The 60948-nt window shown below is 34.9% G+C and overlaps 3 protein-coding genes across 10 annotated transcripts in view; all 3 read right to left on the bottom strand.

The window, feature by feature from the left end:
* ppp2r5cb (protein phosphatase 2, regulatory subunit B', gamma b) overlaps window positions 1-27053 on the bottom strand; it is a 65404-nt gene extending 38351 nt beyond the window's left edge. For 3 of the 8 annotated variants that reach the window (XR_012395556.1, XR_012395558.1, XM_005160898.6), the window contains exons 1-4: window positions 26948-27033; window positions 26332-26391; window positions 21623-21785; window positions 1128-1327 (exon numbers count right to left, since the gene is read on the bottom strand). Coding sequence is in view for 4 of the 8 variants with exons in the window: in XM_005160898.6 (XP_005160955.1) it covers window positions 1128-1327; window positions 21623-21785; window positions 26332-26391; window positions 26948-26974 (450 nt within the window). In the remaining 4 variants the exon portion in view is untranslated. Of the gene's footprint in view, window positions 1-1127; window positions 1328-13170; window positions 13353-21622; window positions 21789-26331; window positions 26392-26947 lie in introns of those variants that run through there. The other 5 variants (XR_012395555.1, XM_073932601.1, NM_001044821.3 and 2 more) reach the window with 4 other exon arrangements.
* Window positions 27054-31134: 4081 nt separating this feature from the next.
* On the bottom strand, window positions 31135-45156 carry hsp90aa1.2 (heat shock protein 90, alpha (cytosolic), class A member 1, tandem duplicate 2). Its single transcript, NM_001045073.1, has 11 exons — window positions 44974-45156; window positions 43404-43559; window positions 41535-41901; window positions 40542-40675; window positions 39219-39548; window positions 37985-38150; window positions 36038-36228; window positions 34503-34650; window positions 33730-33998; window positions 31511-31844; window positions 31135-31269 (listed from the first exon to the last, which is right to left on the bottom strand). Exons 2-11 carry the CDS (start codon window positions 43557-43559, stop codon window positions 31160-31162), a joined length of 2205 nt encoding a protein of 734 aa, NP_001038538.1. The 5' UTR covers window positions 44974-45156; the 3' UTR covers window positions 31135-31159.
* Window positions 45157-45854: 698 nt separating this feature from the next.
* On the bottom strand, window positions 45855-59744 carry hsp90aa1.1 (heat shock protein 90, alpha (cytosolic), class A member 1, tandem duplicate 1). Its single transcript, NM_131328.2, has 11 exons — window positions 59653-59744; window positions 56336-56488; window positions 55759-56125; window positions 53502-53635; window positions 53111-53416; window positions 52197-52362; window positions 51086-51276; window positions 50860-51007; window positions 48280-48548; window positions 46867-47200; window positions 45855-46168 (listed from the first exon to the last, which is right to left on the bottom strand). The coding sequence occupies exons 2-11, from the start codon at window positions 56486-56488 to the stop codon at window positions 46059-46061; spliced, it is 2178 nt and encodes a 725-aa protein (NP_571403.2). The 5' UTR covers window positions 59653-59744; the 3' UTR covers window positions 45855-46058.
* Between the last annotated feature and the right edge of the window lie 1204 nt (window positions 59745-60948).

Below are 60948 nucleotides of genomic sequence, written 5' to 3' on the forward strand. Positions count from 1 at the left end.
CTGATAAGTGGTATCGATAAAAGTAATAATACCGTTAAAACCTTAACAAAACCCATTCCTATTCACACCTCTATTACAAATACCAATATACATACACAGCGAAGCCTGAAATTGTTCATACCCATGACAAATTCTCAATTAAAGTTTTTGTTCAAATAAAAGCAGCGACGCAGTGGCGCAGTAGGTAGTGCTGTCGCCTCACAGCAAGAAGGTCGCTGGGTCGAGCCTATGCTCAGCTGGCGTTTCAGTGTGGAGTTTGCATGTTCTCCCTGTGTTCACGTGGGTTTCTTCCGGGTGCTCCGGTTTCCCCCACATTCCAAAGACATGAAGTACAGGTGAATTGGGTAAGCTAAAGTGTGTGTGTGTGTGTGTGGATGTTTCCCAGAGATGGGTTGCGGCTGGAAGTGCATCCGCTACGTAAAAATGTGCTGGATAAGTTGGTTCATTCCACTGTGGCGACCCCGGATTATTAAAGGGACTAAGCTGACAAGAAAATTAATGAATGAATGAATGTAAATAAAACTAAATGTTTTATCCACAATGATGCCTCTTGTACATCCTCTTATTATCTTTTGAGAGGAGCCTGGGTCAGTTTTGATTAAAAAAAAAAAAAAACACTTGCTGGTTGTGATACCTCTATTTCAACTGCAAATATCAGGTAACAAAGAAGGTCCGACTCCATAATTTATTAAGCAAATCAATCTTTTCTAAAGGGAGTTTTTTATTTAATAAATTGTGTGCATAATAGTTTAAGAACTGATTTATTTTCTCTTTGCCATGATGAAAGCACATAATATTAGACTAGATATTCTTTAAGACACTTCTATACAGCTTAAAGTGACATTTAAAGGCTTCACTAGGGTAATTAGGGTAAAGTTAGGGTAATTAGGCAAGTCATTGTATAACAGTGGTTTGTTCTGGAGACAATCCAACACTAATATTGCTGAAGGGGCGAATAATATTGACCTTAAAATGGCTTTAAACAATTAAAAACTACTTTTATCCCAGCCGAAATAAAACAAATCAGACTTTCTCCAGAAGAACAAATATTAGAGGAAACACTGTGAGAAACTCCTGAATCTAATAAACATTATGAGGGAAATATTTGAGAAAGAACCAGTGCTCACCATGTGCACCACCTCCGGATAGATGGGTTCTGTGATGACGTTCCGGTTGTGGGTGATGTACTCCACCATCTCGCTCAGCGCCGCACGCTTTACTTCTTTCCATTTCAGGTCGCTCAGCGGGTCGGAAACGAAGTCGAAGAGAACGCAGCACTGGCGCAACTTCTGCACGAATAACTTCTCCTGCTCGGCGGGAGGAACATCTGAAAACAAGCAAAAACACCCGTCAGTCGCATGAATCAACTTGCACTACAGGTCTGCTGAGCGCTAGACTCTGATTGGCTGATGGTCATTCTAAGGCAGTGATCTTAGGGTGCTTTCACACCTGTGAATGGATTCAGTTGTTCCGAAACAGAGATTACAAATGTTACATTGTTGCTCTTTGCTCTTGGAGCGGTTCGCTTTCACACTGCAAAGTTTCTAATCGGATCAAAAGAGCTAAAACAAGTCACGTGTGAGTAAACTCTCCTCACATTGGTCAGAGTGTCAGGGTTTATTTTGCAGAGTCCTGCTCAGCTGTCAGGAGAGGTGGTGGTTTGGTGGTGATTGACAGGGTGCGCGCGTGACGTGTTTGAGGAGAGATGCGGTGGGGAGGGGTGAGAAGGGTGCACGACGATGCCTATTTGAGGACTGGGAGAGAGACGAGAGATTACCGGGAGATCTTCACTCGTTTGCGGGCATCCGGGAGACTCGCGAAACTTCCCGCCCTACTTATAATTCTCTCTTCATATAGCCGTAAGCCTATTACATATCCATAAAACACAGTGATATAACCGCGCTCGGATCGGATCGCTTTCTCACTGCAATCGAACCGCTCCAGGGTTCGTTTCAATCGAGCCGAGACCACCTCATTCAAGCGATCTCGGAGCGATTACTTTGGCGCGGAAAAGAGCGCGATTGCCCTGTTCACATATGCCAAACGAACCGTGCTAACTGGGCAAACGAGACACGTTCCGAAACAAAAGTGTAGGTGTGAAAGCACCCTTAAACTCAATTCCTGGAGGGCCACAGCTCTGCAGATATAACCTCCAACTCACACCTGCTGCTCTAGTAGTCTTGAACACCTTGATTATTTGGATCAGCTGTGTTTAATTTAAATAGGACTGGAGCACAGCTGTGCAGAGCAGAGGCCCTCCAGGAATCCAGTTCGAGACCCATGCTCTAAGGCAGGGCTTCCCAAACTTTTCAGCCTGCGCCCCTCAATATGACGATGCCAGTGACTCGCGAAGCCCAATATCCTGGTTATGAATACAGAAACCTTGTATGCAATGTCACACACACACCAATACACCCAGGTATATTCTTCGTTTAATGTCAGTGCTGTAAATGGGCCAGAAATTTTAACCTGGTGTTATAAAATCAATCTGCTGCATCTGACGCTATTGCTGTGTCTTTAATATAATGTAATTACTACTGGGGTCGCAATTCAATAGAACTAGTAACTATAAGCTACTATAGTAACTATATAGTATTTATAAACGACTATTTTTTTTCTCTTCAGTAGGTCATGGATAAAATATGGTCATTCTTATATGATTTAATAATAATAAATAGATTTTTTTAAAATCACCAGGCGACCCTCCTTCATTGTCCCGCGACCCCTCGAGGGAACCACTGCTCTAAGGTGTATGGTTAAGCCAGCTAAAGTAGTTCCGGCAGGTTTTGAGCACATTGCAGCTCCATATCACTCCGCTGAATGATTAGAGTTATTACACAGTCAAAAATCACATCACAACACAACAGAAGGAGGAGGAGATGTGGAGGACACTAGTGCTACACACAGGAGCAGTTTGAGGAGGACACACACCTGACTAATACACTCTTAAATACAACATCTCAACAGTGGAGAGCTGAGGAATAGCACCGTATTCACCTCTGGTCTGTTGGGTCTCTGGTGTGCTTTATTTACTGATAATTGAACTGATTCTGTTTTCCAAATAGAGTTGACCATTTCCGTTATTTTGTGCTTTAGCTTCAGATGCTAACCTTAAGGCAGACTCCACATGACATGCCTGAAACACTATTATAATCAGGGCTTTACATTAACTTTTTTGATCACCAGCCACTGTGGCTATTAGATTTCCAACATTACTAGCCACCTGCCATTTTCACTAGCCACAATTTTGTTGTTTGGAAATAGGGTTGTAACAATATACCGGTATGACGGTCTACCACGATTTGAACGTGCACGATTATCATACCATGAACAATTGCATATCAACGGTTTTAACCCTTAAAGACCGAGACAGCCGCCCGCGGCTAAAAATAAGTATTGCTCTTTAATGTTTAATAACTTTTGATCCGCTGATCCGATTCATACAATTCAAAGATTGGCATAAAGAAGAGAATCTCAGCTTTCCAGTGCTGTATCACATAACATTCGCGGACTTTCAGAGGCTCCGGAATCAGTGCGGTTACGTCATCAAAATTTGACCACGCTGATTTGACAAAGAAACGCTCGTCACTGTGTCTCCGGACAAACCAGACATGATACATTGATGCATTGTCCCTCCTCCATGCCCAGATTGGTTCAAACTCGCTATATCACAACCAATAAGCATAGGTTTCGCTTTTGTTTGTGGACCAAACAATGAGCTTTTTGAACAACACGGAATGAGAGATGGGCATACATTTCTGCGCGGCTAAATAAAAGGCAAAAAAAAAGTTTTGCATGAAATGATTCTCATACTAAGTACTTTTGCATGCACAGCAGCACAGAAACATGACAAAACAGTGACACCGCAAAGACGAACTGCTGCTCTTGCTGTTTTCAAAAGACGCAAATGAAGGTGCAGCTGTTTGTCTGCATTGCAGACAACCATATCCAAATCCATATCCACAGACAACCATATCCATGCTGGCACATAAAACCTAAGGATGTTCCATATTGAATCTAGTTTCGTTATGTAACTATTTATAGTATAGTAAATATTTATATCTATTTTTTACTGAGGATTTGCACCATGTTTATTTGGACTTTGACACATTATTTATTATTTTCTTATTTTTTTATTTGTTCATTGTAAGTGGTGTTGTTTATAGTAACTGAAAATATATTATTTGGAAAAAGTCAAATTTGCTTCACTGTTCTATTATTTTGTAACATTTGCAACATACCGTATACCGCGAAACCGTCAAACCGTGGTATTGTTTTAGACGATTATCATACCGTAAAAAATTCATACCGTTACAACCCTACTTGGAAAATATATTTTATATAAATAAATGTGACTTTGACATGCTAAAATGACTTAATTTAGATGTTGTGTTGTCCACATCCCTCCTCATTCATTTCACTGTTTGTGTGTGTTGTGTGTGAGCTTGCTCACTGTGCATGAGCAAATGGGTTGTGTCGCATTGCAAGTGGTTTTTATTTGACATGACTTTTTAGGCCTCAGAATAAAGGTTTTACCAAATTCATCTCTAACCACACCAAAAAGAAATAATTATTTCTTTGGCACATATTTAAATGTGTCAAAACAAGCAAATATATAGCTGTATACATGCATATTATTCAACAATTTATTTTTATTAACATTTAAAAAGATCTATTGTCATGCATCTAAAATATGCACAGTAATCTGTCCTGGCTAAAGGTCCCAGATCAGCAGGTACTACACACAAGTGGGGAGTTCATCTCATATTAAAGAAATGTTATTGTAAAGGATGATAATTAAACTATATTACCAAAAATGACCAAAAGAAAGCAGGTAAAAACAAACCACGAGTGATAATGAAAGTATGATCACGTGCCTGAGAATAATTAAAATGAAAGCGGTTCAAGGTAATTGTACACAGTGCAAGTATGCCAATAGTCCCTTCAGAGTGTCCTGGGTTTTTCCAGAGGCCTCCTCCTAGTGGGTCATGCCTGAAACACCTCACTAGGCAGGTGTCCAGGAGGCATCTCTCAAGACTTCTCTCAATGTGGAGGAGCAGCAGCGGCTCTACTCCAAGCTCTAATCCATCTTTTTCCAGTGGAGCACCATGGCCTCGGACTTGGAGGTGCTGATTCGCGGCAGCAAACCGCACCAGTGCATGCTGAAGGTCCATGTGTGATAAAGCCAACAGAACAATATCACCTGCGAATAACAGAGATGAAATCCTGTGCTCCTCAAAGCGGACACCCTGCAAGGCTGCGCAGGGGTTTTAGCACTGCTTTTTATTACTAATTATTTAGAAAATAGTTTATTTATTACTCAAACAGCTTAAATATATGATGACAACTGAAGCTGAATGAATGATTCAGAAAGCGGAATTGGTCAAAAATAGGTATAGTGGAGTCTTAAAGTTCATATTTTCAAGACAAAATGTCTCTAAATACACATTATTATTAGGGATACCTGGATATAATTTAATTTAATTTAATGTAATGTAATGTAATCTAAAATAATAGAATGTAATTTAATATAATATAATATAAAATAATATAATATAAGTTAAAATAATATAATGTAAAGCAATATAAAATAATATAATATAATATAATATAATTGAAAACAATATAATATAATATAATTGAAATTAATATAATATAATATAATATAATATAATATAATTGAAAATAATATAATATAATATAATTGAAATTAATATAATATAATATAATTGAAAATAATATAATATAATATAATTGAAAATAATATAATATAATTGAAAATAATATAATATAATATAATTGAAAATAATATAATATAATTGAAAATAATATAATATAATATAATATATTATAATTGAAAATAATATATAATATAATAATGTAATATAATATAATTGAAAATAATATAATATAATATAATAATGTAATATAATATAATTAAAAATAATATAATATAATATAATTGAAAATAATATAATATAATTAAAAATAATATAATATAATATAATTGAAAATAATATAATATAATATGATATAATTGAAAATAATATAATATAATAATGTAATATAATATAATTGAAAATAATATAATATAATATAATATAGTTGAAATTAATATAATATAATATAATTAAAAATAATATAATATAATATAATTGAAAATAATATAATATAATTGAAAATAATATAATATAATATGATATAATTGAAAATAATATAATATAATAATGTAATATAATATAATTGAAAATAATATAATATAATATAATTGAAAATAATATAATATAATATAATATAATTGAAATTAATATAATATAATATAATTGAAAATATTATAATGTAATATAATATAATATAATATAATATAATATAAAATAATATAATATAATATAATATAATATAATATAATATAATATAATATAAAATAATATAATATAAAATAATATAATATAATATAATATAATATAATATAATATAATATAATATAATATAATATAATATAATATAATATAATAATCACAGCCCAATGCATCAGACAAGAAGCACTTTTCGTAGACTTTTATTTTTCAAACTCAGTTTTCTGACCGTTATCTCGTGTGTTGCATTACAGGGTTCTAGTACTTAAATACATTGCATTTTTACAACTGCACACTTCAAGAACCCCAGCTTGATTTCAGCACATTGTCTAACAGGTGGCTCTTCCCAAAAATCACAGCGTGTTCTGCACCTTTGTTTACTCTCGTATTTAACACGCATCATCAGCCTCTGATCCTAACACCAGGCACAAACAGGCCAAAAGTGATCAAAACAACTCGACTCCGCACTGCAAACACATCAGCACGTATGATTATTAACAGCTTCACAGGTTTGTTGTCTTCATTATTTTGGTCCTCCAGCCGATGTGTAAAGGTCACGCCTGTGAGAAACTCAACTCGCGCTTCCCTTTCAGCTGATGGGAGTGGCGGCTGCGGTCGACATGTCAAAAACACTGCGACGACACTCACATCTGAACCACAGAGCCAATGTCAACACACTGCGTTTGAAGATCATGATATATATATATATATATATATATATATATATATATATATATATATATATATATATATATATATATATATATATATATATATATATATATATATATACAGTTGAAGTCAGAATTATTAGCCCCCTGAATTATTAGCGCCCCTGTTTATTTTTTCCCCCAATTTCTGTTTAATGGAGGGAAGATTGTTTCAGCACATTTCTAATCACAATAGTTTTAAAAATGTATTTCTAATAACAGATTTATTTTCTTTTTGTCAAAATGACAGTAAATAATATTTTACTTGATATTTTTTAAGACTCTTCTATACAGTTTAAAGTGATATTTAAATGCTTAACTAGGTTAATAAGGTTAACTAGGCAGGTTAGGGTAATTAGGCAAGTTATTGTATACAGATGGTTTGTTCTGTAGACTATCGAGAAAAAAAATAGCTTAAAAGGGCTAATAATATTGTCCCTAAAATGTTTTAAAAAAAATTAATAACTGTTTTAATTCTAGCTGAAATAAAACAAATAAGACTTTCTCCAGAAGAAAAAATATTATCAGACAAACTGTGAAAATTTCCTTGCTCTGTTAAACATCATTTGGGAAATATTTAAAAAAGAAAATCAAAATCAAAAGGGGGCTAATAATTCTGACTTCAACTGTATATATATCAATGCAATTATACACTACTAGGGATGGGTATCGTTAAGGTTTTAACGTTATTGCTAGTTTTATTAATATCAAATCAAATCACTTTTACTGTCACATCATCAGCAGCACGTGTGCTATAATAAGTTCTGGCTCCAGACAGTGTAAAATACAGATGTGCAAATACAACGACAGTGCAAAATACAGACAGTACAAATAAAATGACAGTGCAAATACAACGACGGTGCAAAAAAAAAAAAATCGATTCGCTGCACTTTTTGCAGTGTTTCTTTATTAACAAAAACTACCTGATCAGAATTAACAACACTTTATTTTATTGTTAAGTCGCCTTTCCACTGCACACGACATTTGGATACGACTGTCGAAATACGCCCCCTTGTGGCAGTCACACATTACTTTCAGTGTTGTCGTGCACCACGGGGGAGAAGTTGAGTCTCACGGTGTCAGAAATAAAGGAGGGCAAATGCAAAATGAATGAAAATGGATGAATGAATGAATACTAGAAACTCATAGACCGCTAAAATATTGGAGACAACATTCAAAATTTATATTTTTATAACTTTCTTACTTACATTTATGAACAGAAAAGTTATTTTTTAACATAGACTTTTTTAAAAATAACCAAATAAATTAATATTTCTCATCTTGCGCGCACGGATCTGCTTGGACAACACTGGAATACATCAAATCCGGTCGGCAGGTCTCATACGGTTTAGTCGCAGGAGTTATAATAATATAAATAATATAATATTTATAATTATAATTATAAAATAATATTAATATTTCAACGGATCCACAGCTCAATTCGGATCTGAATTGTCCGCATAAGGAGATGATCAGAACTCAACGCAGCTCCCGGACTGCTCTCCATTGGAAATGAATGACTTCCGGACTGTCGCTTGTCGTGTGCAGTGGAAAGGAGGCTTTATAGAATATTTAATGTAAAATAAATGAATCCAATAAATGTAAAACAAATGAATATTTTTTTTCCTGTAAAAGAATGTACAATGGCTTAAAGGAAAATGCCTCTCAGATTTTAATCATTCTTCTGGAGGAAATGTGTGAGTTTTTCTGGCTGAAGTCGTGATCTTTCTTGGTTTCTTGTGCTCCCTGCAGTTGAAAATAGCCTCTTTAAGGTGCAAAATGAAGTGGAATAATCAGATAATGTTGATGATTTTTCATTAACACATTCACATAAATGAGTTAACAGTGTTTTGGAATTTAACTGTGCTTTTAATACAGTTTTAGAGCATCTTGCAGTGTAAAATTAAGTAGTTTTTTTATATCATATCTTAATAAGCATAGTTTATTATTAGGCTCTTCATAGGCTACATTTGTAAATAAAGCTGATGTAAAAGCATTAGATTTATTTAGGCTACTGCAGAATAAAATACTGTTTTTATTGTAACCGAATGTGTGTTTATTAAACTATTAATATTATACTAACTTAGGTGACTGACTGCTGACATAGCGATGTGGATGATGTAAGGTTCCCATTAGTAACTAGGCAGTCAAAACTTTGCATTGCAGTTGATGCACTCCTGAAAGACACTTTCACTAAAGCCTAGTTCACACTACAGGATTGTAAACATCAGCAGATCGCTGTGCCGTTCACACTACATGACTTGACTTTGTGTCTTTTAATCTCTGTGGTGTTCACACTACGCAACACTCTGTGAATGATCCACAAGAGGGGGGTCACACACTACATGATCTGACAACAACTCATTCCCCATCAGCTCATTCAAGCTACCAAACCACAGCCAATGAAATTTTGAGGGAGGAGTCGTCAGAAAAGCTGAACACTATTGGCTGCTTGTGTGCGGATTACATCACTGACAGCGTTTCAAGCTTTGGAGAAAGCATTTAAAAACATCGTCAAATCAGCGGATTTATCAGCGGATTAATCACTCATCTGCAGGCTCCAGTGGATAGATACACAGAGAGTTTTTAATTTTTGTAATTGTTTAACTCTTTAAAATAAAACTAACAAATAACACCCTGCCGTTTTCTAACTATCAGTGTATTTCTTTCTGACATTGTTATTTTTTTTATTATAAAACAGTAAAGAACTGAGCATTTCTGCCTTAAATTAGCATATTGGTCAAAATGACTTAGTGTTTTAGTATCTTAACTACATATTTATAGGCTGAATTACCAAAAAAAGATTATATTTTTAGGGTAATGGTGTCATTAAATATGATGCCAGACATTCAAAGCTTAATTTTAATATCTCAATAATAGCTTTGAATGTAAATATGTTGTGACAGTATGGTGTTTTATATGAGAACGGTCAGAATGAGCAGTATGGTAATTCTAATAGTTACAGAATTCTAGCTCCACTGTTAATATATCCTCCTCTCATGTCTGTGCTAACGCAGAATGAAGCGAGTGCAGCGATGCCCATTCTGACCAATCACAGATGTTTCTGCTGAGCTCCTGAACACACAGCCATTCAGCTCATGCTGATCTGCTCTCTCATTGGCTGCAGCTCGTCACTACATCTGACCACACGTGGGGTTGAGTCGGCCGACTGCTCTGGAATATTTAGCGTGCTGAATGTTGGATTTCCGTCTGCGTAGTTCACACATAAAGAGCGGCGAGCGCCGAGCACCCGCAGATTTCTTCCCGATCACAGCCCGATCTGTCGGCGAGCTCGTTAACTTCCAAATCGGGCTCAAATCAGGCTTAAAATCCTTTAGTGTGAACTAGGCATTAGCCAGATTGCTCACGTTTCTGCTTATCAGTGGTGTAGAGTAGCTAATTACAAATACTCAAATTACTGTAATGGAGTAGTTTTTCTCAGGAATTGTAATTCACTAAGTAGTTTTATAAATGTGTACTTTCAACACTAGCTCGGCATACACCCTATTAGAAAAGGTTGGTCAGTTAGATTATACAACTGTAAGTAGTGTTTATTCAGCAGTAATTCTCCAGTACCGAGAGCAGAGCCGTTAACGTCAGAGCTTATCGATACTTCTGCCTTTTATAATGTAGCACCGATACCGATAAAGTACCGGGTTTTGGTATCCATTCCTATTATTTACATTGTGCTGAACGCCGCTCAGATTCATACATTTCAGCCAAACGTTTTCCAATCCTAAAAACACACACATCAATAAAAAGCTGAAATATTCAACTCTCCGATTCTGCAACAATATCAATCTTCAAAAATGCACGCTTCTGGCTGGTTTTGTCCCTGGTAAGATTAAAAATAGTATACGTTTACATTAAATAAAAAATAGATCAAGCCAATAGTTGATATTTAACCCAACATTGCGTTATGACAGCCCAGCGATGTTTTAATGGTGTAGCCTTTATTTCCATATTTTGACCCGTTTTAAGTCGCACAGGGGAAAACTACTCCCTTTTCTTTTATGCCAAAAGTCATCAGAATATTAAGTAGAGATCATTTTGTAAATAAGCTGCAGTAAATACATCAAAACTCAATGTTTGATTAGTGAAATGCACTGATAAACGCTTCATTTGCTCAACTTTACAGGTGATTTTCTAAATATTTAAAAAAGTTTGAACACAGATTCCTGCATTTCAGTCAAATATTCTCCAATTCAAAAGTAAATATTGATGCAAAGCTGAAATATTCAACTCTCAATTCTCAATATTCTGACTGATTTTGTGTCTGATAACATTAAAAATAGGCATTGCAAAAGAATACGTTTAAATTTAGGAAGAAATAATTAAACCAATGGTTGAGTCTGTACATATTTGACCCAACATTGGGTTATGACAAACCAGCATTATTTATGTGTAGCTTAATTACACACTTGTGACTCTTAAAACTATCTTGAAGTTGCCAAAAATCATTAGAATATTAAGTAAATATTAAGTTTCCCAAGTTTCATTAAGATATTGATCATATATTAAAACTCAATGTTTGATTAGTGAAATGCATTGCTAAAAGATTAATTTATTCAACTTTAAAAGTGATTTTCTCAATATTTAGATGAAGAATTCATGCATTTCAGTCAAATATCCTCCAATCCAAACACAAACCACACACCAATGCAGAGCTTTTGACTGGTTCTGTGTTCTGCAAACATTAGAAATACGATGTGTTTAAATTTAATAAACAAAATCAACCCAGTGCTTGGGTTTGTCCATATTTGACCCAACATTGGGAAGCTTTAATTAATATTTGTGACCCATAAAGCAGTTTTAAGTTGCACAGGTCTGGTTCTGACAAATGGCACAAATACAATTTTTTCTTTTATGCCAAAAGTCATCAGAATATTAAGTAGAGATCATTTTGTAAATAAGCTGCTGCAAATACATCAAAACTCAATGTTTGATTAGTGAAATGCACTGATAAATGCTTCATTTATTTATCTTTAAAGGTGACTTTCTCAATATTTTACTTGTTGAATGCTCAGATTCCTGCATCTCAGCCAAATATTCTCCAATCCTAACACAAAACACACACCAATGCAGAGCTGATATAATCCTCCGTCAGATCATGCACAAATCTTAATCTCCAAAAATGGACACTTGTGGTTGGTTTTGTCTCTGATAACATTTAAAATAATATTTGTTTAAATTTAATAAAAATAAAAATCAACCAAATGGCAGTGTTTGTCCATATTTGACCCAATATTAGGTTATGACAAACCAGCATTGTTTGTGTGTAGCTTTTAACTACACATTTGTGAGCCTTAAAACTAGCTTTAAGTTACCAAAAATCACTAGAATATACGACAAAGTTTCATTAAGATATTGATCATATATCAAAACTCAATGTTTGATTAGTGAAATGCATTGCTAAAAGCTTCATTCATTCAACTTTAAAAGTGATTTTCTCAATATTTAGATGAAGAATTCATGCATTTCAGTCAAATATCCTCCAATCCAAACACAAACCACACACCAATGCAGAGCTTCTGACTGGTTCTGTGTTCTGCTAACATTAGAAATATGATATGTTTAAATTTAATAAACAAAATCAACCCAGTGCTTGGGTTTGTCCATATTTGACCCAATATTGGGTAGCTTTAATTAATATTGGTGACCCATAAAGCAGTTTTAAGTTGCACAGGTCTGGTTCTGACAACAGGCACAAATACAATTTTTTCTTTTATGCCAAAAGTCATCAGAATATTAAATAGAGATCATTTTGTAAATAAGCTGCTGCAAATACATCAAAACTCAATGTTTGATTAGTGAAATGCACTGATAAACGCTTCATTTATTCAATCCAAAACACAAACCACACACCAATGCAGAGCTGACATTATCATCCTTCAGATGATGCACAAATCTCAATCTCCAAAAATGGATTGTTTTGTCCTCCAGACTCATATTGTGTTTAATATTGCACCCAAAAAAGCCTCTAAATGTTGCAAATTCTTGAGCCTTCGCAACTGCGGCCACAAATCATGGCATAGCAACCTTCCCCGTCTCTCTCTCTCTCTGCGCAGACAGACAGACACACATAAATAAAATAAACATTTCACCTCTAAAGTGCATCAGAGCCACCGGCTGAAAGGGCCCGTTTGCGCTGGGAGCATCCAGAACCATCCTGGCCTCGTCTTTAGAGCATGTCAACATCTAAAAGTCCAAACGATTCGGGCTAAATCGAGCTGCTAGCCTCCATTTTAGCACAAACACTCTCAGCAGAAAATGAAGCTCTGCTGCTGGAGGGAAGCAGCCAGGCAGTGATGTCACCCAGCAAAAGGAGGCTGCCGATTGGCTGAAAGATGTCATGTGATCTGAACCAGAAGAGGGCTGAGTGGGGAGGCTGCTGATTGGCTGGGGGGGGCTCTGGGGGGCGGGACATGTGGATTTGACTGGCTGACACATGCAGAGTTTTAATGGGACATTTTAAATTGATAGCTGCTGTAAATATATCAGAAATCAATGTTTGACTGGTAAAATGCATTGCCAAAAGCTTCATTTATTCAACTATTTAGATTTTATTTGAATAATTAATTGTCAAAAACACACTGTACCAATTGCAACTTGCCAAAAATCATTAAAATATTAAATAAAGACCAAGTTTCAATCAAATAGACATTAAATATCAAAACTCAATGTCTGATTGGTGAAATGCATTGCTAAAATCTTTATTTATTCAACTTTAAAGGTGATTTTCTCTATATTTACATTTTATTTTAACAGTTAATAATCAAAAACACACTGTACGGATTTATCTTCAATGCCAAAAATCACTAGAGTATTAAGTAAAGACCAAGTTTCATTAATATATATATATCAAATATCAAAACTCAATGGTTGATTAGTAAAATGGTTTAATTTAATCAACTTTTGGCTGACATATGCAGAGTTTTTATGGGATATTTTATTTATTCATGAAATAAGCTGCAGTAAATATATCAAATTTCAATGTTTGATTAGTGAAAAGCATTGATAAAACCTTAATTTATTCAACTTTAGATTGTATTTTATAGTCAATAATCAAAAACATTAGCGATTTTTCTATAATGCCAAAAATCACTGGAGTATTAGGTAAAAATCAAGTTTCATTACAAATATATTTCAAATATCAAAGCTCAAGGTTTGATTAGTGAAATGCATTGATAAAAGCTTCATTTATTCAACTTATCACAATAATTCAATTTTTTTAATAGTCAACAGTCAAAAACACACTATAGCAAGATTACTTTTAAGCCAAGAATTATTACAGTACTAAGACCAAGTTTCATTAAAACATTGATTAAATATCGAAACTCAATGTTTGATTAGTAAAATGCATTGATAAAACCTTCATTTATTCAACTTTAGATTGTATTTTATAGTCAATAATCAAAAACATTAGCGATTTTTCTATAATGCCAAAAATCACTAGAATATTAGGTAAAAACCAAGTTTCATTACAAATATATGTCGAATATTAAAACTCAATGTGTAATTAGTGAAATGCATTAATAAAAGCTTCATTTATTCAACTGTAATGGTGATTTTCTCAATAATTACCATTGTTTTAATCCTCAAATTTATGCATTTCAGCCAAATATTCTCCAATCCTCAATGCATAGACGCATCAATGAAGAGCTCATATTTTCAGCTTTCAGTTTAGGAAAATCTTAATCTTTAAAAATTTACATCATTTAAGGATTACTTTTGGTCAAGATTTTTCAACTTCGGAAGGACTTAATTTTGGCGTATTATTTCCTAAAACAAGACAAAATTGTTTGCATGTCTAGGACATACGTCTTAATTTAGGAATTGTTAGATATTTGGAAAAAAAAATGGATGTGTTCCAGTGAAAAATGCAGAAATACGCCAGTAGTACGTCATACAGTATCTGCCGACTTCCTAATTCACAGGCTTTGTACGAGAAACGCCACATCTTGGCTTCACCTGAGCCGGAAACACAAGCGCTCTCCCACTGATGGTAAGCAAAGAGAAATGATGACATAACATTTCGAGACACAAATGCATGACAAACGGCCGCCGCAGAGAAACACTGACAGGAAAACCACATTTCAACACCTGCAGCTGCAGGAGAACAAGCAGGACTTCCAGATCCATCACACACACACACACACACACACGCGCGCGCGCACACACACACCACCTACAAATCACACACTAAGGATACAATTATATAGGTCACACTTTACCATATGGTTCGATTACTTAACATTAGCTACTGTAACATTACTAAATGTATCATTCATTATTTGTTTCAGTATTTAGTCATCTTTGTTTACTAAAAATATAGCTGTTCAATAACTTACAGTGCATTCAAAACATTGCATTTTAATAATGTATTTGCATGAGTTTAATTTAACATTAACTACTATTTTAACACGACTCTCTGAAATACTTTACATTTACATTTTTGTAACTCTGAAATACCTCATTTAGGGCATGTTTTTTTTATATATAATAAATCCACAAGAGCGCGCTGTCCGCATTTTTGCAAATCTGAAATATGTTACTTTGGCTATGTTTTTTAATGTGTTTAAAACATCAAATCTGCTAGAGGGCGCTGTGCATATTTTCATGAATCTAAATACGTTACTTTGGGTATGTTTTGTTGTACTTTTCTGATGTCAAATCCACTAGAGAGTGCCGTCTACATTTTTGTGAATATAAAATATATTACTTTGGGTACGTTTTGTTGTATGTTTCAGATTACAAATCCACTAGAGGGCGCTGTCTACATTTTTGCGAATATGAAATACGTTACTTTGGGTACGTTTTGTAGTACATTTCTGATGTCAAATCCACTAGAGGGCGCCGTCTACATTTTTGTGAATATAAAGTATAATATTTTGGGTACGTTTTGTTGTATGTTTCAGAATACAAATCCACTAGAGGGCGCTGTCTACATTTTTGTTATAATAAAATATATTACTTTAGGTACGTTTTGTTGTACATTTCTGATATCAAATCCACTAGAGGGTGCCGTCTACATTTTTGTGAATATAAAATATAATATTTTGTGTACGTTTTGTTGTATGTTTCAGATTACAAATCCACTAGAGGGCGCTGTCTACATTTTTGTGAATATAAAATATAATATTTTGTGTACGTTTTGTTGTATGTTTCACATTACAAATCCACTAGAGGGCGCTGTCTACATTTTTGCGAATATGAAATATGTTACTCTGGGTATGTTTTGTTGTATGTATCAGATGCCAAATTCATGAGAGGGCGCTGCCTTTATTTTTGAGAATATAAAATATTTTACTTTGAGTATGTCCTGTTGTACGTTTCAGTTGACAAATCCACTATAGGGTGCCGTATACATTTTTGTGAATATAATATATATTACTTTGGGTACGTTATGTTTTATGATTCAGATATCAAATCCACTGGAGGGCGCTGTCTACATTTTTGTGGATCTGAAACATGCTACTTTGGGTAGGTTCTGTTGCACATTCCAGGTGTGAAATCCATTAGAGGGCGCCGTCTACATTTTTGTGAATATAAAATATATTACTTTGGGTACATTTTATTGTATGTTTCAGATTACAAATCCACAAGAGGGCGCTGTTTACATTTTTGAGAATCTAAAATACGTCGCTTAAGGTATGTTTTAATATTTTTTAAGTAATCCACTAGAGGGCGCTGTCTACATTTTTATGAATTTAAAATAAGTTTCTCAGGATACATTTTGTTGCGTTTCAGATAACAAATCCACTAGAGGACGCTGTCTACATTTTGTGCGAATTTAAAATATATCACTTAAGGTTTAATTTGCTAAAGGTTACAGGTAACGCATCTACTAGGAGGCGCTGTCTACATTTTCGCAAAACTGAAATACGTTACATAGGGTATGTTTTGATGTACATTTCAGGTGACAAATCCACTAGAGGGCGCTTTCTACAGTTTTGAACTCTGAAATATATAATTTAGGGCATTTTTTTGTTTCAAATATTAAATCCACAGAAGGGCACTGTCCACATTTGTACAAATCTGAAATATGTTACTTTGGGTATGTTATTTAATATTTTTAAAATATCAAACTCACAAGAGGGCGCTGTCTATATTTTAATGAATGTAAATATATTACTTTGGGAACGTTTTGTTTTGTGTTTCAGATAACGAATCCACTAGAGGATGCTGTCTACATTTTTGCGTATTTGAAATATGTTACTCTGGGTATGTTTTTATTGTAGTTATCAGATGCCAAATTCATGAGAGGGCACAGCCTTTATTTTTGAGAATATAAAATATATTACTTTGGGTACGTTTTACCCAGAGATGGGTTGCGGCTAGAAGGGCATCTGCTGCGTAAAAACGTGCTGTTTAGGTTGGCGGTTCATTCCGCTGTGGCGACCCCAGATTAATAAATGAGTACGTTTTGTTGTACGTTTCAGTTGACAAATCCACTAGAGGGCGCCGTCTACATTTTTTTATGAATCTGAAATATGTTTCTCAGGATACGTTTTGTTGTGTTTCACATATCAAATCCACTAGATAGCGCTGTCAACATTTTTGCGAATTAAAAATATATTACTTGGGTTATGTTTTCTCTTTAGGTTTCAGGAGACAAATCCACTAGAGGGCGTGGTCTACATTTTTGCGAATATAATATATAACAATTTAGGTTCGTTTTGTTTTGTGTTTCAGATATCAAATCCACTAGATGGCGCTGTCAACATTTTTGCGAATTAAAAATATATTACTTGGGTTATGTTTTCTCTTTAGGTTTCAGGTGACAAATCCACTAGAGGGCGCTGTCCACATATTTGCGAATCTGAAATATGTCACTTAGATATGTTGTGCTGTAAGTTTCAGATGAGAAATCCACTAGAGGGCGCTGTCTACATTTGAGCGAAAACATTCATGGATAATGTTAATTTGTTTAGTTGTGTTTATTTGATGTAAAATCCTATATTTGACATTAATATGCCCCAGTGAATATTATTAGTGTGAAAAGGATCAAGGTTTTGTCATCATGCTGCCCCTATTGTTTATTTTACTATAATCAATTGTATGTTTAAGCATATTCGGCTAAAAAAAATCACCTATTTCATTATGTTGCAAATTTTCTGTGTGCATCTTACTGAGTTCAGATTATAAAAACTGAGCACATTTCAAAGTATTTTGCATATATATTTAGATAAAGCTCATTGAACTCTGTGCACATTCATGTCTGCTATCGTGTGGTCAGTTTAACAGCTTTAATTAGGTCACATGTGAGAAAATAAACACGAGAAGAGGAAGATAATGTGATGCGCAATGATTACACACACAACATCACGCTCACAAATGAGGAACTGAAAACAGCTTCTCATAACTATTTAGCTATACAGCTATTTATATTCTGTGCTCTATATTGAAGCATGGTATATTATTAACCCTTGTGTGTGCTGTTGGGTTGTTTTCATCCACTCTGGGCTGATTTTGAGTCTTACTTTGGCCACATCTTTCTCTGTGTTTCAGCAAATAGGATGCTTTTTGCTGACAAAACTTACTTTGACGCATATTTTGGGAAAATGCTTACAATTTTTCATGAACTCAACAACACACGCTGGGCAGATTGACTCCCCTTTGGTGATGTTGGTGCTGTTTTTGCCCCATTGACTTCCATTATAATCAACGTTTTTGACTGGAAAGCCCTGACAGCATATATTCATGCATTCTTGAGTGCTGCTGGTGTTCACTGTTAAGAAGAAGAACAATTTGTAAGTGTATTTATGTTCCTGCTTTACTCCACTACAATCTCAAAGGTGAGACCTTTGCACACTTATCTTGATCTGTCTGAGAAACTCTAATGAATCCCTTCAGCTGTCAGTAGGGATGCAACCATTATAGGTTTTGGTTGTGCGATTATAGTCTGAGGAATAATCACGGTTATCACGATTATTATGCATGCATTCATTTCAATATACTACTAGATAAGAAAAATCACATGAAAATTGCTTATATTTAAAACTGTTGTTTATTGCTGCTCAGTAACTAAATAATACCACACAAAACAATTAAATCAAAACAAACAATTGTCCATTTCGCTTTGGACTTAATACAAGTTTAAATGACAAGTTTTGGCATTTAAACATAAGTAATAATTTTACACTGAAAATAAATGTCAATAATTAAAAGAAAAAAAGTAATAAATAAATAAATTTAAATAATTAAATTTAAAATATATACAAATTAATTAATTAATTTTAAATAAAATAAATTATAATAAATAAAAATTTAATTTAAATAAATCACTACAAATCTTTATTCTAATTAATCAAATGTAAATAAATAAAAAATTAAAATAAATTTATTAAAAATATATAAAAATATATAAATAAATTAAATTAAATAATTGAATTTAAAATATATTAATAAATAAATTTTAAATATTTTTAAATAAATTAAAATAATAAATAAATAAAATTAAAATAAATAAAATTGAAAATCAATCAATAAATGAATAAAAAAATAAGTAGTATTTGTCTAATGTAAATCTAAGTTACATAATAGCTAAGTATTTCCCTTTTACAGTGAAGAAATGTATTCAAAGGCTGCTGAACCTTTTGATCAACTATATAACAATAAGCTTAGTCTCTATTTCAGAGGTTGCCACAGCGGAATGAACCGCCAACTATTCCAGCATTCATTCATTCATTCATTCATTTTCTTGTCAGCTTAGTCCCTTTATAAATCTGGGGTCGCCACAGCGGAATGAACCGCCAACTTATCCAGCACGTTTTTACACAACGGATGCCCTTCCAGCCGCAACCCATCTCTGGGAAACATCCCAACACACATACATTCATACACACACACTCATACACTACGGACAATTTAGCCTACCCAATTCACCTGTACCGCATGTCTTTGGACTGTGGGGGAAATCGGAGCACCCGGAGGAAACCCACACGAACGCAGGGAGAACATGCAAACTCCACACAGAAACGCAAACTAAGCCGAGCCGAGGTTCGAACCAGCGACCTTCTTGCTGTGAGGCGACAGCCCTATCTACTGCACCACTGCATCGCCACCTATTCCAGCATATTTTTTACAAAGCGGATGACTTTCCAGCAGCAACCCAGTAGTGGAAAACACACACACTCACTAATACACTACAGACAATTTAGCTTAGCCAATTCCCCTATAGCACATGTGTTTGGACTGTGGGGGGAAACAGGAGCACCCGGAGGAAACACGGCGAGAACATGCAAACTCCACACAGAAACGCCAACTGACCCAGCCGGGACTCGAACCAGCAACCTTCTTGAACCACTGAGCCACCGTGACGCCATAGTACAAATAACCAAATTTATTTTTCTTCCAAAATCACTTTCCTTTTTCACTTACGTTACTCGAAGTCCTGTGGGCGGGGCTAAATTACATTCACCAATAATCTCTCAGAAAGCTTTTCACGATCCAATCAGATCACAGTATTTGCTGTCTCTCGTACAAATGCACTTTTTTACACTGATGATGTTAGTCCTGTCTTCAATCTGTCGCTATGGTGATGCACAGGCGTTTGTAACTCCACCCTTTATTAAGTCTCATTTGCATTTAAAGCGATCATCAACAAAACCCCACAATCAAGATCAAAGCCTAAAGGGGACAGTTTCAGAGAGTTAGGGTGCTTTCACACCTACACTTTTGTTTCGGAACGTATCTCGTTTGCCCAGTTAGCGCGGTTCGATTGGCATATGTGAACAGGGCAATCGCGCTCTGTTCCGCGCCAAAGTAACCGCTCCGAGATCGCTTGAATGAGGTGGTCTCGGCTCGATTGAAACGAACTCTGGAGCGGATCGATTGCAGTGAGAAAGCAAACGATCCGAGCGCGGTTATATCACAGTGTTTTATGGATATGTAATAGGCTTATTTATGGCTATATGAAGAGAGAATTATGAGTATGGCGGGAAGTTTCGCGAGTCTCCGGATGCCCGCAAACGAGTGATGATCTCCCGGTAATCTCGCGTCTCACTTGCGGTCCTCAAATAGGCATCATCGCGCACCTTTCTTACCCCTCCCCACTGCGTCTCTCCTCTGACACGTCGCGCGCGCACCCTGTCAATCACCACCAAACCACCACCTCTCCTGACAGCTGAGCGGGACGCTGCAAAATAAACCCTGACACTCTGACCAATGTGAGGAGAGTTTACTCACATGTGACTTGTTTTAGCTCTTTTGGTCCGATTAGAAACTTTGCCGTGTGAAAGCGAACCGCTCCAAGAGCAAAGAGCAACAATGTAACATTTGTAATCTCTGTTTCGGAACAACTGAATCGATTCACAGGTGTGAAAGCACCCTTAGAGAGCATTATGTCAAACTTCACTAAACTACACACTCAAGAGACAGCAGCGATGCATTTTAAAGGGACAGAATAGAAGCTCTTCAACAGATCAGGACGTGCTGGTTTTGTTCTCTTCTGTTCATCACTGACTGGAAACGCTGCTTTATTTGCAAATGTTTAATGCAATATTCCAGCATCTTCATATGGAAACTCAGCATAAATCATGTTCGGCGTCTCACCTGTGAAAACGGGCAGCTTCTGAAGCTCTCGGTTGTTGCTGAGGCTGAATCTGGAGGAGTTCGGACGCTTTTCTTTCTTGACTGGAGTCTGAGATCCAGACTGCTTACCCTTCAGCAGCTGTGTGGCCGGCGGGACGCTGTTCCCACCCTTCTTATTCGAAGCCTGCTGACGAAAAACAAAGGACATTTCATACTTTAACATCACCTCTCTAAAGAAAGAGCGCAGAAAACATCAGAGAAATGCAAAAACATTTCATGCATTTAAAATTTTTTTTGATTTTTTTATTTATTTATTTTTTTACATTTGACTGCTTACATTTGTGTGAAGCTGAAGTAGGGTTGTAACGGTATGAATTTTTTACGGTATGATAATCGTCTAAAACAATACCACGGTTTGACGGTTTCGCGGTATACGGTATGTTACAAATGTTACAAAATAATAGAACAGTGAAGCAAATTTGACTTTTTCCAAATAATATATTTTCAGTTGCTATGAACAACACCACTTACAATGAACAAATAAAAAAATAGGAAAATAATAAATAATGTGTCAAAGTCCAAATAAACATGGTGCAAATCCTCAGTAAAAAATAGATATAAATATTTACTATACTATAAATAGTTACATAACGAAACTAGATTCAATATGGAACATCCTTAGGTTTTATGTGCCAGCATGGATATGGTTGTCTGTGGATATGGATTTGGATATGGTTGTCTGCAATGCAGACAAACAGCTGCATCTTCATTTGTGTCTTTTGAAAACAGCAAGAGCAGCAGTTCGTCTTTGCTGTGTCACTGTTTTGTCATGTTTCTGTGCTGCTGTGCATGCAAAAGTACTTAGTATGAAGCAGGTCGCACACCAGAAGCGCCGCTCGGCGCCGCGACACGGCGCGTACATGACAGATTAAAGTATCGCACACCAGACGCGCACATTCGAATGATATTTAACATGAAACTAATCAGATGGCGCTCTGTGGCGCGGCTGAAAAATGAACTGCGTCCTGAGCCGTCGCCGGGCGCCGCCGACAGCCGCCGACTTGCGGCGCCGGTGTGTGTATCCTGATAGAAACCTATAATTAGAATTCTAAAATACGTGGCGCTGCGCGGCGCGCCGCCGAGCGTCGCTTCTGGTGTGCGACCTGCTTGAGAATCATTTCATGCAAAACTTTTTTTTTTGCGTTTTATTTAGCCGCGCATAAATGTATGCCTATCTCTCATTCCGTGTTGTTCAAAAAGCTTGTTTTTGGTCCACAAACAAAAGTGAAACCTATGCTTATTGGTTGTGATATAGCGAGTTTGAACCAATCTGGGCATGGAGGAGGGACAATGCATCAATGTATCGTGTCTGGTTTGTCCGGAGACACAGTGACGAGCGTTTCTTTGTCAATTCAGCGTTGTCAAATGTTGATGACGTAACCGCACTGATTCCAGAGCCTCCGGAGCCGCGAATGTTATGTGATACAGCACTGGAAAGCTGATATTCTCTTCTTTATGCCAATCTTTGAATTGTATGAATCGGATCAGCGGATCAAAAGTTATTAAACATTTAAGAGCAATACTTATTTTTAGCCGCGGGCGGCTGTCTCGGTCTTTAAGGGTTAAAACCGTTGATATGCAATTGTTCATGGTATGATAATCGTGCACGTTCAAATCGTGGTAGACCGTCATACCGGTATATTGTTACAACCCTAAGCTGAAGTATGCTACCTTGGGTATGTTCTGTTGTTTGTTTAAGATGCCAAATCTGCTAGAGGGCGCTGTCTCCATTTTTCAGAATTTAGAATATAATACTTTGAGCGCGATCTTTTTGGTATGTTTCCGGCAACAAATCCACTAGAGGGCGCTGACTACATTTTTATGAATCTGAAATACGTCACTTATGCCTAGTTCAGACTGCGTGATTTTAGCCCCGACTTTGGCTCGCCGACAGGTGTTGGGAAATCGCCGACAAATGCCTGAAATCACAGGCAAATCGCTGCTCGTGCACGTGAGTGGCAATCACACAGTATGAACTTTCAAAGAGGCAATCTGAGAGAATCGCCAATGAGTCGCCAATGCCTGCGAGATATTTGGCGTGCTGAATATCTGGAGCTGTCGGCGATTCAAATCATGCCGTGTGAATTGAGTTTTGACTGAAAATAACATCAGCGATCGCCTACAGCCAATGAGAGAGCGGCATTCACTTGTGTGTGCGTGTGTGTATACCTGCTGCAGGCCAGTGGAGGTTTGACAGGACTCAGGAGCAACCGTGTCTGTTTGACGTTTCATGCAGAAGGAAATTAGTTTATTATCAATGTTGAGGAGAAATGGCTAATTCCCTTTAAACCCAGGTGAGCCAACATGTACATGTTCTACCCCATTAAAGGCTTCTTTCTCATTATGTAGTTAATAACAAAAGATATACGACGTGTTTTTGGCTTTGAGACGTAGTTTGGACAAAGTTATTGGGGATTCTTTCTATAGTAAAGTCATGCAATGTGAAAGTCCCCCGATCCATCTTGCAGTGTAAACAAAGCAGAGACGAAACGCCAGCCCAGATAGTCAAGCAGTGTGAAAACATCTGTGACACGACTACTCTGAAAATCATGCAGTCTGAACTCGGCATTAGGGTGTGTTTTGATGTGCATTTCTGGTGACAAATCCACTAGAGGGCGCTGTCTACATTTTTATGAATCTGAAATGAGTCACTTTAGCCGCCTTTCACTGCACACAACGTTTGGACACGACTGTCGGAATACGCCCCCTTGTGGCAGTCGCACAGTATTTTCAGTGTTGTCATGCACCATGGGAGAGAAGCTGATTCCCTGTGTCCGAAATAAAGGAGGGCAAAAGCAAGAGCCTTTATTCTCTGTGCGACTACATGGAATAATGAAGGAATGAATACTAGAAACCGCTAAAATATTGGAGGGAATGTGGAGATAACATTAAATAATATACGTTTATTACTTTCTTACTTACATTTAAGAACAGAAATGTTTTTTTTTTAATATAGACTTTTTTATAATTCCAAAAATAACCAAATAAAGTCCTATTTCTCATCTCGCGCACACGGACCTGCTTGTACAACACTGGAATACATCTCATCCGGTTGGCCGGTCGCAAACGGTCTAGTCGCAGGAATTCAAATATTTTAACGGATCTGCAGCTCAATTCGGATCTGAATTTTCCGCATACGGAGATGATCGGAACTCCACGCAGCTCCCGGACTGCTCTCCATTGGAAATGAATGACTTCCGGTCTGACGCTTGTCGTGTGACGGAAAGGAGGCTTTAGGGCATGTTCTGATGTACATTTCAGGTGACAAATCCACTAGAGGACGCTGTCTACATTTCTGTGAATCTACAAGAGAGCTAAAGAAAAACTTTTTTATTTCTTTTTAGTAACAATTTACATTTCTTATTTATACAGTTAAAACAGTCGACAATGTACATATTAGACATAGATCATTTATACAGGTCAGAATCATTCGCTTAAAATTAATTTCAATAATAATATTGTGATTTAATAATAGTAATATGAAAACGTTCAAACGATTTATTTACAATACAGTTTGTAAAGTATTATGTTCTGTCTTTTAGAACAGGGGTTCTCAAAGTGGGGGTCGGGACCCCTCGAGGGGTCGCAGGACAATGAAGGAGGGTCGCCTGGTGATTTAAAAAAATCGATTTATTATTATTAAATCATATAAGAATGACCATATTTTATCCATAACCTACTGAAGAGAAAAAATATAGTCGTTTATAATTACTATACAGTTACTATAGTAGCTTATAGTTACTAGTTCTATTGGATTGCGACCCCAGTAGTAATTACATTATATTAAAGACACAGCAATAGCGTCAGATGCAGCCGATTGATTTTATAACACCAGGTTAAAGATTCAAGCTCATTTACAGCACTGACATTAAACGAAGAATATACCTGGGTGTATTGGTGTGTGTGTGACATTGCATACAAGGTTTCTGTATTCATAACCAGGATATTGGGTGTCGCGAGTCACTGGCATCGTCATATTGGGGGTCGCAGGCTGAAAAGTTTGGGAACCTCTGTTTTAGAAGAGATATTATATGAGAGACTGCGTTTGTTTACCAAATAGGTGAATCTAATTGGATTTGCATTGCAAACATTAAATACAAGTTACAAATGTATTCTTTTTTATTTCATATATTAATGTTTTTGCGATGATATTCCTATTATCGTTCAGCATTAATTTGCAGATTTTTTGCAAAATTCTCTGCAAAAAAATGTCCGCAAGTTCCATCTAGCCCTAGCTATAAATAATCATTCCAATAATCATACATTAATTCTGACAGCAGGCTGAGTATAGATGAACAGTGTTTATCTGGGTGGAATGGATGAATAAAAACATACAAAAATCTACATATAAAAGGAAGCGTAAATCAACTACCTCTCTAAAATGTGCAAAAATCATGAATGAATCCCAGCAGAGCGTGCTTAATAATGCATTTCTGCAGGCAACCTTTAATCTGTGGCCAAATTTTAACTCAGCTTATCCATCAAAACAAGCCAGAATCATGACAACCATGAAACAATAATCTGCTCTAGAAAAACTCAAATAAAAGCGGTGTCTCTACTTCACCAAGACTTAAATAAATCTGTATATACACATTCATATTAATCAGTATCATTACAAATGATATGACATACAGATCAACTGTATATATTTATTTATATAAAAAAAGTACCTCATGTTCTGAATTCTCCTGTCCTGCAGTTTTACCCACTTTTGCTGATTTCGGAGAATCCTAAAAATAAAAGCAAACACATTAAAATCCTCATTTGCTTCTGGAATAAAGTGAAAGTAGAGATTTTATAATCATGTCTAGACTGACAGCTATCATTAGCAATCCGGTTTAATAACTCACATTAAAACACGACCCAAGACAGTAAAAATGCATTCAGCTTATATACTTTAATAGACATGTCGTACATTTAAGCTTACATTGTGAGGAAAACATGATATTTACACTAGAAATCACTAATAGCGGCTACCCTGCTAACAGGCTAAAGTTAGCTTCGCTACAAAAAACTGCATCTGCACAAAACAAACTCCTCATAAATACAAACAGAGCGTTCGATTAACGTCATAAAAGTGCTGTGTTTATCTCCTAGAGTTGTGAATGTGATAAAGTTTACAACTGTCTGCTGTTAAAGCCGGTTTCTGAGGTGAGGCTGCAGTTAGCACGCATGCTAAAGCTAAAGCTGAGGGCTGAAACTCCTCCGGCTGAAGAAAACAGGCTTATTTCTCCGGTTCCAAATGTTTGTTTTCTGCTTTTGAACACTCTGGAAGTCTTTCCTCACCTTGTCTTTTTTGGTTTTATTCGGCATGGCTCATCCGTCCGTGTGTGTGTGGAGCCGCTGTCAGTCAGTGTGTTTGTGTGTGTGTGTGATTGTGTGTGTGTTTAATCTCCTCACTTCAACTCATCATTCAGTATAATAACTGATATATTGAAGCTTCTCTTCATCTTTCACTCTCTGCTGCTCATATTACACTTCATGTACAGTTTAATGCAGCGATTGACACTCAGCAGGGCTTTACAGATGACTGATTAGCCATTGAAGTCACAGTAATGAGTGTGTGCATGATATTAGATGTTTTCTGTGCTGCTTTACAGACTCGTGTGTGTCTCGTTTAAGTGTTTGAATTTTCCTCCGCTGCTGCTGCAGTGAATAATGTTATTATTTTGCTGCCATCTGCTGGACACTGTACATTAGAAACCTGGGTTTCCCAGCCATAAGGGTTGGAAGTGTTGCTTTTGGAACAAAAAGGCCACTTTTTATGTAAAGATCACTTCTATAAGGGGTTTAAACCCACTTGTGTGGTAACCGTATGTAAATAAATCCAGTTTCTAATGGGGAACATGAGTTAATTGTGTTTGTATATTATCAGACTTGATGAGTGAAGCACTTTGATTGACATTCTCCCTTTGTACGTGTCAACAGAGAAGCAAAGCCCCGCCCACTAGTGCCCACCTCTCCCTCATTAGCATAAACAGCAGCCCTGAGTGAGAAGCAGCCGTCTGTCCATTAGCCATTAGAGTGTTTGAGCTGCTGAAGATAACGTCAGCATAGACTCAGAGGATTATAGATGTGGAGTTTTAGATGAACTGCGACAGGAGCGACATGGACTGTCAGAAGCATCAAGCACACACGCACACCTGACCAGCACTCACAACACTGTCACTCACCTGGGAAATGGAGGCAACTTGAATGGTTTGTGAGCACAGTTAAGTGCACACAGCATGCCGTATCATCTGATTATTGTGGGAAATAATCCCAAAAGGCGACTGACTGTGTAAAGCCACATAGCAAAACAAGTTCAGCGGCTAATCAGCCGGAATCAGCTGAGGTGATGAGACAGCGTCCAGCGAGACCTAGCTGTCACTGAAGTGGCCACGCCCTTAATTATGCAGACTTAATAAAACTTACTAAAAATGAAACGGATGAGTTATAAAATAATTCACCTCTCACAATTGTCATGAAGGGTAAAATTAGCTTTATGAACCAAAGCCATCTTTTGTAGCAGGCTGTAAACATGTTTTATAAGCTGTAAAACTTACCATTTTACCATTGCAGTCAGAGAACAGTTTTCAGTTACTAGAACAGGAGTTTCAGTTACTTCCGTATTGGCTTCACTAAGAAGAACGGGATGTTGCCGCTTGGTTTATTATTAGCCATGGCATAAAACTTTGCTACAATCTGGCAACCTGCAGCTTGACTTAATTTAGATGTGTGGTTATAATGTTTTCCTGAGGTATAATTGTTTGGTCCAATCTGGCAACCTGCAGCCTGATTTAATTAATCTCCTTTGTGTGTTTATATTTTTCCCCATGGTGTAATTGTTTGGTTCAATCTGGCAACCTACAGCCTGAGTTAAATAACTTCTATGTGCGTTTATTATTATTTCCCATGGTGTAATTGTTTGGTTCAATCTGGCAACCTACAGCCTGAGTTAAATAACTTCTATGTGTATTTATTATTATTTACCATGGTGTAATTGTTTCCCCCAATCTGGCAACCTCCAGCCTGAGTCAAATAACAGATATTTGTGTTTACTATTGATTCCAATAGCATAATTGTTTGCTCCAATTTGGCAACCTGCAGTCTGACTTAAATAACGTTTATGTGCATTTATTATTATTTCCCATGGTGTAATTGTCTGGTCCAATCTGGCAACCTGATTTAAATAACTTATGTGTGTTTATTATAATTTGCCGTGGTATAATTTTTTGCTTCAATCTGGCAACTTGCAGCCCGATTTAAATAACTTCTATGTGTGTTTATTATTTTTCCATCGGTATAATTTTTTCTACAATCTGGCAACCTGCTGCCCGATTTAAATAACTTCTATGTGTGTATATTATTTCCCATGGTATAATTGTTTGCTCCAATCTGGCAACCTGCAGTCTGACTTAAATAACTGCTCTGTGTTTATTATTATTTCTATCGGTATAATTGTTTGCTCCAATCTGGCAACCTGTAGCCTAAGTTAAATAACGTCTATGTGCATTTATTATTCTTTCACATGGTGTAATTGTGTGGTCCAATCTGGCAACCTGATTTAAATAACTTATATGTGTGTTTATTATTTTTTCCATCTGTATAATTTTTTCCTACAGTCTGGCAACCTGCAACCAGACTTAAATAACTTCTATGTGTGTTTATTATAATTTCTATCAGTATAACTGTTTGCTCCAATCTGGCAACCTGCAGTCCGACTTAAATAACTTCTATTTGAGTATATTATTATTTCCCAAGGTCTGATTGTTTGCTCCAATCTGGCAACCTGCAGTCTAACTTAAATAATTTTTAAGTGTGTTTATTATTTCTATCAGTATAATTGTTTGCTCCAATCTGTCAACCTGCAGCCCGCCTTAATTAACTTTTCTGTGTGTTTATTATTTCCATCGGTATAATTGTTGCTCCAATCTGGCAACCTGCAGTCTGACTTAAATAAGTTCTTAGTGTGTTTATTATTATTTCCCATGGCATTATTGATTGCTTCAATCTGGCAACCTGTAGCCTGAGTTAAATAACGTTTATGTGCATTTTTTATCATTCCCCATGGTGTAATTGTGTGGTCCAATCTGGCAACCTGATTTAAATAACTTATGTGTGTTTATTATAATTTGCTGTGGTATAATTGTTTGCTTCAATCTGGCAACTTGCAGTCCGACTTAAATAACTTCTATGTGTGTTTATTATTTTTCCATCGGTATAATTTTTTTCTACAATCTGGCAACCTGCTGCCTGATTTAAATAACTTCTATGTGTGTATAATATTTCCCATGGTATAATTGTTTGCTCCAATCTGTCAACCTGCAGCACGCCTAATTAACTTTTCTGTGTGTTTATTATTTCCATCGGTATAATTGTTGCTCCAATCTGGCAACCTGCAGTCTGACTTAAATAAGTTCTTAGTGTGTTTATTATTATTTCCCATGGCATTATTGATTGCTTTAATCTGGCAACCTGTAGCCTGAGTTAAATAATGTTTATGTGCATTTATTATTATTTCCCATGGTGTAATTGTGTGGTCCAATCTGGCAACCTGATTTAAATAACTTATGTGTGTTTATTATAATTTGCTGTGGTATAATTTTTTGCTTCAATCTGGCAACTTGCAGTCCGACTTAAATAACTTCTATGTGTGTTTATTATTTTTCAATCGGTATAATTTTTTCTACAATCTGGCAACCTGCAGCCAGACCTAAATAACTTCTATGTGTGTATATTATTTCCCATGGTATAATTGTTTGCTCCAATCTGGCAACCTGTAGCCTGAGTTAAATAACGTCTGTGCATTTATTATTCTTTCACATGGTGTAATTGTGTGGTCCAATCTGGCAACCTGATTTAAATAACTTATATGTGTTTATTTTCCCTCCGTATAATTTTTTTCCTACAGTCTGGCAACCTGCAGCCAGACTTAAATAACTTCTATGTGTGTTTATTATAATTTCTATCGGTAAACCTGTTTGCTCCAATCTGGCAACCTGCAGTCCGACATAAATAACTTCTATTTGTATATTAGTATTTCCCAAGGTCTGATTGTTTGCTCCAATCTGACAACTTGCAGTCTAACTTAAATAACTTTTAAGTGTGTTTATTATTTCCATCGGTATAATTGTTGCTCCAATCTGGCAACCTGCAGTCTGACTTTAATAACTCCTGTGTGTGTATATTATTATTTCCATTGGTTTAATTGTTGATCCAGATGAAGAGACAGTCATCACATGAGCTGATATTCTAAACACTTTATTTCAGCATCTGTCATGTCAGCAATACAGTATCAGTGTCATACTTTACATCTTGAGTCCCTTAAACACTCAAAAATCAACATAGGAATGTTAATAAATACAAAACAATGCGATCACAACTCAAAAAATACAAAACAAGGGAAGGTTGACGGTTGCATGGTTTAACCGAAGAACTGGAATGCAGATGAAGAACCATCAGTAATGTGAAGATAAATAGATTAATTTACATAATAATACACGCTGGATGTGTTCCTCAGTCCACCTCCTCCATGCGGGATGTGTCGTCGTCTCCTTCCAGCGGCGGCATCTCCTCTATCGGGGCAGAACTGGGCTCCTCTGCCGACAGGTCGTCCTCATCAATGCCTGAACAGAAAAAGCAGAGCGATCGCTTTAGTTCTTCAATCTACAATTAGCATAACCAATAAACGCTTCTCACATGTACAGCTTTCTCAGCACTGTAATGGTGCGTTCACACCTGAAACTGATGAACATGTTATGGTTTTTACTCTCTTATCTTCATCTATGTTATCTGCTTTGACACAATCTACATTATAGAAAGCCCTACAGAAATAAAGCTAAACTGTAATCGGGAAGCGAGCCTCACCTAAGCCCAGTTTGATCATCCTGTAGATGCGGTTGGAGTGTGTCTGCGGGTCGTCCAGTGTGAAGCCTGAGGATAAGAGCGCCGTCTCGAACAGCAGGATCACCAGATCCTTCACAGATTTGTCGTTTTTGTCAGCTTCCGCTTTCTGCCGGAGAGTCTCCACGATGGGGTGGTCAGGGTTGATCTCCAGGTGCTTTTTGGCAGCCATGTAACCCATAGTGGAGTTATCTCTGAGGGCCTGAGCCTTCATGATCCTCTCCATGTTCGCCGTCCAGCCGTATGTGCTGGTGACGATACAGCAAGGCGAAGACACCAGACGGTTGGAGACGGTGACCTGACGCAATGAAAAAAAACACAGTTGTTAACCCTGGTGTGTGTTCAGATGGATTCCCCTTTGGTTATGTTGGTGCTGTTTTTGACTTGCATTATAATCACATTTATTGATTGTAAAGCCATGACAGCAGATAATCATGTGTTCTTGACTGTTGCTGGTTTTCCCTGTTAGGAATAAGAGGGACAGTTTGTCCTTGTTCCTGTTGATCATCAGTTGTCAGCATTAACCCTTTAGATCGGCCTGTGCTGAAGAGTTTCTGTCTTTTATATGGAGTTCAGTGGAGTAAAATGGCAGATTATAGTGTGTGTGTGTGCTGAAATACACTCGTTTACTGTGTGTGTGTGTGTGTGTGTGTATATATATATATATATATATATATATATATATATATATATATATATATATATATATATATATATATATATTAGCGCTGTCAAAATTAGTGCGTTAACGCATGCGATTAATTTTAAATAATTAACACGTTAAAAAAAATTTACGCAATTAACGCAGTTGCAGGATTTTTTTAATTCCTGTTTTTGTCTTGGATGTGTGTTCAACATGCAATAAATGTGGATAAGACCAAGGAAGCACTTTTTGAAGGCAAGTTCCAGTATAAAACAATTAGTCGCATCACAGGCTCTCCAGAGTTTCATGCAATTTCGGGTGTTTCATTTTTAACTTTCGACTTCTGTTGTAAGTTGATAGCGCATGGCGAACAGAAAGAAAATCCTCCGCATTTCGTGACTCGGTGTTCCTTTGAGGTAATAAAATCGCTGCTTAGGCTACAAGGTAGAATTTTAATAAGAGTATAATCTTAATCATATTAAAATCAGAGTATTGGTGTCTTATGTGAATGTACTCAGAAAGTCTCTGGAGAAGTCGAGCTGTCAGGGCATTACTCTGCCTTTCAGCATGAGCCCTCCAAGTTTAGCGTGTTTCCTCATTGAACGCAATGAAAGCGTATGCTTCGCGTTGTTGTGTCAGAATCCTTGTGAAATACAGTAATACTTTAGGACGCTTAGTTTAAGCAAATTTGATGAACGTGATCATGCGTGTTGAATCTGAGGGGAGTCGATTCAGTATGGAAGGCCGTTGGGGCCAAAACGTCTGCAGCGCGTTGTGTGTGTGTGTGTATGTCTGTGTCAGGCCCGTTGAGGGGTGTCAGGGGTGGAGTGAGCGACGTATCTGAGTAGGGGCGAGAGGGGTGTGCAATGTATTTAACGACCGGTTTGCGAGAAATTATCATTAATTTGCGGGCATTTGGGAGTCTCTGTGCACTTGCGGGATACTCCTAGTCTTAGCAACTGGATGAATGTAAAGGAGGATTAAGCAAAATAGTTTCTACTCTATAATTAATGTTCTCAACTCACAGCAATAAAACTTTACAATGAGTGCAACAGTTTGTGTTCTGTAGTTTATTATTATACTTTTTCATTTTCCATATCTGCAGTTCCTGTACTTTGGCATTTTTTTGCAGTCCACTTAGAATCCAACATGGAAATCAATGTTTTCTTTATTGGCATTAATTGTTTTGAAATTTAAATGTCATTAACATGCCTGTGTTTTAATTTCTGTAGTAAATATGGCTGTCAAGCCAGGATCTTGATGGTTTATTGTGGGTTTGTTGTTTACATGAAGAAATCTGTGTTACAAGTTAAACAAAAATTCTATTAAACAATAATATTTTGAATTCAAATAGTTTTTGTCTTGCGTTTACATTAATTTTACATTTAAATAGCCAAAATTACAAGTTTCAGTATTTTAAATGTGATTAATTGCGATAATTTTTTTTAAAAAGGTGCGATTTTTTTTAATCGATTGACTGCACTAATATATATATATATATATAAGGTTGAACTGTAGTGTTGGTTTATCGGATCTTTACCTTCTCCACTTTCTTCTCCAGGATGTCCTTCATGATCTTGCAGAGGTTTTCAAACTTGCTCTTCTTCTCCTCCTGCTTCTTCTTCTCCTCCTCATCCTCGGGCAGCTCCAGGCCTTCTTTAGTGACCGACACCAGATTCTTGCCTTCGAACTCCTTCAGCTGCTGAACACAGTATTCGTCGATGGGCTCGATCATGTAGATCACCTCCAGACCTGCTTTACGGAGGCGCTCCACAAACGCTGAGTTCGCCACCTGATCTTTGGTCTCACCTGCAGAACATGCAAAACATTGGTGAAAACTCAGCAGTGGTGGAAAGAGCATTAAAAAATCAGAGTCAAATTCAAGTACTATTAATTGCACAAAAAAATTAAGTGCAAGTAGAGTAAAAGTATCTGCTAAAAATATTAGTAGCATGAAAACTAACCTTTAATAGATTATTTCACACCATCGGAAGATTATTTTGCTTGATTTAAGGAAGAACTCGCTTTATTTTAACATAATGTTTCTAAAAATGCTTCTTGATTTAATAAATTTATAGATATCTGAACATTTTTTGCAGTGCAACCATCAAACTTTGCATTTTTTTGTATTTATTTGAGTTGTGATGGCATTTATTTGTACTTATTAACATTCCTATGTTGGTTTTTAAGTGTTTAAGTGACTGAAGATACTGATACTGTATTACTGATATGACTGATGCTCAAATAAAGCAGTTAGCTCATGTGATGATTGCTGCAGTGTATTTCCAGTGTATGTTATCAGTGTATTTTTACCGGTGATGTAGTAGATGTGCTTCTGCGTGTCCTTCATGCGTGTGACGTAATCTTTGAGCGACACCATCTCGTCTCCTGAAGCGGATGTGTAGTAGCGCAGCAGCTCTGACAGTTTCTTTCTGTTCTGCGAGTCTTCATGGATGCCCAGCTGTAAAACAACAGCATTTGTTTACCTCTCAGAGTCATACACAGTTATGCACAGATTAGTTAGGGGATAGTTCACCTGAAACTGACATTTCTGTCATCATTTATACACCCTTTACTTGTTCCAAACCCATCTGAATTTCTTTATTCTGTTGACCACAAAAGGAGATAATTTGAAAATAGCTGAAATCCTGTGAATATCGATTACAATGGTATTAGTTTTTCCTATTATGTCAGTCAATGGTTTCAGGTCTTCCACTTTTGTCAGTACATTATCTTTTGTGTTCAGTAGAAGAAAGAAACTCAGACATGGTTTGAAACCTTTTGAGGTTGAGTACTTTATAGTAATTCATTCATTCATTTTTCTTCGGCTTAGTCCCTTTATTCATCAGGGGTCGCCACAGCGGAATGAACCACCAACTATTCCAGCATATAGTTTACACAGCGGATGCCCTTCCAGCTGCAACCCAGTTGTGGGACATTAATAGTAATTATAAATAGTAATTTTCATTTAGTCATTGAAAAAATAAAGCCTGTAGTCATAATGAAATCATTCCAAAAGACATCAATAAAAGAGCTATTTTACGTAAACAACCAGATTTGGCAACTCGTGTATGTTGGAGAGAATATTAATCGACCAATTGTATTTAAGTAAGTGCATGATTAATATTTGATCAAAACTAAGTTATTTTTTTGACATAAATACAGCACTTAAAAAATAGCTGACGCCAAGGGTGCTGATTGAGACACACTCTAGGTATTTGCTCAAGTACACTGCATGTAACAAGTCATTGCCAATGTGAGAACAGAGGCGGATTAACGGTTTGAATGTCATGGAACTCGCGAACATGCAGGATTTTCCTCAATCACATCTGCTTTAGGTGTGAGCCCAGCAGAGTTGGCCAATCAGAAAGGATTGTCCACACGACCACACTGTACTCAGACTTTCTGAAAATGTTCACCCTGGCCGAAGACTTCAGAAAGTTTCCAACCCAGGCTCATTCTAAAAAATGTACCCCTCTATGCATTTCTGGAATGCGCCAAATACGTCCCAGGAGCTACGTTTTTCGTTTTCGCGAGTGCCATTCATGCCTGCTGTTTTCAGGTAAACAGATGTTGACTGACTGACCGACCAACCAACCTACAGATTCCCCCGCCCACCCTCTTCCCTAAACCCAACCGACAGTGTTTTCAAAAGCAATCCAGAAAAAGGAAAGCCCCTGTGCTCTCCAGAAATGTATACAGTGGTACGTTTTCACAATAAGCCTGTGTTGAAAATTTTGGTTTTTGTGACCAGATATTATGTTTTCAAGTGGACAAACATTAAAACCCCTGCAGAAAAAAACCCCACATCTGAACAGGTCTTATGAGACTGGAGTGTGAGTTTTCACCTTGATGTTTTTGGAGAACTGCTCGTAGTATTTCTTATAGTTGTCTTTATCCTCTGCCAGTTCGGTGAAGAGCTCCAGACACTTCTTGACCAGGTTTTTGCGGATCACCTTCAGGATTTTGCTCTGTTGAAGCATTTCTCTGGAGATGTTCAGAGGCAGATCCTCAGAGTCCACCACACCCTTAATAAAGTCTGGAAGGAGAAACAAATGCACACATCCAACAGGCCTGTCAGTAATAAAACTTTGCCTGTTACACACAATCTACTACGCATCTTTCATTTCTTTAATACCTGTTTTAACACATAATCTGTTTTTATTCTGTATTGTTTTTTACTTATTATATTTTATCTGCTCTATTTTATATTTCTTTTATTTCCTTCTTTATTTTGAACATTGTTTCTCGGATTTTTACAAGCTAAATACAACATACAAAGCACAGCAGATCTTTCTCATTGTTTCCTTTTTATTCTTGTTTATGTAAAGCACTTTAATTACCTTTGTGTATGAAATGTGCAACAGAAATAAATAAAAAATCTGCCTGGCCTTACAAGCAATAGGTCTTTTGATAAAAAAAAACACTTTAGCTTGTGCTTCATATGTGAGCCTGGAGCACATAAGCAGTCTTATGTTGCATGGACTGATTTTTAACAATAGCCAAAGTTACATTGTGTGGGTCAAAATAATTTCTTTTTATGCCAAACATTATTAGATTATTAAGTAAAGAAGATTATGTTCCATTTTTTACATACTGTTAATGTATAAAAACTTAATTGTTAGTCTTTATTTTCAAAATGTAACTTTTGATTAGCAATGGTAATCTCAGTCGAATATAGTCCAAATAAATCATATATTAATGAAGAGCTTATATATATATATATATATATATATATATATATATATATATATATATATATATATATATATATATATATATATATATTTTTTTTTTTTTTTAAATAGCTTTTAGATGATGCCTAAATCTCAATTACCAATAAAAAACAGCATGCAATATAATCAATCATGGTATTAAGCACTTTCTAAGCAATTTCCAGACTCATTTTCAAGTGCTTTACAATTAACATACATGAGCATACTTCATCACAAAATATTAGACGCTAATCATTAAAGTATAGTATAATACAATATAGTATAGTACAGTACAGTACATTATAGTATTCAAAAGAAATTTTCTGATGATACGTTTGCCCCAAGATAACATTGAATTGAAACTCTCTTAAATGTACTTGATTTGTATCGTAAATGTGCCATCTTTCATTTTAAATGTATATTGATTCTCATTTCGTGTATATATATATACAGATAAGGCAGATCACACTACTGGCACATTTCTTTTCCTGATTAGAGAATTTAATTAAGATAATTTGCTGTAAAAATGTTTAACAGCTGTTGTGAATTGCATCATTTTGCAAGGTAAAAAACAACTTATATTTAGGGCACACTTCACAATAATGTTTCGTTGGTTAATGTAACATGAACTAATAAACGAATGATCATGAACAGCATTTATTAATCCTAGTTCAACATCTACTAATGCATTATTAACATACAAATTTATGCAAGTTACTTTAGTTATGCATCGTGAGTTGACAAATTAACAATGAACATGTATTTTTATTAGTGTTTACTAACATGAACAAATACTGTACCCAATTTATTGCTTATTGTTTGTTTATTTTAGTAAATGCATTAACTAATATTCATTAATACAACCTTATTGCAAAGTGTCATCAAAAAAACTATTAGGATGGATTGTGTGTAATTTGTCTGATTGGATAACTTTACTTAGAGAAATTTAAAATGAAGACATATTTACAATCATTTAATACCTACAACACAATTTTTCTGTGTATTTAAGACTTTTTAAGGCATAAAATGTGAACATCAACCAATTAAACCTGATATTAGTGTTTGTGATCAGACACTTACTGAGATATTCTGGTATGAGCTCGTCACAGTTGTCCATGATGAACACCCTGCGCACGTACAGTTTGATGTTATTCTTCTTTTTCTTGTTCTCAAACAGATCGAATGGAGCTCGACGAGGGACAAAAAGCAGCGCGCGAAATTCCAGCTGACCTTCCACTGAAAAGTGCTGCGAGAATAAAACACAACAGTTAAATAATGTGCTTTTAACACTACAGATCTGCTGAATGCTTGGTAAACGGGTAATACAGAGTCGAAGTCAAATACACAGGCGATTGGTCAGGACAGGCATGCAGCAAACAACATTAACAAACAAGACGAAGGTCAAAAACACAGCAAGACTAGGCAAGAAAAACAAGTCGTAATGTTTACAAAACTATTTACAAGACCCAGCACCGATGTGTGAGTGTGTGCGAGCTGTATTTATAGTCCTTGTAATGAATGAATAATGAGCTTCAGCTGTGTCTCTGTGTGTATAATCACCAGAACTCGGAACAGGTGCGTGTGAGCGGTGCATGACTGTAACTTGTAGTCCACGTAATGGTGGATTTGTAGTCCATTGAGATCTGCGTGTTTACCATTAATCTGTAGCCACTCGATTGCTAGTGATCCTTACAGTTTCTTTCATTTGTTTTCAATAGAAGAAAGAAACTTACTTTTATTTTTGGGTTTAGACATTTTATAAGGGTTTTAAACCACTTAAAGACGAGTACATTGCTACTTTTGGGTAAACAATACCTTTAAGAATAACATTATTTTATATTTGCTATGAAACTAATTAAAGATCCTTTGATATTACAATACGTTTCTTAATTGTTAGTATGTTAAATGTAAGGATATCTATGATCAGGTGTGCTCCAAAACACAAAATTCACATGTAGAAGATATACACCTGATATAAAGTTTGCAGTGTGTCACATCCGCCTAAACGAATGATTTTTTTAACGTCACCTCATATACTTAGATTACTCATCAAATCTTCTGACCAATCAAATGCTCTCTAGTGTATGACATGCCCCATCCCCTTCTTCGCATTGGCAGTTTGTTTGTTGCGCCTGAGCTCAACCACTCTCACCTGCAGAACTGAGATTAAACTAAATGCTACTGGTTGTTTTTTTAAGGGGGATGGGCAAGTAAATACCCCACCCTTTCCTTTCTTCATGATTTATTTGAGATTACGCCAAACATTAAATAAAAAAATGCACATTACAAAGCACTTTACGGGAGCTTAAGTCACCTTAACAGCCAGATGATCCTCCCAGTCGTTGGTCAGGCTCTTGTAAAACTCTCCGTACTCTTCGTTGGTGATGTCATCAGGGTTGCGGGTCCACAGCGGTTTGGTTTTGTTCAGCTCCTCCTGATCGATGTATTTCTCCTTGATCTTCTTCTTTTTCTTCTTCTTGTCGCCACACTTATCGCCATGATCGTGGTCGTCCTCATCTGAGCCTACGTCTTCAATCTCAGGCTTGTCTTCGTCTTTCTCGCCCTCTTCTTCTTCTTCTTTCTCCTTCTCTTTCTCCTCTTCCGCCTCATCATCGCTCACCTCCTTATCGCGCTCCTTCTCCACCTGAAGCAAGAGGATATGGTTGCTAATTAAAAAATTTACTCGTGTGCATGAGTGAGTATTGAAAAATAAAAATGTTTGACCGGCAGAAGCTGTGATTCCATCTAAAGATGTGAATTAGGTATAGGGCTGTGCAATAGATCAATATACGGTTTCAGCATTCACATCATCAATATCAGTGTGATCTTTCACAGTAGTCTTGTCATTATAGTTTATCATTTGTATGTGTTTAAGGCCTATGACGGAGGCTTTTAATAGCATTTGTAACTTTATTATCAATCATTTTTATAGAATTATTATTTTTTTATTATTTAATTACCATCTCAAATTCCTCTCGTGAGTGCCATTCGCCCCTTCTCACATAAATCTACCAGAGGCCACTGTTGACTGACTGACCCACCCTCCTTCTTCCCTAAACCCAACCAATAGTGTTTTCAAAAGCACTGATTCATTTATTTTTTGGCTTCTGTTTTTGTCTTGCGCGCCTTCTGGAAATGTTCTTCGCCAGACTCAAACCTCATCGTAACTGTCAACTTTTCTCTAGGTCTCAAGTCCGCCGATGTACATGGCGAGCTACTGGACAAACTGGTAACAGTTGTCCAGTGATTGTAAAAAGCCATCCACATGGAAGTATACCTTCAGCTGGTACTGCGTAAAAAAAGCATACCGCCCCATAGGGTTCGTTTACAAGACAAAATGCAGCCATACATTCCTCTGGCTACACAATTCGTATTCTCCAGAAATGTATATAGGGCTACGTTTTCAGAATGAACCCATGTTGGTAATATCGCATAAACAGGCACTCTCTCTATTTAATGAGATCAAAAAAATATCAGACATAAATGTAGTTTGAGGTGTTGGGATTTGCCACTGTGGTGTTTTTTTCTTCTCCAACAAATCAGTCGTGACTCGGAGGACGAAATTGAAACACAACGAACGCAATGCAATTTTCAGTTTTGTCCCTTTAAGAAACAGATGGATGCTAAAAACACTTACAAAGAGTGTGATAGGGTATCCAATAAACTGCGAGTGTTTCTTGACGATCTCTTTGATCCGCCGCTCTTCGATGTACTCTGTCTGATCCTCCTTCAGATGAAGAATCACTTTTGTGCCACGGCCGATTGGCTCAGCTGCAGAGAATAAAAAATGCAGTATTTTGCAGTTATTATTAAAATTTAGTGACCTGTGCAATTTATTATTTTGTAAAGATTCATGCACCCTCGTGACCTTTTATATAATATTAATTTATAATATAACCTTGCCTTTATACATTTTCAAAAAAAAAAAATGTCAGAAAACATACAATTATTACAATTAACATTACAAAACCTGTCCTAAACATGATTGTTATGAGGGCATTATAAATGTGTCATGAACGTTTTTAGATTATATTTAACAAAATTATTATTCTTTAATGCCATTTTTATGACAAATTTAACTTGTTCCACTGTAGTTGAGGTCAACAATATATATTAATATTATTGATATAAATATTCAAGAGGTATTTATAACGGCTTCATGACAATCATGTTTATGATAGATTTATGACAAGTTCTGTTGTCTTGGTAACCTCAATTTGTCATATGAAGACAAAAACAGGTTGTGACTTATTTGTTTATGTCAAGTTTTTATAACAACCAATGTCATCTTTGCATTTAAAATAAAAAATATATTAAATGCTAATATTAAAGGTTAATTTCGACCATATATATATATACATATATATATATCATTATTAATTCCAAATTTAGTTACATCACAGTTGTAATTTTTTTTTTTTTTGTATTAAAAGAAAAGTTCTGCTGAATAAAAAGTATAGATTATGTTTGGCTTTTGACACATTATTAATTTAAAACATGTGGCTAGGAAATAACTACTAACTTAAATTAATTTGAACCATCCATTGACATCAAATTTTAGGACCAAAAAATGCCATTATATCATTATGCAAAGCATCTGTGCATGTCATTAAAAATGCGGGTTACTTACAGTTATCCACTTTGACAGTGAACGATCCGCCAGCAGACGATTCCCACGCGTACTGCTCATCATCGAGATGTTTGGTGATGACCGTCACTTTCTCGGCCACCAGATACGCAGAATAAAAGCCCACACCGAACTGACCGATCATAGAAATGTCCGCTCCGGCCTGCAGAGCCTCCATGAAGGCCTTTGTGCCGGATTTAGCGATGGTGCCCAGATTGTTGATCAGGTCGGCTTTGGTCATGCCGATGCCGGTGTCGATGATGGTCAGCGTGCGCTCTTCTTTGTTGGGAATGATTTCGATTTTAAGGTCTTTTCCTGAGTCCAGCTTGCTTGGGTCTGTGAGACTTTCATAGCGGATTTTGTCCAAAGCCTGATAGAAAATTAAGAGAGTTCATTTTAGTTGCATGTTATCAAACAGTATGAAACAATGGTGGAAATAAACTGATACGTTTTTAATATTATTTAACACAAATTTTTTACTTATAGCTACTTAAAGGAAACCTATTACGCCCCTTTTTACAAGATATAAAATAAGTTTCTGAGGTCCCTAGAGTGTGTATATAAAGTAGAGTTGCACAATATTGGAAAAATCTAACATTGGGATATTTTTTACTTTGAATTAATATCTCTATTTTGAAAGAATCTAATGTTAGATCGATTGGCATGACTCTGCAGTAAGAGTGCATCTGCATAAAATCTAATAAACAATCTATGAACTTTCTGGGGACCTCCGACACATTTCCGTTGTGGTCTGTGCTATCTCTGTATTTGCATGTGCTGTGAGTATTTGTATGCATAGCAATCTATAAATATAATCAAGAAAAAGATACAGTTGAAATAAAGTGTTTTATCGTGGCCTGAGTCTAACAGTATTGAAGTACGATAACTGAATGATGAAAATAAAAACAATTTCATAAAATTAATTGTAGTTAAGATCATAAATGGGACAGTTTTTCATAACTGAATGCTTTTAAAATCATTATACACTTACATGCATTAAAAAGACACGCAAATGAAAAATTATAATAGAAACTCAACATTGCATATCCTCTGATGTGACTATTGCGAATGATCACATTGCGATATCGATGCTGAAATTTTATATTGTGCAGCCTTAATATGAAGGTTACAAATATTTCATTTTCACTGGATTCTCATTGACTGCCAGTGTTTTATAAAATCCTTCTAAAGAGACAATATCAATATTTACGATATAATATATGACTATATTTATCTTCATTAATGAAGTTGTGCTGAGCTATTCTTTAACACTTTCAACCATTTTTACATCTAAAACTGATGTCAGAATTATTAGTCCTCCAGTTCAATATTATTTCTTTTACATTTTCTACAGAATTTCTATTTAACAGAGACAATTTTGCAAACATATTTTATACATAATATTTTTAATAACTCATTTCTAATTTCTTTAATCCTAATATTAGACTAGATATTCTTTAAGAAACGAGTATTCAGCTTAAAGTGACATTTAAAGGCTTCACTAAGGTAATTAGGGTAAAGTTAGGGTAATTAGGCAAGTCAGTGTATAACAGTGGTTTGTTCTGGAGACAATCCAACACTAACTTTGCTGAAGGGGGCTGAAGTTTTTATTCTAGCCACAATAAAACAAATAAGACTTACTTCAGAAGAAAAAAATATTATAGGAAATTCTGTGAAAAATTGCTGAATCTGTTAAACATCATTTGGGAGACATTTAAAATAAAAATTCACAGGAGCGCGAATAATTCTGACTTTAACTGCGTATCTCTATCGTTATAATGCTTGGTATGAACAGGCCTTTACAAGCTGAAAACCCCTCAGTTTTTTATCTTTGTTTGTACTTTTCCTGCAAGTGTGGAGTGATAAACGTACATCAGAGGAGTTGGAGATGAGCTCTCGGAGGAAGATCTCCTTGTTGGAGTAGAAGGTGTTGATGATCAGAGACATGAGCTGAGCGATCTCAGCCTGAAACGCAAACGTCTCCACCTCCTCATCCTCCATCATCTGCTGCTCGTGAGCCTCAGGCATCTAAAATGAAGGAAAAAATTACTATATTCAAATAAAATTTTAGTATTAAAAAATCATTTAAACTCAATGTCTGTAAAATATTCTATATAGATGTCAGGACTATGCATTTCACACTCTACAAATATATATAAAATAAAAAATAAAAACAATAAAACAATGAAAAAAAATTATGAAATGTATGACACTGTGTCTGTATGTTGTGTTTTACTTGTTTATTGTTGATCTGTGTGCTTTATTTTGTTAACGTATATGATGTGTGTTCAATCTATTCTACTCATTTAGACTTTGGAAAAAAGGCACATTCAATCATCTTTGAAGTTACAATAATTGACAATAATTTATTAATGAAGATAAATCATTTAATATTGTATTAATAAATGAAGATATAAGAAACTAAATAGGATAATATGCAAATAAAATGTAAAAACTGAGCAGTTTACGATACACTGAAGCACATGACGCCTCACAACCAGACTTAATTCGAACAGAACAGAGTTATATTAAAAATATAATGTAATGTAATTTATTTTTATTTAATGCCATGTCTGTACCAAAGGCTATTTTCATGGCAGGAATATTTCAATAATAAATATATTATTAAAAATCGAAAGAAACCATAAATTAAATAAGATTTTTAGTGTAAATACATGATAAAAAATATTCTAAAATCTTTTCTGGTGTCACTCTGCAAAAGATGTCCTCAAGAGAGTTCATTTATATTAAGCATAAAAACACATGAATTGTGTCCAGAACACACTGTTCGCACGTTTCCTCCGAGTGCGCGCCCCCTGCCGTTGAGAGCGCGCATAACCAGCTTCTAGAAGCTACCAAACTCTCCGTTCATTAACATGGAGCGCATCACATCACCTAACTGTAAATAAAACACAAATATGCGTATGACACACTGCAATTACAATAAATACCCGGTAATTCACACCTAATTAAACTTCCAAATGTTTGCCAACGTTATATTATTAGCGTGCACGTTCACAGTTAGCATATTTAAATAAACATGCACTTATAATAATAGCATACCGTCAAATCTACTTGCTCAAATGCTTGCACGACACGTTTATTGATCGTAAATCTTTTAATAGCTTGGTTTAATCTGATGTAAATCCTCTCTGAGGTAAAACTGATCAACTCCAGATGGTCCCGAGGACTTAATTCAAGTAGCTGTCATATCACTATTAAAGTTAACCCACTTTAAATATATTAACAGTGAATCAAAAGTGGAGCAAAACCTCTAAACTTGCACATTATTCACATTTGCTTACATACAAATGATAATTCGTTATGTAATTAGCATCGCAACCGTCATATAAACGTAAGTTGACAAATTAATTAAATGCGATTAAACGTCAATATAACGTTGGAGTATTTAGATGCTGACATGTTTATAATTGCTTCTTACCTCGAGTGGTTTATTCTGAGAGTTTCTTTGTTGAATTATTCGCTGTATTTCCTCTTCTCCAGCGTCAGCGGGTTCTAGTCGCTCTCGAGTCCGCTGGCGAGCTTATATACACGGGCAGAGATTGTTCGAGAAGCCGCCGGATCTCCTGAACCCTCTCGAAGCTTCTTAACGCTTTTCCAATAGAAGAAGAGGGAGGGACCTGGCTGTCAATCAAACACTACAACGGCTGAAGGGGCGGTGCTAAGACTGAGGTGCATGAATTTTCTAGATCGCTCTCAAATTCTGACTGAAAAGTTGAGGTCGTTTTTAATATAATTAAAAGAATTAGTTCAACCCAAATATTTTAATTTTGTCGTTATGTACTCACCCCCAAAACCTTTATCTGTTGAACATAAAGATATACAGAACAATGTTGAAAAAAAGAACAAGCAGTAAACCTAACAGACTTAAACAGTATATTTTGGGTTGTTGCTATAAGTGTTTACAGCTACAACTTAAAACTATTTCAATTTTACTTATTAAATTACCATATTAAACTGTGTTTTACTAACGTCTACACCAATTACAACCTTAAACATACCCTTTACAGCTAATTATTGTGAGTATGTGTCACAAAAATAGTGCTATAATTGATATATGGATGTATTCTTAACATAGTTTTCGTTTCTACTATAGATTTGAATGGCTGCTTTTGGTCAATAATCTTTAGAATATCTTATTTTTGGGTTCAAGAGAAGAAAGAAACTTTTATAAGTTTTAAAAGTAAATTGTGAGGTAATTTATTTATTGGGTGAGCTGTCCCTTTAATACGCTAGATTTTAATATTTCTCAATATAATGATAGCAAGGAATTGTGGCAAAATAAAAACGAACGTCAGATCCTTTATTTATAAGGAGTCATTTATTAAAAACGTTCAGCTTAGGTTTACAAAAAGAAAGTTTGAATTATAAAATGCAAGAGCAGACACACAAGGCAATTACAAGGACTTTAAAGTAGCTAACATTCACTGTGATATGTCTGGATTGTTTTATACAAAAACAATAAATTACATTACATTACGGATTTTATTTGTACACTAAAACTCTTTAGTCGACTTCCTCCATTCTCGAAGTGTCGTCGTCTCCCTCCAGAACGGGCATATCTTCTTCAGCGGGTTGAGAGATTTCCTCGACCACAGAGTCATCGTCATCGATGCCTACAGAAAAACACATTAAATATAATTAAATCTTTCTGTTTCGAGGGATTCGAACTCGGGACGCCCTGACATGCTACTACACAATATGTCGGCGTGTAACCTATGGCTGTAACAGCCTGAAGGCAAGCAGTCTGGGCTTATGCATCCAGAGCGCGCTATTACTTACAGCCAATCAAACAGTTTGGTGTTTCGTTATAATTGGTCAGAGCTTTCAACGCCCCTTTTTCAACACAGAGCCCACCTTACTGCTTTAATCAATTCATAAATCGTACAAAAGAAAATCAAAAACAAATGTATATACTGCTGTCTTTTTGACTGGGTGGGAAAGACAGACATTTGGGTTGGTTGAGCCCACCCCTGCCCATGCCTAGAGCCGGCCCTGCTATGAATACTTTTTAAAATATCATAATTTTTTTACTGTAATTTGTCAAAAAATTCATTTATAAAAAGTGAAATAATGAATTACTTAAGAAATCCCCCATCCAAAAGGCCCATTTTTATATAAAACTATTAATATTAATAGTAATTATTCTTCATTATTAAGTATTAATAATATTTATAATAATAATAATTATTATGAATAAATAATAATTAAGTATTCTTCTCATAGTTAGGCCCCCCATACATGCAATACACAAATCCAACTGTGACTATATTATATAATAAAGTTCTCTAGCTTCTGTAGCCATCAGACTTACCAAGTCCGAGTTTGATCATCCTGTAGATGCGGTTTGCATGAGTCTGTGGGTCGTCCAGTGTGAAGCCTGAGGATAAGAGCGCCGTCTCGAACAGCAGGATCACCAGATCCTTCACCGCCTTGTCGTTTTTGTCGGCTTCCGCTTTCTCTCTGAGGGTCTCCACGATGGGGTGTGCTGGGTTTATTTCTAGGTGCTTTTTAGCGGTCATGTAGCCCATGGTAGAGTTATCCCTCAGAGCCTGAGACTTCATGATCCTCTCCATGTTCGCCGTCCAGCCGTATGTGCTGGTGACGATACAGCAGGGCGAAGACACCAGACGGTTGGAGACGGTGACCTATTCAGACACAAATTATATGCATGAGCAAGTAATAGTAATACACTGTGTATTTTGCCTCATTCGTGCCACCCAGTGGATTTTCACCTCTATTTGGGCATTTGCTTTGAGTCATTAGCTCGCATGATTTTTTAGTTGTTAAAGATTAAATGGTCGGAGACTGTGACCTGTTCAGAATCAAATTATATGCATGATCAAATAGTAGTAATACACCCTCTGGAAATTCTGCGTGGATTACTACTATTTTTTCACATACTCATTGACTTTGTGTGTAATCTACCAGTTCAAATTCGTAATTTTGTTTACGAAAATTAGCATCTCGTCACTCGCTCTCGATTACTCAAAGGATGTTTTTTGCTTCAATTTGTGAATTGTGAATGTGAATTTTCTTCTCGAACTGAATGTGTTGATCTTATGCGGACGACTTGATTGAAACCGAAACTAAAACACTATAACAAATCATTCTCAAACTTTCAGTTTTAAATTTTCAGCCAAGTGCACCAAGAACTTTCACTTTTGGCCCAGAATTTCAATTTTGGTGCATCTCTAGTACTATAGAGCAGGGGTTCCCAAACTTTACAGCCTGCGACCCCCAATATGACGATGCCAGTGACTCGCGACCCTCAATATCCTGGTTATGAATACAGAAAGCTTGCATGCAATGTCACACACACACCAATACACCCAGGTATATTATTCGTTTAATGTCAGTGCGGTAAATGGGCCAGAAACTTTAACCAGGAGTTATAAAATCAATCTGCTGCATCTGACGCTATTGCTGTGTCTTTAATATAATGTAATTACCACTGGGGTCGCAATCCAATAGAACTAGTAACTATAAGCTACTATAGTAACTATATAGTAATTATAAACGACTATTTTTTTCTCTTCAGTAGGTTATGGATAAAATATGGTCATTCTTATATGCTTTAATAATAATAAATCGATTTTTTTAAATCACCAGGCGACCCTCCTTCATTGTCCTGCGACCCCTCGAGGGGTCCCGACCCCCACTTTGAGAACCCCTGCTATAGAGTATTCAGTTCAAAATGTTTGTCTTGCATGCTAACAGCTAATACCTTCTCAATCTTTTTGTCGAGGATATCCTTCATGATCTTGCACAAGTTCTCATATTTGGCCTTCAGCTCATCCTGCTTCTTCTTCTCCTCTTCATCCTCGGGCAGCTCCAGGCCTTCTTTAGTGACCGACACCAGATTCTTGCCATCATATTCCTTCAGCTGCTGAACACAGTATTCATCGATGGGCTCGATCATGTAGATCACCTCCAGACCAGCTTTACGGAGGCGCTCCACAAACGCTGAGTTCGCCACCTGATCTTTGGTCTCACCTTTAGGGAAGAACATTAATTTAAGGGTTGTAAGAAAATGGCTAGTAATTTCACATTAACTATTAGCAGCTTTAGGCTTTTAGCAGTGACATTTGCATTACACTGAACTAAACTTCAACTGTGAAAACTGGACGAAAGCAGTTTCAATTTACAAGAACTTCATCCGTGTTAATCTGCTTTGATACAATCTACATTGTAAAAGCACTATAGAAATAAAGATTAATTGAACAGTGTTAACTAACTTTGGTTAACTGACTGAAAAGTAAAGCATTTCAGTCTTGAATTGCTTATTTAAATAAATGTAACTAAAAGTAAGTACTTCTTAAAGTACATTTTAAAGAAACTTGTTACTTGTAATAAATGAGAAAACTAAGTAAAGACATTACTTTTTTGAAAAAGTAACCTGTTACTTTATTAGTTACTTGAAAAAGTAACCTGATTACATAAATTGCAATAACTGTAATAAATGAAAAAACTAAGTAACTAGCGACACATTTTGAAACACATATTTTTTGGCAGTTAAAAAGTAATCCGTTACGTTCTTACTTTCTTTCTAACTTGCATTAGTTGTAATAAATGTAAAATCGAAGTAACTGCCGGTCCTTTTTTTAAAAGTAACTCAAGATATTTTTTTAACTTAAAAAGTAATTTCTTAATTAAGTAGTTACATGAAAAAGTAATCTGATTACCTTACTCACATTACTTGTAATAAATGAAAAAACAAAGTAACCTGCGATACATTTTGGAAAAGCATTTTCAAAAAAATTTTTTTTGGAGGTTAGAAAGTAATGTTACTTTACTAGTTACTTATTTAAACTAAGTTTGTTACTTTGTAATAAATAAGAAAACGAAGTAATGGCATAACTTTTTGTAAAGGTAATCCTTTAATTTATTAGTTACTTGAAAAAGTAATCTGATTACTTAACTTGTATTTCCCCTAATGAATAAGAAAACGAAGTAACTGGCGGTACATTTTCGAAAAAGTAACTCAGATATATTCTTAGAATTTAAAAAGTAATCTGTTATTTTCCTAGATACTTTAAAATTAATCTGATTACATAACTTGTGTTATTTATAATAAATGTAAAATCAAAGAAACTGCCGTTTCTTTGTTAAAAAGTAATCTGCATGAAAAAGTAGTTACATGAAAAAGTAATCTGATTACTCATATTACGTACAATACATGAGAAAAACTAAGTAACTCAGATATATTCTTAAAAGTTCAAAAGTAATCTTGTTACTTTACTTGTTATTTGAAAATGTAATCTGACTGCATAAATTGCATTACTCGTATTGAATGAGAAAACTATTTAACTAGCGACACATTTTGGAAAAAGTAACACATATTTTTTTGGAAGTTAAAAAGTAATCTGTTACTTTAATAGTTACTTGAAAAGTAATCTAATTACATAAATTGTGCAATAAATAAGAAAGTGATTGGGCAATTTTTAACATTTTGGAGAAAGTAATTTACATATTTTCTTGGAGGTTAGAAAGTAATGTTACTTTAGTAGTTACTAATTCAAAAAGTAACTTAAGTGTGATACTTTTTAAAGAAACTTGTTACTTGTAAGAAATGAGAAAACTAAGTAACGGCATAACTTTTTGTAAATGTAATCTGGTACTTTATTAGTTACTTGAGTAAGTAATCTGATTACATAACTTGTATTACCCATAATAAATGAGAAAACTAACTGGTGGAAAATTCAGGAAGATTCAAGTAACTCACTATTATTAATTTAATATTTTACTAGTTACTTGAAAAGTAATCTGATTACTTAACTTGTGTCACATATTTTCTTTTAACTTCAAGTAATTTGTTACATCAGTAGTTACATGAAAAAGTAGTCTGATTACTTTACTCACATTACTTAAAATGAAATGAAAAGTATCTAGCGATACATTTTGGAAAAACTCTGCATTTTCTTGGAAGTTAAAAAGTAATCTGTTACTTCACTAGGTACTTGAAAAAATTATCTGATTGCATAACTTGCATTATTTGTAATAAATGTGAAGTTGAAGTAACTTCCAGTTCTTTTTTAAAAAAGTAACTCAGATATTTTCTTTTAAGATTAAAAGTAATCAGATTACAATGTCAAGTAACTAGTAAAGTAAGGGATTACTTTTTACCTTAAAAGAAAACCTCTTCCAAAATGTTGTTTCGCAAATTACTCATTAGTTTTTTCATTTATTAAGGGTAATCCAACTTATGTAATCAGATTACTTTTTCAAGTAAATGATTACATAACTCTCATTTCTTATAATCCATAACTCAAAACACTGACTGTTAATTCACTGAATCGCTACTAACCGGTGATGTAGTAGATGTGCTTCTGTGTGTCCTTCATGCGAGACACATAGTCTTTAAGTGACACCATCTCATCTCCTGAAGCTGAAGTGTAGTAGCGCAAAAGATCAGAAAGTTTCTTGCGATTCTGAGAGTCCTCGTGGATGCCAAGCTAAAAGAAGAAGAAACATGTTATTTTGGGCACTTTCTATATTTCTGTGTTCGTTAGTTACTTGAGTAGCACATTCACCTTGATGTTTTTGGAGAACTGCTCGTAGTATTTCTTATAGTTGTCTTTATCCTCTGCCAGTTCGGTGAAGAGATCGAGACACTTCTTGACCAGGTTTTTGCGGATCACCTTCAGGATTTTGCTCTGTTGAAGCATTTCTCTGGAGATGTTCAGAGGCAGATCCTCAGAGTCCACCACACCCTTAATAAAGTCTGGAAGGAATGTTGATTTTGTGAATGTTATATAGTGTATTATTACTTTGGAATGAGTAAGAAATAATTGAGAACAAACAATTGAATTGTTAGAAATGACACAATGGTCTGTTGAAATACTCGTTTCTGATTGGCTGGAAAGTGTGTAATATTATTTTTAATGCACACAGGTAGTTCCAGTCAGTTTTGATCACAGTTAACAAAAAATAAATGTGCTTTCATCAAACATGGATGCTTAGTTTCTTCTGCATCATGCATTTAATATCCTTTAAGTATGGCAATTATGCCTTATATAATCCACACCTGAAGTAGAGCATTATTGTCTAATAACTTAACAGACTAGAGTCAAGGAAAGTCAGCATTTATTCTATTGGTTGACATTGATATACAGTTGTCAACATTTGAAGTGGTTCAAAACCTTTGAAAGTTGTCTTAAAACTTCTGAACAACCCCTTTTATTGCTTTATAAATAACATGTTTGATCCACTTTAAATGTTGACTACTGTACAAATGTATTATTGCTTGAAATAAGAAAGAAAAAATTCATGATGAACTGAGATGTGCATTATTTTCTTATAATTCAGTGGTCCTGCGTGCAATATTCTGCTTAAAGTCTGGTCTCCACAGCTGCTCCGATGTTAAAAAGGTTATATTTGAGAGTTTATTTGTCAGATTTTTGTCCTCTAACATTTCCTGTGTGCAGCACTAGTTTCTTCCACATGTCCTCCAAAGCCTTCTGATGTGATTTTCAACTGTGAAATTACTCAAATCATTCAGTGTAGTGATATGTAATGCGCTCAAAACTTGTCGGAACTACTTTAGCTGTGCAATTATCTGAAAATAATGACACACCCTGGAATATTCACCAGCCAATCAGAATCAAATCCTTCAGATGTATAAATAATAATAAAGACACTTACTGAGATATTCTGGAATGAGTTCCTCGCAATTGTCCATGATGAAAACCCTGCGCACGTATAACTTAATGTTGTTTCTCTTCTTCTTGTTCTCAAAAAGGTCAAAAGCGGCTCTTCTGGGTACAAAAAGTAGAGCGCGAAACTCCAGTTGGCCCTCAACTGAGAAATGCTGCAACAAGAAGGAGAATAATGGTTTATTTAGTCAGCCTAGACTGAAATAATGTGATCCTAGAGCACAAAACCAATCATAACGTGTCAAGTTTTGGAAATGCAGCAGGTTTATACATCTTCTGAAAGGAGATATTTGACAGAGATACAACAATCTGAGGGTTAAAAATCCCCTTTATAATTGAACAAAAGGTCTTTATTCATGCACTGTAGGAAATTTACAAAAAATCTTGATGGAATATTATCTTTCTCATAAAAAGACAATCAATTTTGACCCTATATTTTAGCTGAAGTCCAAATCAATGTTTATTTATTTATATTTTGTTTGTTTGTTTATTTTAAATGATGTATTGACTGTTTTATGGTCTTACACTGCAATAAATGCTTTCAATACTAAACACTGAGAGCTTTTGTCTAATAAGACTTCAAATCAAGAGGCATTTTCTAGACAAGCAAAGCATATTCCCTTGTTTTAAGGTAAACCTCACAAAATTTTGACTTCTTATTTCAGACAATAAGCTAAAATTATTTGCTTGTCTAGCAAATGCTTCTTGATTTAAGACTTTATAGACATTATGATGGAAAAACTAGATGAGAAAGGTATTTGTTTGCTGTGTATGGTGACTATTTTACCGCCAACCCAGGCACTGCAGATGCAACATCGCTTTTTGGCTAATTCTGTCATGTTTTTTCCATCATTAATGTGCCTCAGTAAATAAAATAAATATCTAACAGAATCTTTAACCAACCTTGACAGCCAAGTGATCCTCCCAGTCATTGCTTAAACTCTTGTAAAACTCGCCGTACTCCTCATTGGTGATGTCATCGGGGTTACGGGTCCAGATCGGCTTGGTCTTATTCAGCTCCTGGGCATCAATGTACTTTTCCTTCACCTTCTTCTTCCTCTTATTCTTGCCATCCTTAGAGTCTTCATCTTCATCAGCTCCCAGATCTTCAATTTTGGGTTTGTCTTTGTCTTCGCCTGCTGCAACCTCCTCCTCCTCCTGTTTCTCGCCTTCCTCAAGATCCACCTCTTTTTCTCTCTGTTTCTCAATCTGAAAGATATTTTTGGGAGTTTTATGTTGTGCAATGCGGACTTTAGCAGGTTTGCGGTTGACGCACCAATTTAGAGCCACTTACGTAAAGCGTAATTGGGTAACCGATGAACTGAGAGTGCTTCTTCACCACTTCCTTAATGCGCTTTTCCTCCACATATTCAGACTGATCCTCTTTAAGGTGGAGAATGACTTTGGTACCACGTCCAATTGATTCACCTGTTATTGCAAACATCAGACATGACTAGTTAAGCATTTATAGCATATTGGTTTAAGGTTATTAGTTTAGCATATTGTTTTAGTTAAGAGTTTAATTATTATTATTATAATTACGCCGTAAAATGAATTGGCCAGCCAAACCGTAAGATCTAGAGACTTTAAACTAAGTCACATGGTTAGTAAATACAAAATGCTACTCAAATAAGATGACTCGTTTAATCTGGCCAACAGGGGGGGCTATAGTACTTTGAAAAAAACAAATGTGCTCATAACTCTTACACCGTTTGTTCTAGACTTAAAAACTTGAGATATTTGGAAGTTCTTGATTTGTTATTAGATATTTATAGACGTTTCCAAATTTACATAGAGATATGTAGTACACAGAGCGTTCTACGTTGGAAAAACACCCAAACATAAGAATCTGGAAAGGGTAGAAAGCAAAATAAGCCATAGATGAATAAATAAATAAATGGATAAATACGAAAATTACATTAAAGACTCAAAGACATCATGCAATCAAAACAATATCAGATAATACTGGTTTTCAGTTGCCATTTCAAGTGTGCATTTAATTCTTAGTCCATACTGTGGCACCTAGTCTACACTGAAAGAAATGACTTTTCGGTGTGGTAAAATCTAATAAATTTACTCTTGTAATTTTTAAATTGTAATATTAAGTGTCAAGGATGACTAGAATTTTCTAAGTACATATTTAATATTTACACATTGACTTCATGTAATAAATTAAACGAGTGGAAAGAGTTAAATATTGCTATTTAATTACTTGTAATATTTAAATATTTTCTAATCATCTTAAACCTAGTAATATTGAGTACGTTTTAATAATGTAGAAGTCGCAAAGGATAGTTCCCAGCATACTTTGCAAGAGATTGAATTAAAAGAAAAGCATTTTGAAAATAAAAGCAGTCTAAGGTGTTTAAATTTAAGAGAAAGACTTATTAGAGTTTGATCATCATTAGTTTGTAGATTAGGAAGAGTTTTGAGTATGTCTTTTAGTTTTGCGGTTACCACCTTACAGAAGAGCAGCACTCATGCTTTGGGTCTTGGCATTTTTATTATCAGCAATAATGTTTGATGCTTCACTCAGAAAAGCTGTGCTAACAGTAGCGCTGACATCAGTAAGCATTTATAAAGTAAATTTGCTCTTGCTAAATAAATGTGCTTGAAGTAACGTGACATAACACATTTCAAGTGGAAATGTGTGTCTTAATTAAACCAAGTTGCACCAAATGTACTAATTTGTAACTAATAAGGTTTGTTTATATTGATAAAAGCAATGTTCCTTCTGCTAAAACAAGAAAATTACTTTACTTGGTTCATTTAAATAAATAAAGACTCAAAGTAAAGATAATTGATTAATTTTTACTTAATGTTTAACCTAACACTCTTAAATAAATTAAGTACATTTTACATGATCTAGACAAGTTAATTGTACCTGATAAAAGATTGTAAAATTTAATTAAAATTTAGGACTTAAGTAAATCTTAAGAATTATTTTTTTTAGTGTACTCTTTAAATTTGACTTTTTGGAAGTACTTGATTTTATCAATAAATTAAATGTAATACGTTTATTTACACATTACTTTAACCAAGTAAAAATATACTTGAATATATTTAATTTAAGGTTTTTTTTTTTGAGTATGGATTCATTTGTATAGTATGAAAACCTCTGAGGGCTCTTATGATTTAAGAAATGTCTTAATATATATATGATTATAATGCAGCTAATATCTAAACATTTCTCAAATCAAGAATTATTTTCTAGACAAACAATAAATACTGTCTTGTTTTAAGAAATAATGAGTCAAAATTAATTGATTAATTAACAAGCAACATAATTAATTTTTTGTCCTTTGACATGCAATAATCTGCCAATGGGGTAAGCAGAACAATTGTGTGTCAAAAAAACAATTATTTTGCTTATTTTAAGGAAAAAACTTACTTCATTTGGACTCGTTATTTCTTAAAACAAGACAATATGCGTTGTTTTATCCACTTGATGGGGATCTTTCATTTTTAGGTGAACTATCCCTTTAAATTTAAGCATTTATTTCGGGTACAAATTTATTTGTTCAGCATGTAAACCTTTTTAGAGCTCTTACCGAAGTCTGGCTTGACAGTGAACGATCCGCCAGCTGCAGATTCCCAAATGTACTGCTCATCATCGTTGTGTTTGGTGATGACCGTCACTTTCTCGGCCACCAGATACGCAGAATAAAAGCCCACACCGAACTGACCGATCATAGAAATGTCCGCTCCGGCCTGCAGAGCCTCCATGAAGGCCTTTGTGCCGGATTTAGCGATGGTGCCCAGATTGTTGATCAGGTCGGCTTTGGTCATGCCGATGCCGGTGTCGATGATGGTCAGCGTGCGCTCTTTCTGGTCTGGGATCAGTTCGATCTTTAAGTCCTTGCATGAATCCAGTTTGCTCGGATCTGTCAAGCTCTCATATCTGATCTTGTCCAATGCCTGTTTTAAAGACACGTAAGAAAACATAAAAAAATAGCATAAACACCCCACTGCAAAGAAATGCTTTCCTTACTTGGAGTTCAAGAGTTCACACTTAGATAATGCTCAACTATAATGTAGAATATCTACTGTAATGCTGTACTTAGAACTAAAAGTGTCTTCTTACACACTGAAATAAACTTAATAAGCATATTATTCTGATAAACGTACATCAGAGGAGTTGGAGATGAGCTCTCGGAGGAAGATCTCCTTGTTGGAGTAGAAGGTGTTGATGATCAGAGACATGAGCTGAGCGATCTCAGCCTGAAACGCAAACGTCTCCACCTCCTCCTCCATCACGGGCTGGGCCGACTTCTCAGGCATCTAAAATCAAAGGAAACAGAGATAAAATATAAACAATAATATTTAAACAGTGACGGAGAAAACAGTTGCATACGGATTCTGAAATACGGTGCACTTTTATAGGTGGAATGTAGATATTCACTGTCAAAAATATCTGTAAATTAGCCGTTTTCTGTATTTTGTGATGGATGTTTTTATTTTTCACAGTTTATTTCTGCTTTTGAATTGCATTATGGGATCTTGATCTTTCCTCATACAATTTTTAACCTTGAAAAGTTGTAAAAAGTGGCTTTTCTGAGCATTTGTATTAGTTTAAAGTGACATATAGTCTGGGTCAGTGTTGTATATTCTGCTACAAAAATCTTGTAATTAAATGCCAGTAAATTTTCTGTTATTTTACAGAGCTGTTTCTCTAGAAAAAAAAAACTGAAAGGAGTCATTTTGTTAAGCTGTAGAGTTGAATTTTCAGCATCAAAAGTGGACAGAGCAGAGATCATTTTTGGGTGTACTGTCCCTTTAAAAAGTTCAATCAGAAGCATTGAGCACCAGCTGACCTACTATAGATCTTAATGCCTAATTTCCCCCTGGGCATACTTCAAAATATCTTATTTTGTGTTCAATAGAAGAAAGAAATTTAGTTTACGATCATTTAAATATGAATAAATGGTGAATAAATGTTCATTTGTGGGTGTACTGTGCCTTTAAGAGGTTCAATCTTAAGCCTAGAGCAAAATCTGATTTTCTATGGAAGTTAATGCCTGATTTTTTTCCAGCAATCTTCAGAATATCTTATCTCGTGTTCAACAGATGGAAGAAATTCAGTTTACAATCAGTTAAATGTAAGTTAATGCTGAGTAAATGTTCAGTTTTGGGTGTACTGTCCCTTTAAGAGGTTCAATCTTAGTCAATGAGTAACAGCTGATTTATTATAGAAGTTAATGACTGTTTTTTTTTCCACAGCATTCTTCAGAATATCTTCTTTTGTGTTCAACAGTAGAAAGACATTCAGTTTACAATGATTTACATGTGAGTAAATGGTGAATAAATGTCCATCTGTGGGTGTACTGTGCCTTTAAGAGGTCACAGCATTGAGCAACAGCTGATCTGAGCACATGCTCAGCACCTGTCACATGTACCAAATGGCCTAACGGTGTGAAAACGACTGCTTTTTAACCCATATTTGGTGCTTTTACTCATGCAATCTGACCCATTCTCATTTTTAGGCTAGTTTTGTTTTGGGTTGCTCAGCTTTAATGAAACAGCTGCCATTGTTAGACATGAGCTTTTAAAGGGACAGTACACCCAATAATGAACATTAACTTGTCGTTTAAATTATAAATTGTGTTAATTTTAAGATGATGAACACAAAAGAAGATATTTTGAGGAATGTTGGAATCTGGTAGCATAAGAAATCTGAAATACGGTTATAGTTGGGATGTAGATGTGCATCGCGTTGTTGGTGGGTTGCTCAGCTCTAATGAAACAGCTGCCATTATTAGACATGTGCTCTTAAAGGGACAGTACACTCAAAAATTAACATTTGCTCAACCATTTGAGTTTATTTTTACAGTTTTTTTTTTACACAAAAGTAGACATTGTGAAGAATGTTGGATTTTGACCACCACTGTAGGAAAGAAAAATATTTTTTTCCACCAGGGTTTTTCAGTATCGTCTTTTGTGTTTAATAAAAACTGAAGTGAATGAAGAGTAAGTACATTTCTTTGGTGAACTAATACTTTAACTAAGTGCAACTCTTTTAAATGGATTACAATTAGCATAGATACCATCACAAGCATGAGAGAAATTTTTAGAACTTTCTTAAATTCACTCATCATATGTTTTTTTCTGTATAATTTGAGCATTTATTTAATTAAGTGTCTGATTTCAAAGAGGATTTCATCTGAGATTTTTAAATATACATACATATATATATATATATATATATATATATATATATATATATATATATATATATATATATATATATATATATATATATATATATATATATATATATATATATTTGTGGCCTGAAATGATACAATTTTCAGATATTTGCTATAATTCTTTTGTTTTAATGTAACCATATACAAACATTTAGTAACTATAGGACTCATAAAACCTTGTAGGACTGAAAAAAAAATATTTTGGTACAATAATAAAATAATAAATAACTAAATTAATGAAGAATAACCTAATAAAACTTAATATTGTATGTTATTGTAAAAACATTGATCGATTACTATAAAATATTGATTATTATAATTTAAAGAACTCAGAATGTGCCAAAAATACAATGAAAAGCGTACAGAATATCTTGCATTTTTCATTGAGTAGCTTTTTTGTTTCTATAATAATTGTTAAATACAAAATGTTAAAGGATTTGATCCACTTTAAATGTTGATTACTATAATATAATATACGTAAATTATAATAAACTTTAAAAAAATCCAATAATAACCTTTTCAACTTGCCATCTAAAATAATAAATCAAACATTTTTGACTAGTTTCTTTGGTTAAATTGAGTTTTCAACAGGAGTCGCAGCAAATATTTAATTTTTCTGTTTGATAATTGCAAATATATTTATAAAATGTTATCAATTATATATATATATATATATATATATATATATATATATATATATATATATATATATACTGTTGAATAAATGCAAGATCTAAAACTCTTTTATTTATTTATTTTAATAATTTTTTGTATGGTAATTGCTATCATATTTAACATAATATGATTTAATTTGTGTGGTAATTTCTCGTGTGTGATCTTCAGCTGCTTTGTCTTTGGTACTGACTAATCTAATGTGTCTGCACACATATATTACTGTAAAGCATCCTGTGGAGGTTCATTATTATAATATTAATATAATTACAATAAAACCACTCACAACTGAAACTCTTAAGAGTGTCTTTAGTAAATACAGCAGTATATATATAACTCTTACCATGCTGTGTGCTTTTATTCTAGCCAAAATAAAACAAGACTTTATGCAGAAGAAATAATATTATAGGAAATACTGTGAAAAATTCCTGAATCTGTTCAACATCACTTGAGAAATATATTTAAACTGTGCATATAACATGACTAAAACCATTCAAATGCCTTCAGAGTTGAATGAATGTCATATATAAAGCTCTTAAGAGGGATATAACAGCATATCTCTCTTACCTTGCTGTGTGGTCGTCTCGAGTGCAGAAAGTCTTTGCAGTGGTTTTGTGTTTGGAGGTGTTGTACTCCAGTCTTCTCGTCGCGGGTCTGCCGTTATCTGCTGCGTCCTCGCCTTATATTAAGACCAGAGCTTCTCGAACCCTCCATCCAGAAACTTCCAGACGAAACGCCTGCTGAAGTGCAGGGCTCCAGCATGTCCATGTTGGGACAGCGGTCGCAGATGGGCCTGTCAATCAAAGACAGAAGGTTCCGGAGCCACATGGAGCCGTCGACGAAGACATGTGACTTTCTGACAGCAGAATACCGATAGCTGATTGGGTGCGTCACTAAAATCACAATAAAGACAAAGAGAGAGAGAATTTTGAGTTAATGGTGATTTCAGCTTTTTTGGCTGTGTCATGGCTAGGGATGCAACGATTATAGATTTTGGTTGTGCGATTATAGTCTGAGGAATAATTACGATTATTATACATTCATTAATTTCAAACCACTACTAGTTAAGAAAAATCACATGAAAACAGCTTATATTTTAAAGTGTTGTTTATTGCTGCTCAGTAACCAAATAATACAAAACTTTGGACTTAAAAACAAGTGAAAAAAGTTTTGCCATTTAAACATAAGTAATAGTTTTACGCTGAAAATAAATGTCAATAAATAATTTAAATTTAAATAAATAAATTTAATAGAAACACAAATTAATTAATTTTAAATAAAGTAAATAAAATAAATTGAAAATAAATAATAATAAAATTTTAATAAATTAATATACATTAAGAAATTTAAATTAATTAATTAATTAAATATAAATAAATTAAAAATATATAAAAATAATAAATAAAATTTAAATAAATAAAATTAAAAATAAGTAAATAAATGAATAAATAAGTTGTATTTGTCTAACATAAATCTAAGTGTCAATAAATAGATAAAAATAAAATTTAAATAAATAAATAAAGTTTAAATAAATACATTTAAAATAAATGAAAATAACTAAATTAAATGTAAATAAATAAATTAAAAATATATAAATGAAAAAAATAAATTAATTTTTAAAATAAATTAATTAATACCTTTTTTAAATAAATTAAAATGATAAATGAATAAAATTAAAATAAATAAAATTTAAAATAATAAATAAATGAATAAATAAGTAGTATTTGTCTCATAAAAAATCTCATTTAAATAAATTAATTAAAAATAAATGAAAATAAATAAATTAAATTAAAATTAATTAATTAAAAATAAACAAATGAAATAAAAAATGAATTTAAAATAAATTAATAAATGAAAATTACA

The sequence above is a fragment of the Danio rerio genome, chromosome 20 (assembly GCF_049306965.1).
Source record: "Danio rerio strain Tuebingen ecotype United States chromosome 20, GRCz12tu, whole genome shotgun sequence".
Classification (NCBI taxonomy): domain Eukaryota; kingdom Metazoa; phylum Chordata; class Actinopteri; order Cypriniformes; family Danionidae; genus Danio; species Danio rerio.

Coding starts and splice junctions, on each gene's coding strand:
- hsp90aa1.1 (NM_131328.2), bottom strand. CDS start 56,488: ATGCCTGAGAAGTCGGCCCAGCCCGTGATGGAGGAGGAGGTGGAGACG. Junction 53,417..53,501: donor GTTACCCAATTACGCTTTAC/GTAAGTGGCTCT, acceptor AATATCTTTCAG/ATTGAGAAACAGAGAGAAAA. Junction 46,169..46,866: donor GATGATCAAACTCGGACTTG/GTAAGTCTGATG, acceptor GTTTTTCTGTAG/GCATCGATGACGATGACTCT.
- hsp90aa1.2 (NM_001045073.1), bottom strand. CDS start 43,559: ATGCCTGAGGCTCACGAGCAGCAGATGATGGAGGATGAGGAGGTGGAG. Junction 41,902..43,403: donor TCATCTCCAACTCCTCTGAT/GTACGTTTATCA, acceptor ATTTTCTATCAG/GCTTTGGACAAAATCCGCTA. Junction 39,549..40,541: donor GATACCCTATCACACTCTTT/GTAAGTGTTTTT, acceptor CTCTTGCTTCAG/GTGGAGAAGGAGCGCGATAA.